The sequence below is a fragment of the Triticum urartu genome, chromosome 4A (assembly GCF_056163025.1).
Source record: "Triticum urartu cultivar PI428250 chromosome 4A, HENAU_Tu73, whole genome shotgun sequence".
Lineage (NCBI taxonomy): Eukaryota > Viridiplantae > Streptophyta > Magnoliopsida > Poales > Poaceae > Triticum > Triticum urartu.
This window is the reverse complement of record NC_141876.1, coordinates 329,181,469-329,253,557: the sequence shown is the minus strand read 5'-3', so window position 1 is coordinate 329,253,557 and position 72,089 is coordinate 329,181,469. Positions and strand designations below refer to the sequence as shown.

The window sequence follows — 72,089 nt, the reverse complement described above, 5'->3', positions numbered from 1 at the left end:
AGCACCGCCCAACTGTCCTTGACCGTGGACATAGCTATTCGAATAGTTTTTCACTCTGCAGAGGTAGCACACATTACCCACAAGATCCAGGGAACTTTCGTGTCATCCACGACCCACGGTACCTCAAGTACCCGGGGTAAGCACCCGATCACTATCTTTCCCTAGACGACACTAACATAGAATCCACTCGATTGGTAGTAAACCCCGTGCCCAACATTTCACATCTTAAAATTGTGGAGCCTTGCTCCCATATTCATCACATACCACAAGCACGGGGTACCAACGGTGTGTCCAGTGCCCTGTGAAACAGTCATGGCCGCCCTACCTGGCACGACCCCGTCCCGAGAGAGCGCAACAACGACTCTCCCATCAATAGTAATGCATGCTCCAAGCTAGTATCGGCCTAGGTAATCAGTAATGCCCTTTCCCATATAAGGGTAGAGTGGTTGCGCATGTAAGGTTGGGACAGTCGACAAATCTTAAATCTAATCCGTTTTCGAAAACAACAACACACTTGCCTCGGTACACCACTTCATCATCAAGTGGTTACCCATCTCATTATCACCCTCGGGCATAAGTGGCACCCGACGGGATTTTAGAAAAAGAGTCTTTTGAAAATACTTTGTCTCCATCACCATGCATATACCCGTCCCATTTGTGTAGCATCTACTTTAGCATCCTATCTACTCCCACCTGCATAACCCTCATAGGAAGGTAGGGTCATGCACAATGCAAGTATCAACAAGGAGGAAATGAGGGCAACCCACCAAAGTGGCTACCATCTCATCATGATTCCGATGCAACAATAATAAGGTGCTATATGAAATGCATAAAAAGGGTTTCATAGACATGGTCAAAGGGCTGCTTGCCTGGCTCAGCAAAGTCTTCTTGGGTCTTCAAAGTTTTCTGGTCCAGCTCCTTCATCGGCAACGCAATCTATCGTCGCAAAATAATAACGAGACAAATAAGGCAATAATAAAACAGAAAAACCAAAGTGCTCAGAAAAATGTCAACTCAATTTTGTTAAATACTAGGGTGAAAACTAAGAAGGGAAAAATTCCTAGTTTTTGTCTTGGAGTGGCAGAATAGGATAAATGGATTTTCAGAGGGGTTTAAACATATTCAAATTTGAATTTGAATATGAACAATACATAAAAGTTGTTTGGGCATGAGTAAAAGTTAGACCATTAAATTGGTGGGATTTTTATAAAAATATGGGAGTTGGAATTATTGCATTTGGATGAATATTTAATCTTGTGGTTTTTTTGGAAAAGTGGCAGAAAAGGAAAAGGAAAAAGGCCACTATGCAACTAGGCCAGAACAGCCGCGGTGCACAGGCCCAGAGGCGATTCGGCTCAGGCAAGCCGAGAGGTGCGCGCGCCAGGTTTGAACCTGACGGGCGGGGCCCAGGTGCCAGTGAGAGAGAGGGGGGTGAGGGAGAGGAGAGGCTGACAGGAAGGGCCCGCCTGTCATCCCTAACCCTATGACAGAGGGCCGGCGAGCTCACCGGCGACGTTTTCGGGTACGGCGGGGTGAGCTGATGGCACCATTGGACTCCTCGTTGTGTCGCCGTTCAGGTGGTGCCCTAGTTGGCCGGAGGGGAGCAGTGGTTCACCGACGACGAGGTTCGTGGCGGAGGAGCATCGGGCGTCGATGGTTCCGGCCATTTACGACTGCAAAACGAGCGGAAAAGAGGGGGAAACGGTCAGTGGGGTGCAGGGGTTCCATATCGGGGCTTAGGAGCAGCGGGGAGAGCTTCTACCGTGCGGACGACGGTGAGCCGCCGCGGCGGAGCTCGAGTTCGATCTCGAGCTCGAGAGCTTCTCGAGAGGAGCGGGTGGCGTAGGGGTGATTAGGGGAGTGAGAGAGCGAGTGGTGAGGAGAGTAGGGCTCGGGGAGGCCCTTAAATAGGCTAACGGCGGGGTGCCGTGGACCCATGCGCCGGTGGGCTCCTGCTCGTCGCCACAGGGCTCGGGAGGAGCTAGCGCCGTGTCTGGGGTGTTGCTGGGCATGGACTACGTCGAGGGGAGCTAAGGGAGAGAGCGGGGTAAGGCCAGAGATGCGGCGCGTGTGAGGCCGCTCATTGGAGCTCTCGGGAGGCCAGCGCGCATGTGAGCAGGGGCAGCAGGAGGGAGAAGGAGGAGGGGGACCAGGCCGTTGCATGTTGCGGACGCCGAGGAGCATCGTCGGGCACGCTGGGGAGGCCTGAGGTGGCCGGAGGTGCTTGGTAGGGGGCGGCTACAGTGCGGGAGCGCACTGTAGCGCGTTCCAGAGCGCCCAAATGGCATGCCATGGCATTTTTTAGGCCAGGTGGGCGCGGCCAAATATGTCTTGTGGCTCTAGGGTGTAGTAAAGAAAGGGGGAGGGTCTTTGGATGCCCTGGGTGGCCACTAAGTGAGGAGGGAGGTTGAGGGAGAGAGGGAAATGGGCTGTCCAGAGAGAGAAAGTGGGGTTTTACCCCTCCAATAATTGAGCTGTGGATTTGCCATTGTTACTGGAGCTGCAAGGGGACTAGGAGGGGCTGTGGTAAAACTTTGAGCCTATGGAGATTAGTGGAAGGGGTCAGAATGGTGTTTTTGGAAATGTGGCAGAAGGTGTTTGTCGCTTGTTTGGGTAAGCAAATGAACTCCATTTGGCATAAGACTCCACAGGGTGAAATGGAACATATAATTAGGGCCTTCCACCAAATTTGAGCTCATTTGGGCAAAGTTGCCAATGCAACTTTTGTAATCCCTAGAAATCAACAGAAATGGGTTTTTCAAGATCTAGTCATCCAAAACTATTCTCCTTGATGAACCACTTGGTGTAGTTTCATCATTTGGGTATTTGAGAATGTCCACAAAGTTTGGGATCAATGGAGAAAGTTGGAAATGTAGAGTTGTTCAAACTTGATTCTGGTGAGAGAGGGTTTTGGGGCATTTTGGTGAGCCAAAATGACCTTGATTGATATGAGGCTTTGCAAGGTGATCAAAATATGCATTTGTGACTTTCTTGATTTTCCCTGGATTTTTATGAAAATATTTCCTGTAGAAATATTTCAAATCCTTGAAATGGTCATAAATGGTTTTGGGAGGTTTTGTCCAATATTTTGAACATGACCATGTGTTTGAAACTCTTATATATGGAAAATATATGTCCACTGAGTTTCCCTGATTTTTGTCAAATATTTTTGGAACAGTAAAATATTTTTTCCCTATTAAAGACCATTTCTGGCCTTCAGAAAAAGCTTTTAAATAAAATAGGAAAATAACTTTTAAAATTATATTTTTGTGGTTTATGGGAGTCCTATATCTAATAGGATTCAAATATACCTTTTGAAAGATTTTTCACGCCCAAATCAAGTACTTGAAGTGCAAACCTCAATTCAGGGGGTTTTGAAAACTAATTTTAGAAAATACTTTTTGGCCAAATTATTTTTGTAAGAAAATACTATATTGCTCTATACACATGGCATGATCATTGGGCAGAAGCTTGGGGCAAGGAGATGAAGTATGTAAGGTGGAGTAGTTGACTTTAGAGAGCACTTGAAAAACACAAAGAGAAAACCAACTCAAAAAATAAAAGCCAAATAATGCAAAAGTTTTTGTCAAACCACACTTTATCATGATTTATTAGTTTAAGTGTTGTGGCATGAAAATCAGGGTATGACACATGTACATTCATGACAATTTTATGACAGAATCAAGATAGTCATACCTGTGCTGTCGTAGAAGTGTTCCATGACATTACCAAAATTATCATCACGGAAGTGTCCACTTCCATGACGATAAATCAGCGTCATAGAAGTGCTTTCATCAAGGGTGACCGACACATGGCATCCACCATAACAGGGCGCCGTTAAGCTATCGGGTCCGGTTTTGGATCCGATAACCCGCTAATAGCCACGACCAATGCTGATTTTCCACGTGTAAAATTCTCATTGGCTGACGGAACCACGTGTCAGCTCCACGTTAGCACAGGTGTCACTCATCGAATGGGCGAGATGCGCCTATGATACATTGACACGTGGACCAGCCCAAAAGTGGCCTTTAAAGATTCAATGGGCCGGCCTAACTAAAGGCCCACAAGATTTAGCAGGCCATAATGGGCCGGCCTAGCTAAAGGCCCACAAGAGTTTGTGGACCATAATGGGCCGACCCAGCTAATGGCCCAACATTCTCAGTTAAGGCCCGTACGGCTAGTGTCAAATCGGCCCATCAACGGCCCTTCCTAAACTTGTCATCATCGCGGCCGATGTTCACTTCTGGCCCGTTAACAGTCTGCTAAGAATTTGGGCCGAATTACGGCCTGGTGTGTTTCTGACCTGTTAAAGGTCCTGCTTCATTTGGGCCCATTTATTGGCCATTGAAACTTTCGGCCCATAAAAAACCGTGAAGGATATGGCTCATATTCGTCCAAGTCTGACTTTCGGCCTGTTAGGGCCGACTACAGATTTGGGCCAATTTCAGCCTGTTGTGACTTTCCGCTTGTTAACATAGGACGAAATCCATGGGCCATATGTGGCCCAACACCACATCGGGCCTACTAACGAGCCATATAAAAATGACACTAATCAAGCCCGACCGAACTTCCGGTCTCTTAAAGGCCCGTGTAGTAGGTCGGCGCATTTACAGCCCGTCTGAATTTCGGCCTGTGGACGATCCGCATTGTAAATGGGCTACCATTTCGGCCTGCTAAGACCAGTGGGTTATTTGGCACAATCAGGGCCCAATCTTACTTTCGGCCTATTAAAGGCCCATGTTTTTTATGGGCTCGAGATATTTACACATGTAAACGGCCTATTATTGCTGAGGGCCCAAATTATGTTTAGGCCTGTTGAAGGCCCACTATGGGCACAGGCCTACCAAAAAATATGAAAGCTTATGTTGATTTAGGCCCAGATATTTTTAGTGGGTACATGCAAATTTCGGCCCATAATCGTTTTTAGCCCAATTGGAATGGGCTCGACGAATGTTGGCATGTTGGGCTCCTACGAAGCTTTCGCCCGAATACATTACTAAGATAAACCTACACTATACAAAAATAGCATCGTAATTACTGCAACCTTTGGCAGCATCATAAATGCTGTATCACAACAAAATAAATTCCAACCATACAACAAAAGGCCTGTTGGCATAAAGTTTACAGTCCTTGTAGATAAAAGCACCATCGGATGTATAGAAGCACAGATCATTTTACCTGAGTGCTTATGTTTCAGGCTGTAGAATATGATGGAGCAACGCGATCTTCCCCTTTTTCGCCATTGCTCTTGAACAACGAAGCAAATGTCTGATAGTCTCATTTCAAAACCATTCATATCTTCACGACATTTGTCATCCACTATTTTTGTTTCCGACACAACCTCCATTAGGGATTGGACTTGTGTTTGGAGCATAGATATATCACTCTGTTTAGCCGGAAGATTTTGCTCAGTAGGCGATTTGGACGAGGTTACCTTGACAAACAATCCAGAATTACGCAGGAAGGTGCCTTTTGCACTGTTAGTGGAGAGATACCAACTCACTGCAGCAAGAGGTGACATTGTGCCTGTGGTAGCCTCGTCACCTTCAGGTGGTTGTAGCCGTTCAATCATTTGTTCCATAGCTTGTTGAAAGTTTGAACTTGTAGTTTAGTGTACCAGATAAGTTACTAATGAGACAAAAACACACAAAGTAGGTTTCACGTTTATACATAACTTATTTTGGTGAACTATTGTAATACATTAGCATGTATTGTAGTGCCAACTACATAATAAAATCACTTTCGGAACATATGTCCATGTAGCATGCCTATTGTATTGTCTATTTCCTCACATTCGTTGGCATCTAAGGATAAAGAGACATGGTTTAAAGTAGGATGAACATAGTATGACATCATTCATATCATGGGCAAACAGATATAAAACAAACAAGCTATTGTATCATTGTGTGCGCACGTGAACATCACAACTAGATTACATATCAAGACCAAAAGAATATCCTTCATCTCTTTTAAACCATGTAAGGTGAAATGATACGTTAAGACAACTATGTATAAAAGTGAACAGAGTAACTAACATTGGTTGCAAACCAAGCAATTAAATGAACACATCACAGTACCAGTCAGTTCAAAGGCGGGAGGAGTAAGGACTTACAACAGCAGCCTGAACTGGTGTGCTCATGCCCTTCATCTTGCTAGTGTGGCAATCCTTGAAGATTTGCACTACATTCGGTTCAGGTTCTTTTTGGTCCGCACAGGTTTTCCTCTGTATTTGGAACAAGTCAATATAGATACGATAATATGGAACAGAAAAAAGAAGGAACTAGCAGCTATTTATAAGAGCCTCGCAGTGTGCAATATAGCTACAAGGTACTATTGTCTGTTGAAATTTCACTTTAGAACGGTTGGTCTTCTTCTTCAAACAGTTAGCCTAGAAGAAGATACACTTGTAAGGCACATACATAAATACAAGTTCAATATGTGGTCTGATCAAATACATATACACTACCTCATACTTTGGATCTGACCAGTGTTTAACAAGGGTTGTCGAGTCTTCATTTGTAATGTATTCCACTGGAGATGTTTGGGCGATTTCATTGTTAGCCTTGCCTTCAAAGTGAGATTTTCTAAGGTGGTACCGATACTGTCGCAGAGCGAACTGAAAAACATGAGTGCATGCTTGTTTAGTTGCATCATCTTTCGGATCCAACTTGAACCTCATCTGTTGAAAAAACAATATGAATATTATTAGGAGAAAGCTAGAAAGTATGGCACAAAACAAGACAATATTACAAATTGAGATGAATAACATTACTTACGGATAAATGGTCAAGGAAAGTGTTAAACTGGGTATTTTCTTTCTCATTCCTGTACTGGATCCACATTGGGAGGATACGTGCATGACACCTAACGACAATGGCTGCCTCTGATACTAACTTGGTTGACTCTGTAGCATCATGTGGCCTTTTTAAACCCGCCTCAAAATGGATCTCCATTCTTCCTCCTTTAGATTTTGTTAATCTGTCAAGCATTATCCCTAATGTCTGTTTTCGCTTGCGTCGTGGTGCTAGTTCAACAACGAATATGGAAAGTGTTAGTGCACATCAAACTGTGAGAGTACATATAAAGGAGCATGCAACTGCAACTTGACTCGGTCAGGTACCGTCTTGGTGTTGATGCTCATGAGGTTCATCTGATCTTGCCAAGTCCTATTGCGTCAGCAGTGCTTCGGAAGTAGTGTTAGGCATGAATGCAGCTTGGGAACTGGCCAGTTCCGGAGCAAACGAACGAGTAACTCATTGAGATGCTAGTAAAGTTGAAGCGGATGCTACACCTAGTGGAGCAGGGGATACTGTGTTTGTAGATTTAGCCGGTGGACTTGGACCTTCTACTGCACTATAAGTACCAGCAGAATCTCGAGGGCAGATCATTTTCCGTTTCAACCGACGAGTAACACTTTCCCTACTATATTCTTTTCCTTGCTCTTTTTGACTTTGCCATGACAAGGCATACCCACAACACAAAAGAATAAAATTGCTCTTCACAACTCATTGATGCATGATACAGACAAGCAATACTTTGATGTAAGACGACCGTATGAGGATGGAATATGTCAGAAAAACAGGATGGCGTGACATATTCACAGCTACGATGTGTAAACTAAGCGGAAGGATTTTCAAGAAAATAGAAGTAATGCAAGCTAGACACCATGTGAAATATGCAACCAATATCACTCTGCCTAGTTAAAAGTGTCTTGTCATAAGTAGCATTTCAAAAAATTAGAAGTAGTACAACGTAGAAATAAATGAAAGATGCAACCACTATCCAACTGCCATGTTAAAAGCTTCCAATCCTGAGTGACTGATGCGGGATACAGAACAGCAGTACTTTGATGTAAGAACATGGTATGATTGATAGATGCAGTGTATTCTAGACATAGCAAGGCATGTCATATGAACATGTATAACGTATAAACTCAGCAGGTGCAATTTAATAAAAATATAAGAAATATAGGCTAGACAACATATGCAACATGAAACCAATTATCACACTGTCAACTTAGAGCAAGCACCTGCGATGGTGGAGTACGGGAGATGAACTCATCTTGTAGACTTGGGACTTCAACTTCATTAGTAGTAGAAGTGGAAAATCTAGAGAGTCTCTGTTTGCGTCGGTCCGGAGGACCACCAACATCCCCTAACTTACTCTTTTCCTTCCTATTTTCTGATATTGCCTTATGAAGTCAAAACTAAAAGAAGATGAATAAAATTAGCTCTGCATAACTGGTTGATGCAGGATACAGACGAACACTACTTTGATGTAAGGCAAGCTTAGGATAGGAGGATGGAATATATACAAAAAAAGACATCATTGCACATTTAGACGTACGATACGAGGATGGAATATGTATGAAAAATAGTAAGTAGAATGCATTTCAACAAAATTAGAAGAAATGAAAGCTAGACACCATATGAACATGCAACCAATATCACTCTATCAGGTAAAAAGTGTCTCGTCATAAGTGCCATTTCAAGAAATTAGAAGCAGTACAAGCTAGAAGACAACATAACACGCAACCTACATCACACTCCCAAGTTAAATGTGTCTTATGGGTAAGTGATCGTTGCAGGTATAAGTTGTAAGCTACGCATATGCAATTCAACAAAATTAGAAGCAATACAAACTAGACATCATACGGAACACGCAACCACATATAACAGTTCCAAGTTAGAGCAAGCACCTGTGATGGTGGAGTAGGGAAGATGTGCTCATCATCTACACGTATGTTCTAGAAACAGGAACATGTGTCATATTCACAGGCATTATGTGTAAAGTAAGCAGATGCAATTCAACAAAGTTAGAAGCAATACAAGCTAGACATCATACGCAACATGCAACCACATATAATAGTGCTAAGTTAGAGAAAGCACCTGTGATGGTGGAGTAGGGGAGATGTGCTCATCATCTACACAGCTACGTTGATTGTCTAGCCTTGCGTTGTCTTGCGAATCTTGTTGGGAGGATGGCACAGTAGAATCTGTAGAGACCCTCTGTTTCAGTTGCTCGGAAGGACCACCATCATCCAATGCCTTACCAATTTCCTTCCGATTTATTGATTTTTCATTGTGAGGTCAAACCGACAAAAAAGGAATAAAATTCGCTTTTCAGAACTCATTCATGCATGATAGTGATAAACACTACTCTCATGAAAGGCAAAGTCATGATATGAGGATGGAATATGTATGAAAAACTGGACGACTTGACATATACACACCTATGATGTGGTAACTAAGCATAAGGCACTTCAACAAATTAGAAGCACTGCAAGCTAGACACCATACGGAAGGTGCAATCAATATCACTCTGCCAAGTTAAAACTGTCTTGTCATAGGTGGCGTTCATCAAACTAGAAGCACTACACGCTAGAAATCATATTCAAGACGCAAACCAATATCACACTGCCAACTTAAAGGTGTACCATCATATGTGACTGACGTAGGATACACAAGAAGAGTAGTTTCATGTAAGAACATGATGTGATAGACAGATATAGTATGTACCAAAAACAGGAAAGCATGTCATATTCGCACGTATCATGTGTAAGCTAAGTAGATGCAGTTTACACTAATTAGGAGCAATACAAGCTGGACACCATATGCAACATGCAACCAGATATCACACTGCCAAGTTAGAGCAAGCACCTTGGATGGTGGAGTAGGGGAGCAGAGACTTGGAACTTTTAATGCACTAGAAGTACAAGGAGAATTCGTACAGATGCTCCGTTTACGTTGATGCAGAGGACCACCATCATCTCCTTCCTTACTCTTTTCCTTCCTATTTTTTGATTTTGCCTTGTCAAGTCAAACCCACAAGAAAAAGGAATAAAATTTGCTCTTCAGGACTCATTGATGCATGATACTGACGAACACTACTTTCATGTAAGATAGCCGCATGATAGGAGGATGGAATATGTATGAAAAACAGGACAGCATGACATATTGACATGTATGATGTATAAAGTGTAAACTAAGCACAAGGTGTTTGAACTAGTTAGAAGCAATGCAAGCTAGAAACCATATGAAAGATGAAACTAGTATCACTCTGCCAAATTAAAAGGGTGGCCTAACAAATGTATTTGACCAAATTAGAAGCAATACATAGCAACATGCTAGAAATAATATGCAATATGCAACGAATAAAGGTGTCTCATCATAAGTGATTGATGCAGGATACAGAAGAGAGGTAGTTTCATGTAAGAACATGGTTAACACATAGATGTAGTGTGTACCAAAAATAGGAAGGCATTTCATATTCACAGGTACAATGTGTAAACTAAGCAGATGCAATTGACCCTAATTAGAAGCATTACAAGCTAGACACCGTATGCAACATGCAACCACATATCACACCGCGAAGTTAGAGCAAGCACCTGTGATGGTGGTGTAGTGGAAGTGCGGTCTTCAAGTACAGAGCTACATTCAATATCTTCATTTAGGCTTGATGTTTCTTGAGAATCATGTGGAGAGGATAAAACTGCACTCTTTATAAGAGTAGCGCGTCTCATACTAACCCACGGGCATGACTGTCTCATCATAAGCGATAGATGCAGGATACACAAGAACAATAGTTTGATGTAAGAACATGGTGTGATAGGAAGATGTAGTATGTATCAAAAACAGGAAGGCGTGCCACATTCACATGTATAATGTGTAAGCTAAGGAGATGCAATTTAACAAATTAGTAGCAATACAAGCTAGGCAGCATATGCAACATGCAACCAGATATCACACTGCCATGTTAGAGCAAGCACCTGGGGTTGTGGAGTAGGGAGATGAGATTTGGAACTTGCACTGCAGTAGGAGTAGCAGGAGAATCTGTAGAGATCATCTGTTTCGGTTGCTCCCTAGGACCACCATCATTCTGTGCCTTCGTCCTTTTAGATTTTGCCTTGTCAAGTAAACACACAAGAAAAAGGAATGAAATTCACACTTTCAAATTCGTTGATGCATGATAGTGACGAACACAACTTTTATGTATGGCAACCACATTGTAGGAGGATGGAATATGTACAAAAAACGCTAAGTAGATGGCATTTCTACAAATTGGAAGCAGTGCAATCTAAACACCATATGAAAGATCCGACCAAATTCACTCTACCAAGTTAGATGTGTCTCATTATAAGTGCCACTTCAACAATTTAGAGGCAATACATGTTTGAAATGATATGCAAGATGCAACCAATAATACACTGTCAACTTGAAGGTGTCTCGTCAGAAGTGATTGATGAGGGTAAAACAAGAAAAGTAGTTGGATTAAGAACATGGCTAATAGAAAGACGCAATATGTACCAAAAACAGGAACACATGTCATATTCACGGGTATAATGTGTTAACTAAGAAGATGCAATTTACCCTAATTAGAAGCATTACAAGGTAGACACCATATGCAACATGCAACCACATATCACACTGTCAAGTAAGAGCAAGCACCCATGATGGTGACGTGGGGGAATTGCGGTCATCAACTAGAGAGCTACGTTGACTATCTTCATTTAGCCTTGCTGTTTCTTGAGAATCATGTGGGGAGGATGACACTGCACTCCTTAAACGAGTAGCGCGTCTCATAGTAACCCACTGGGGTGACTGTCTCGTCATAAGTGATTGATGAGGGATACAAAAGAGCATTAGTTTGATGTATGAACATGGTTAATAGACATATGTAGTATGTATCAAAAACAGGAAGGCATGTCATTATCAAAGGTATAATGTGTAAAGTAAGTTGATGCAATTTAACCAAATTGGAAGCAATACAAGCTAGACACCATATGCAACAAGCAACCACATTTGACAGCGCGAAGTTAAAGCAAGCACCTAGGATGGTTGTGTGTGGTAATCGAGATCATCAACTGCAGAGCTATGTTTACTATCTCCATCTGCTAGCACTGCACCCTTTAGAGCGCTGAGACGCTTAGTGCTTATCTTCGAATTACACTGGCGCGACTTCTGTCTTTTCTTTTTTGTACTCATCAACACTGCGTCAGAGTCTGAAATACCCATGCATAAAAAACAATAGTGTGAGTACGGGTGAAGTGTGTGCACAAGAAGTATAGTGTAAAGGTAGCATATAGCAAGTCGGTGAGAAATAAATGACATGAGACATATGATAGCTCTACAACATGCATGGCACACGAAATTACTAGATTCTATGATTTTGAAATATGAGCACAGGGATGGCTGGGAAATGCAGATGCTCCTCCAGCACACCACAAGGTGTGGTCCTTGAAAATAACAGTCGACTGAAAACAAATAGGTTAGTCCTTTTTTCTGCACTGTCCGATGTACAAAGAACGGGCAGATCGCCTTCATCTACCTCCAGTCAGTGTTACGATCTTCCTCGAAATGCCAGCGACCACTGGCCTGGTCCCCTTCCTCCGCCCTCCCCTCGACCTCACTGCACCGTCATGCTTGGCACCGCCCCCGGCCATTCCTTCAAGCCCCGTGATAATCCCAAGTGCAAGGAATCATCGTAGCAATTTCCAAAGGTGGAAGTGATAAGTATGGAGTGTCAAACCCACAAGGAGCTAATGGTAAGATCAATATTCTCTCAAGCCCTATCTGCCACTGATACGACTCAACATACACCGAACGTTTGGTTCCAACTAGCAACGAGAAATAAAACTAGGTTGTGGGTATGAAGAGGATAACTTTGTATGATATCGGAGAGCTAAAATATAAAAGTAGGTGATGTTATCATGAAGTTAGAATATATTACTAAATTTTATAAATAGCGAGTGTGGAATAATGTTGGATCGGTGTGCGGAATTGTCCTAGGCAATCGTTAACAAGACCGGTAATCACTATTGCAGTTTCATATGAGGGAGAGGCATAAGCTAACATACTTTCTCTACTTGGATCATATGCACTTATGATTGGAACTCTAGCAAGCATCCGCAACTACTAAAGATCATTAAGGTAAAACCCAACCATAGCATTAAAGCATCAAGTCCTCTTTATTCCCATACACAACAACCCCCTTACTCGGGTTTCTGTTTCAGTCACTCACCAACCCACTATAAGCAAATCATGAACGTATTGCAACACCCTACAGCGGGAATCCCTTACACGAGGGCACCATAGAACAACACCAAAGTAAAACATACAACTCATACCAATCTAGATCATCAGTTAACCCAAAGACAAAGGATATCTACTCAAAACATCATAGGATGGCAACACATCATTGGATCATAATATGTGGCATAAAGCACCATGTTCAAGTAGGGATTACAGCGGGGTGCGGGAGAGTGGACCGCGTAAAAGAGATGAGGGTGATGATGATCATGATCATGATGTTGATGAAGACGATCACTGTGGCGATGATTCCCCTCCCGATGGCACTCCGATGCCACCGAGAGACAGGAGGAGAGGTTCCCTTGTGCATGCTCCTCCATGGCCTCCCCCCTAGATGGGGAGAGCTTCTCCCTCTGGTCCTTGGCCTTCATGGTGATGATGGCCCCTCCGGGATCCTCCTCCATGCCCTCTGGTGATGACGGCCCCTCCAGCAGGGTGCCAGAGAGGGCCTAGATTGGTTTTTGGTGCCTACGGAGGCTTCTGGCGGTGGAACTCCTGATCTAGGTTAATTTTCCGAGGTTTTTGTATTTATAGGAATTTTTGGCGTCGGTCTCACATCGAGGAGGTGTCCGAGGCGTCCATGAGGCAGGACTACACGCCTGGGTGGGGGGCGCCCCCACCCTCGTGGACACCCCGGGACTCTCCTGGCCCAACTCTTTTTCTCCGGGGTCTTCTTTTGGTCCATAAAAAATCATCAAAAATTGGCACGTCAATTGGAATCCGTTTGATATTCCTTTTCTGTAAAACTCAAAAACAAGAAAAAAAAAACAGAAACTGACACTGGGCACTAGGTTAATAGGTTAGTCCCAAAAATCATATAAAATAGCATATAAATGCATATAAAACATCCAAGGTTGATAATATAATAGCATGAATACTTCATAAATTATAGATACGTTGGAGATGTATCAGCATCCCCAAGCTTAATTGCTGCTCATCCTCGAGTAGGTAAATGATAAAAGAAATAATTTATGAAGTGTGAATGCTAGCAAGTGCATAAGTTTCACCAATGATAGTTTCAATCACTTTTTATAACATCATTATATATCATAACAGTAGCTCATCTTCATAAAACTTTTCATGATCAATTAACAAGCTATTCACATGTTAAAGTATAGATCATAAACTTTCTTGAAACTAACAAACTATATTCTCAGTCATCAAACAATTACAATCCACCTTATTTTTAGGAAGGGTCTATGTCAGAGCTTTGGTTTAGCAAACTTCACATACTCAACTATCATTTAATCTTTCACAATTGCTAACACTCACGTGATATTTATGGGTTCAAAGTTTTAATCGGACACAGAGAAAGATAGGGGCTTATAGATTCGCCTCCCAACCTTTTACCTCAAGGGTAATGTCAAGAATAATAGTTCATGATAACTTACATCCAATTGGATATATATATATATATCAGGATCTTTCCAACACAATGTGCTTGCCAAAGGATAAAATGTAAAAAGGAAAGGTGAAGATCACCATGACTCTTGCATAAGGTAGAAGATAAAAGTAAAAGATAGGCCCTTCGCAGAGGGAAGCAGAAGTTGTCATGCGCTTTTATGGTTGGATGCACAAAATCTTAATGCAAAAGAACGTCACTTTATATTGCCACTTGTGATATGGACCTTTATTATGCAGTCCGTTGCTTTTATTTCTTCCACATCACAAGATAGTATAAAGCTTATTTTCTCCACATTAATAGATAAATACATATTTAGAGGGCAATTTTTATTGCATGCACCGATGACAACTTACTTGAAGGATCTTACTTAATCAATAGGTAGGTATGGTGGACTCTCATGGCAAAACTGGTTTAAGGAATGTTTGGAAGCAGAAGTAGTATCTCTACTTGGTGCAAAGAATTTGGCTAGCATGAGGGGGAAAAGCAAGCTCAACATGTTGGATGATCCAAGACAATATACTTCATTTCGGATATAAGAAAACATGACCCATTACGTTGTCTTCCTTGTCCGACATCAACGTTTTAGCATGTCATATTTAAATGAGTGCTCACAATTACAAAAGATGTCCAAGATAGTATATTTATATGTGAAATCTCTCTTCCTTCAATATTCTTTCATGAATTGTTCAAGTGAACAATTCTACGTTTGCTAACTTTCAATAAGTTTACTAACTATACTTATTCTATGTGAAGTCATTACTACCCATGGTATAAGCATATGAAACATATATAAATTGAGATTTATGATATTCAATTCATTCAACCATTTACTCATAGGATATATGTGAAGCACGTGAGTAATGACAAACTCCTCCAAAAAGATATGAGTGAAGGACACTGAGTAGTCAAATAATTAACTAGCCATGGGAGGATTCTTTTTCATTTAAGATTTCAGATCCAATGATTTTATTCAAACAGCAAGTAAAATTGAAAATACGCTCCAAGCAAAACACATATCATGTGACGAATAAAAATATAGCTTCGAGTAAGGTATACCGATAGTTTTGAAGACGAAAGAGGGGATGCCTTCCGGGGCATCCCCAAGCTTAGGTGCTTGAGTCTTCCTTGAATATTACCTTCGGGTGCCTTGGTCATCCCCAAGCTTAGGGTCTTTCCACTCCTTATGCTCCTCATATCGATATCTCACCCAAAGCTTGAAAACTTCAATCACACAAAACTTAACGGAACTTTGTGAGATAGGTTAGTATGATAAAGAGTAAACCATTCACCTTGGTACTATCAAAGACAAAGATCATAATTGTTCTCACACAATGCCGACTGTACCATATCATTTCTATAATTTATATTGAGGAATATAAGTCATAGAAACTAGAAAACTAGCAAACTATGGAATGAAAACAGAATCTGTCAGAAACAGAACAGTCTGTAATGATCTGAACACTAACCATACTTATGCTACTCAAATAATTATGAAATAAATTGGTGGACGTGAGGAATTAGTCTATTAATCTTCTGAAAAAAGAATCAGCACCAAATCACTCTTCTGTAAAAAATGGCAGCTAATCTCGTGAGCGCAAAGTTTCTGTTTTTTTACAGCAAGATCACATTAACTTTCACCCAAGTCTTCCCAAAGATCTTACTTGGCACTTTATTGAAACAAAAGCTATAAAACATGATTACTACAGTAGATTAATCATGTAAACACACAAAAAAGTAAGGGTAAATATTGGGTTGTCTCCCAACAAGCGCTTTTCTTTAATGCCTTTTAGCTAGGCATGATGATTTCAATGATGCTCACATAAAAGATAAGAATTGAAGCATAAAGAGAGCATCATGAAGAATATGACTAGAAAATTTAAACCTAACCCACTTCCTATGCCTAGGGATTTTCTGAGTACACAACTTATGGGAACAAGAATCAACTAGCATAGGAAGGAAAAACAAGGATAACTTCAAAACTTTAAGCACATAGAGAGGAAACTTGATATTATTGCAACTCCTACAAGCATATATTCCTCCCTCATAATAATTTTCAGTAGAATCATGAATGAATTCAACAACATAACCATCACATAAAGCATTCTTTTCATGATCTACAAGCATAGAAATTTTTCTACTATCCACATAAGCAAAATTCTTCTCATTCGGAATAGCGGGATCACTAGTTCCTAGAGTTGTCACTCTTCCAAACCCGCTTTACATGATAGTGTTATTCATACTCCAAAAGATATAAGTGAAGTTCATGGAGCATTCTACAATTAATATAAACTAAACAATGTCCAAGCTCAAAATGTATAAGTGAAGCACACGAAGCATTTTATAAAACCATACTCAAAAGATTTAAGTGAGGCACAAAGAGCAATTCTATAAGATCATACTTAAAAGATATAAGTGAAGCACATGAAGCGTTTTATAAATCAATGAAGGGCTATCTAGTACTAGCATGGTTCATAAAGGAAGAACAAAAAACACAAAGGACACAAATCATGTGAACGAAACAAAAACCGAGGTATACCGATAATTGTGGAAGAAGAAAGATGGGATGCCAACCGGGGCATCCCCAAGCTTAGATGCTTGAGTATCCTTAGAATATTAACTTGGCATGCCTTGGTCATCCCCAAGATTGAGCTCTTGCCTCTCTTTATTCTTCTCACATCGGTAACTCCTCGTTCTTCGAACACTTCATCCACACAAAAAAACTTTAACAAAAACTTTGTGAGATCCGTTAGTATAATAAAGCAAATCACTACCTTTAGGTACCGTTTCAAACTCATTACAATTTCATATTAGAACTATATCTACTGTATTCCAACATCACCATGGTTCATACCCCCCAATACTACCCATAGATTCATCAAAATATGCAAACAACACACGAAAAACAGAATTTGTCTAAAATAGGACAGTCTGTAGTAATCTGAAGGTTTAGTAAACTTCTGTAACTCCAAACATTATGCAATAAATTTGAAAATTTGAAAAATTTATACGGAATTAATGTTCAAAAAGTTTCAGACCCATTTGACTTTCCAGTAAAAAAATGTAAAATCACGCGCTACAGCCAAAGTTTCTGTTTTTGTTCTACACATAGTAAACAAGCAATCTAATCATTCTAAAACCGAAGCTTGGCACATTATTTTTATAATACAATCAATAGACATAAGGGGATAATTATTTACAGAGAAACTTCCATGAAAAATTATACATTGTTTCCGTGAGCATGAACACGAGTGCTCAAGGTCGACCCTCACTTCTTCAATGCATAACTTTCCAATCACTTCTCTTTTTGAAAAACGTTTTAGGCATAAGAGGCAAGTAAATTTTTTTGTATTTTCATTCTTTTAAATTTTTTTGTATGTTTCACCCGCAACTAAACATAAACAAAAAAGGAAAAACAAAATCTACTTAGTGAAGAAAGCAAACAAGCACACGCGAGAATATCAACCCCACGTTATTGCATCCCCGGCAACGGCGCCAGAAAAGAGTTTGATAATCCCCAAGTGCAAGGAATGATCGTAGCAATTTCCAAAGGTGCAAGTGATAAGTATGGAGTGTCGAACCCACAAGGAGCTAAAGGTAAGATCGATATTCTCTCAAGCCTTATCTGCCACTGATACGACTCTACGTACACCGAACGTTTGCTTCCAACTAGCAACGAGAAATAAAACAAGGTTGCGGGTATGAAGAGGATAACTTTGTATGATATCGGAGAGCTAAAATATACAAGTAGCTGCTGTTATCATGAATTTAGAATATATTACTAAATATTATAAATAGAGAGTTTGGAATAATGGTGGATCGGTGTGCGGAATTGTCCTAGGCAATCGTTAACAAGACCGGTAATCACTATTGCAGTTTCATATGAGGGAGAGGCATAAGCTAACATACTTTCTCTACTTGGATCATATGCACTTATGATTGGAACTCTAGCAAGCATCCGCAACTACTAAAGATCATTAAGGTAAAACCCAACCATAGCATTAAAGCATCAAGTCCTCTTTATTCCCATACACAACAACCCCCTTACTCGGGTTTGTGTTTCAGTCACTCACCAACCCACTATAAGCGAATCATGAACGTATTGCAACACCCTACAGCGGGAATCCCTCATGCTTGCGCGATACGGAGGGCACCATAGGACAACACCAAAGTAAAACATACAACTCATACCAATCTAGATCATCAATCAACCCAAAGACAAAGGATATCTACTCAAAACATCATAGGCTGGCAACACATCATTGGATCATAATATGTGGCATAAAGCACCATGTTCAAGTAGGGATTACAGCGGGGTGCGGGAGAGTGGACCGCGTAAAAGAGATGAGGGTGATGATGATGATGGTGATGTTGATGAAGACGATCACCGCGGCGATGATTCCCCTCCCAATGGCACTCTGATGCCACCGAGAGAGAGGAGAGCTTCTCCCCCTTGTGCTTGCTCCTCCATGGCCTCCCCCCTAGATGGGGAGAGGTTCTCCCTCTGGTCCTTGGCCTTCATGGTGATGATGGCCGCTCCGGGATCCTCCTCCAGGCCCTCCGGTGATGACGGCCCCCTCCGGCAGGGTGCCAGAGAGGGCCTAGATTGGTTTTCGGTGGCTACGGAGGCTTCTGGCGGCAGAACTCCCGATCTAGGTTAATTTTCCGAGGTTTCTGTATTTATAGGAATTTTTGGCGTTTGTCTCACGTCAAGGAGGTGCCCGAGGCGTCCACAAGGCAGGACCACACGCCTGGGGGGTGGGCGCGCCCCCCACCCTCGTGGACGCCCCGGGACTCTCCTGGCCCAACTCTTTTTCTCTGGGGTCTTCTTTTGGTCCATAAAAAATGATCAAAAATTGGCACGTTAATTGGACTCCCTTTGATATTCCTTTTCTGTAAAACTCAAAAACAACAAAAAAACAGAAACTGGCACTGGGCACTAGGTTAATAGGTTAGTCCCAAAAATCATATAAAATAGCACATAAATGCATACAAAACATCCATGGTTGATAATATAATAGCATGAATACTTCATAAATTATAGATATATTTGAGACGTATCACCCCGCCGACCTCCAGATCGGGCACAAGCAGCTCCTGCGCCCCACACCCCTATGATAGACACCGATGCGCCGCTTCCCCAGCGAACAGGCAGACTAGGTGCTTCGTGCGTCTAAGCAGGTGCTACTTCTTTTAATTGCGATTCGACTGACCCTGAATTGAAATCCAGGCGGGCTACTGACCTCTAGCAAAGGTGAAATAGTAAATGGGAGGAAACCTGGTGCATTTAGTATCACGAAGAAGATGCAGTACGAAGGGCTCAACTAGTTTCTTTCGTGGGATGAATACGGTGTGAGCAGAGTGTTGGGGAACACCGTATTTCAAAAAAATTCCTACAATCATGCAAGATCTATCTAGGGATGCATAGCAACGAGAGAGGAGAGTATGTCTACGTACCCTTGTAGACCGAAAGCGGCGTTAAGAAACGCAGTTGATGTAGTAGAACGTCTTCTCGATCCAACCGATCAAGTACCGAACGCACGACACCTCCGCGATCTGCACACGTTCAACTCGGTGAAGTCCCTCGTACTCTTGATACAGTTGAGGCCGAGGGAGAGTTTCGTCAGCACGACGGCGCGTTGATGGTGATGATGAAGTTACCGACGCAGGGCTTCGCCTAAGCACTACTACAATATGGTCGACCCCCCTACCAATTCGGATTGGGTTTGGGGGGGGGGGGCGCCCCCACCTCTTGGTCGCCTTCTCTCTCTTCCACTAAAGCCCATGTAGGCCCATTAAGCCCCTGGGGTGTTCCGGTAATCCCCTAGTACTCCGGTATATGCCCGAACTCATCCGAAACCATTATGGTGTCCAAACATAACCTTCCAATATATCAATCTTCATGTCTCGACCATTTCGAGACTGCTCATCATGTCCGTGATCACATCCGGGACTCCGAACTACCTTCGGTACATCAAAACACATAAACTCATAATATCGATCGTCATCGAACGTTAAGCGTGTGGACCCTACGGGTTCGAGAACTATGTAGACATGACAAAGACACATCTCCGGTCAATAACCAATAGCGGAACCTGGATGCTCATATTGGTTCCTACATATTCTACGAAGATCTTAATCGGTCAGCCCGCATAACAAGATACGTTGTTCCCTTTGTCATCGGTATGTTACTTTCCCGAGATTCGATCGTTGGTATCATCATACCTAGTTCAATCTTGTTACCGGCAAGTCTATTTACTCATTCCGTAATGCAACATCCCGCAACTAACTCATTAGTCACATTGCTTGCATGGCTTATAGTGACGTGCATTACCGAGAGGGCCCAAAGATACCTCTACGACAATCGGAGTGACAAATCCTAATCTCAATCTATGCCAACTCAACAAACACCTTCGAAGACACCTGTAGAGCATCTTTATAATCACCCAGTTACGTTGTGACATTTGATAGCACACTAAGTGTTCCTCCGGTATTCGGGAGTTGCATAATCTCATAGTCATAGGAACATGTATAAGTTATGGAGAAAGCAATAGCAATAAACTAAACGATCATAGTGCTAAGCTAATGGATGGGTCAAGTCAATCACATCATTCTCTAATGATGTGATCCCATTCATCAAATGAAAAGTCATGTCTATGGTTAGGAAACTTAACCATCTTTGATTAACGAGCTAGTCAATGTAGAGGCATACTAGTGACACTATGTTTGTCTATGTATTCACATATGTACTAAGTTTCTGGCTAATACTATTCTAGCATGAATAATAAACATTTATCATGATATAAGGAAATATAAATAACAACTTTATTATTGCCTCTAGGGCATATTTGCTTCAGTCTCCCACTTGCACTAGAGTCAATAATCTAGATTACATTGTAATGATTCTAACACCCATGGAGTCTTGGTGCTGATCATGTTTTGCTCGTGAGAGAGGCTTAGTCAACGGGTCTGCAACATTCAGATCCGTATGTATCTTGTAAATCTCTATGTCACCCTCCTTGACTTCATCCTAGATGGAATTGAAGCGTCTCTTGATGTCTTTGGTTATCTTGTGAAATCTGGATTCCTTTACCAAGGCAATTGCACCAGTATTGTCACAAAAGATTTTCATTGGACCCGATGCACTAGGTATGACACCTGGATCGGATATGAACACCTTCATCTAGACTCCATCATTTGCTGCTTCCGAAGCAGCTATGTATTCCGCTTCACACGTAGATCCCGCCATGACGCTTTGCTCAGAAGCGCACCAAGTAACAGCTCCACTATTCAATAAAAATACGTATCCGGTTTGTGACTTAGAGTCATCCGGATCAGTGTCAAAGCTCCCATCGACGTAATCGTTTATGACGAGCTCTTTGTCACCTCCATAAACGGTAAACATATCCTTATCCTTTTCAGGTATTTCAGGATGTTCTTGACCGCTGTCTAGTGATCCACTCCTAGATTACTTTGGTACCTCCCTGCTAAACTAATAGCAAGCCACACACCAGGTCTGGTATACAACATTGCATACATGATAGAACCTATGGCCAAAGCATAGGGAATGACTTTCATTTTCTCTCTATCTTCTGCAGTGGTCGGGCATTGAGTCTGACTCAACTTCACACCTCGTAACACAAGCAAGAACCCTTTCTTTGCTTGATCCATTTTGAACTTCTTCAAAACTTTATCAAGGTATGTGCTTTGTGAAAGTCCAATTAAGCGTCTTGATCTATCTCTATAGATCTTGATGCCTAATATATAAGCAGCTTCACCGAGGTCTTTCATTGAAAAATTCTTATTCAAGTATCCTTTTATGCTATTCAGAAAGGTAGTATCATTTCCAATAAACAATATGTCATCCACATATAATATCAAAAATGCTACAGAGCTCCCGCTCACTTTCTTGTGAATAAAGGCTTCTCCAAAAGTCTGTAAACAATATGCTTTGATCACACTATCAAAGCGTATATTCCAACTCCGAGATGCTTGCACCAGTCCATAAATGGATCGCCGGAGCTTACACACTTTGTTAGCACCTTTTGGATTGACAAAACCTTCTGGTTGCATCATATACAACTCTTCTTTAAGATATCCATCAAGGATTGCAGTTTTGACATCCATTTACCAAATTTCATAATCATAAAATGCGGCAATTGCTAACATGATTCGGACGGACTTAAGCATCGCTACGAGTGAGAATGTCTCATCGTAGTCAACTCCTTGAACTTTTTTGAAAACCTTTCGCAACAAGTCGAGCTTTGTAGACAGTAATATTACCGTCAGCGTCAGTCTTCTTCTTGAAGATCCATTTATTCTCTATGGCTTGCGGATCATCGGGCAAGTCAACCAAAGTCCACACTTTGTTCTCATACATGGATCCCATCTCAGATTTCATGGCCTCAAGCCATTTTGCGGAATCTGGGCTCATCATCGCTTCCTCATAGTTCGTAGGTTCGTCATGGTTAAGTTACATGACCTCTAGAACAGGATTATTGTACCTCTCTAGTGTGGATCTTACTCTGGTTGAGCTACAAGGTTGGGTAGTAACTTGATTAGAAGTTTCATGATCATCATCATTAGCTTCCTCACGAATTGGTGTAGGAATCACTGGAACTGATTTCTGTGATGGACTACTTTCCAATAGGGGAGCAGGTACAATTACCTCATCAAGTTCTACTTTCGTCCCACTCACTTCTTTCGAGAGAAACTCCTTCTCTAGAAAGGATCCATTCTTAGCAACAAATATCTTACCTTCGGATCTATGATAGAAGGTGTACCCAATAGTCTCCTTTGGGTATCCTATGAAGACACATTTCTCCGATTTGGGTTCGAGCTTATCAGGTTGAAGCTTTTTCCAATAAGCATCACAACTCCAAACTTTAAGAAACGACAACATGGGTTTCTAGCCAAACCACAGTTCATAAGGGGTCGTCTCAACGGATTTCGATGGTGCCCTATTTAACATGAATGCAGTCGTCTCTAAAGCATAACCCCAAAACGATAGTGGTAAAGCAGTAAGAGACATCATAGATCTCACCATATCTAATAAAGTGCGGTTACGACGTTTGGACACACCATTACGCTGTGGTGTTTCAGGTGGTGTGAGTTGCGAAACTATTCCGCATTGTTTCAAATGAAGACCAAACTCGTAACTCAAATATTCTCCTCCACGATCAGATCGTAGAAACTTTATTTTCTTGTTATGATGATTTTCCACTTCACTCTGAAATTCTTTGAACTTTTCAAATGTTTCAGACTTATGTTTCATCAAGTAGATATACCCATATCTTCTCAAATCATCTGTGAAGGTCAGAAAATAACGATACCTGCCACGAGCATCAACACTCATCGGACTGCATACATTAGTATGTATTAATTCTAATAATTCTGTTGCTCATTCCATTGTTCCGGAGAACGGAGTCTTAGTCATCTTGCCTATGAGGCATGGTTCGCAAGCATCAAGTGATTCATAATCAAGTGATTCCAAAAGCCCATCAGTATGGAGTTTCTTCACGCGCTTTACACCAATATGACCTAAACGGTAGTGCTACAAATAAGTTGCACTATCATTATTAAACTTATATCTTTTGGCTTCGATATTATGAATATGTGTATCACTACTGTCAAGATTTAGTAAAAATAGACCACTCATCAAGGGTGCATGACCATAAAAGATATTACTCATATAAATAGAACAATCATTATTCTCTGATTTAAATGAATAGCCGTCTCGCATCAACCAAGATCCAGATATAATGTTCATGCTTAACACTGGCACCAAATAACAATTATTCAGGTCTAAAACTAATCCCGAAGGTAGATGTAGAGGTAGCGTGTCGACGGAGATCACATCGACTTTGGAACCATTTCCCACGCGCATCGTCACCTCGTCCTTAGCCAATCTTCGCTTAATCCGTAGCCCTTGTTTCGAGTTGCAAATATTAGCAATAGAACCAGTATCAAATACCCAGGCGCTACTGTGAGCATTAGTAAGGTACACATCAATAACATGTATATCAAATATACCTTTCACTTTGCCATCCTTCTTATCCGCCAAATACTTAGGGCAGTTCCATTTCCAGTGACCATTCCCTTTGTAGTAGAAGCACTCAGTCTCAGGCTTAGGTCCAGACTTAGGCTTCTTCACTTGAGCAGCAACTTGCTTGCCGTTCTTCTTGAAGTTCCCCTTCTTCCCTTTGCCCTTCTTCTTGAAACTGGTGGTCTTGTTGACCATCAACACTTGGTGCTCCTTCTTGATTTCTACCTCCGCAACCTTTAGCATCGCGAAGAGCTCGGGAATTGTCTTATCCATCCCTTGCATATTATAGTTCATCACGAAGCTTTTGTAGCTTGGTGGCAGTGATTGAAGAACTCTGTCAATGGCACTATCAACCGGAATATTAACTCCTAGCTGAGTCAAGTGATCGTGGTACCCAGACATTCTGAGTATATGTTCACTGACATAACTATTCTCCTCCATTTTGCAGCTGTAGAACTTATTGGAGACTTCATATCTCTCAATCCGAGCATTTGCTTGAAATATTAACTTCAACTCCCGGAACATCTCATATGCTCCATGACGTTCAAAATGTCGTTGATGTCCCGGTTCTAAACCGTAAAGCATGGCACACTGAACTATCGAGTAGTCATCAGCTTTGCTCTGCCAGGTGTTCATAACATCTGGCGTTGCTCCTGTAGTGGGTTTGGCACCTAGCGGTGCTTCTAGGACGTAATTCTTCTGTGCAGCAATGAGGATAATCCTCATGTTACGGACCCAGTCCGTGTAGTTGCTACCATCATCTTTCAACTTAGCTTTCTCTAGGAACGCATTAATTCAACGGAACAACAACACGAGACATTTATCTACAACAACATAGACATGCAAAATACTATCAGGTACTAAGTTCATGATAAATTAAAGTTCAATTAATCATATTACTTAAGAACTCCCACTTAGACATCCCTCTAATCATCCAAGTGATCACATGATCCACATCAACTAAACCATGTCCGATCATCATGTGAGATGGAGTAGTTTTCAATGGTGAACATCACTATGTTGATCATATCTACTATATGATTCACTCTTGACCTTTCGGTCTCAGTGTTCGGAGGCCATATCTGCATATGGTAGGCTCGTCAAGTTTAACCCGAGTATTCTGCGTGTGCAAAACTGGCTTGCACCCGTTATATGTGAACGTAGAGCTTATCACACCCGATCATCACTTGGTGTCTCAGCACGACAAACTGTAGCAATGGTGCATACTTAGGGAGAACACTTATACCTTGAAATTTAGTGAGAGATCGTCTTATAATGCTACCGTCGTACTAAGCACAATAAGATGCATAAAGGATAAACATCACATGCAATCAATATAAGTGATATGATATGGCCATCATCATCTTGTGCCTTTGATCTCCATCTCCAAAGCCCCGTCATGATCACCATCTTCACCTGCTTGACACCTTGATCTCCATTGTAGCATCGTTGTCGTCTCGCCAACTGTTGCTTCTACGACTATCGCTACCGCTTAGTGATAAAGTAAAGCAATTACATGCCGATTGCATTTCATACAATAAAGCGACAACCATATGGCCCCTGCCAGTTGCCGATAAATGTGTTACAAAACATGATCATCTCATACAAAAATTTATATAATCATGTCTTTGACCATATCACATCACAACATGCCCTGCAAAAACAAGTTAGACGTCATCTACTTTGTTGTTGCAAGTTTTATGTGGCTGCTATGGGCTTAGCAAGAACCGTTTGTACCTACACATCAAAAACCACAACACGGTATAGTGATTGCTTTTTGATCTTCAGAAAGAACCCTGTTCATTGAATCTGATTCAACTAAAGTTGGACAAATTGACACCCGCCAGCCACCTGTGTGCAAAGCATGTCGGTAGAACCAGTCTCATGAACGCGGTCATGTAATGTTGGTCCGAGACGCTTCATCCAACAATACCTCCGAATCAAGAAACAACTAGTGATGGCAAGCAATATGTATATAGCCACGCCCACAACTCCTTTGTGTTCTTCTCGTGCATATAACATCTACACATAGACCTGGCTCAGATGCAACTATTGGGGAACGCAGTATTTCAAAAAAATTCCTACGATCATGCAAGATCTATCTAGGGATGCATAGCAACGAGAGGGGAGAGTATGTCTACGTACCCTCGTAGACCGAAAGCGGAAGCGTTAAGAAACACAGTTGATGTAGTCGAACGTCTTCGCGATCCAACCGATCAAGTACCGAATGCATGGAACCTCCGCGATCGGCACATGTTCAGCTCGATGATGTCCCTCGTACTCTTGATCCAGTTAAGGCCGAGGGAGAGTTTCGTCAGCACGAAGGTGTTTTGATGGTGATGATTAAGTTACCGACGCAGGGCATCGCCTGAGCACTACGACAATATGACCGAGGTGTATTTCTGTGGAGGGGGGCACCGCACATGGCTAACACAATTGTCAACTTGTGTCTATGGGGTGCCCACTCCCCCGTATATGAAGGAGGGGAGCAGGGGGCCGGCCGGCCCACATGGTGCGCCCCCAAGGGGGATTCCTACTCCTACTAGGAGTAGGTTTCCCCCCTGTCCTAGTCCTAATAGGAGGGGGAAGGAAGGGGAAGAGGAGAAGAAGGAAAGAGGGGCCTGGCCCCCCTCCCAATTTGGATTGGGCTTGGGGGGCGCGCCCCCACCTCTTGGCCGCCTCCTCTCTCTTCCACTAAATCCCATGTAGGCCCATTAAGCCCCCGGGGGGTTTCGGTAACCCCCCCGGTACTCCGGTACATGCCCGAACTCATCTGAAACCATTCCGGTGTCCAAAGATAACCTTCCAATATATCAATCTTCATGTATCGACCATTTCGAGACTCCTCGTCATGTCCGTGATCACATCCGGGACTACAAACTACCTCCAGTACATGAAAACACATAAACTTATAATACCGACCGTCATTGCATGTTAAGCGTGCGGACCCTACGGGTTCGAGAACTATGTAGACATGACTGAGACTCATCTCCGGTTAATAACCAATAGCGGAACCTAGATGCTCATATTGGTTCCTACATATTCTACGAAGATCTTTATCGGTCAAACCGCATAACAACATACGTTGTTCCCTTTGTCATCAGTATGTTACTTACCCGAGATTCGATCGTTGGTATCATCATACCTAGTTCAATATCATTACCGGCAACTGTCGTTACTCGTTCTATAATGCAACATCCCGCAGAGATACCTCTCCGACAATCAGAGTGACAAATCCTAATCTTGATCTATGCCAACTCAACAAACACCATCGAAGACACCTATAGAGCATCTTTATAATCACCCAGTTACGTTGTGATGTTTGATAGCACACTAAGTGTTCCTCCGGTATTTGGGAGTTGCATAATCTCATAGTCATAGGAACATGTATAAGTTATGGAGAAAGCATTAGCAATAAACTAAACGATCATAGTGCTAATCTAACGAATGGGTCAAGTCAATTACATCATTATCTAATGATGTGATCCTGTTCATGAAATGACAACTCATGTCTATGGTTAGGAAACTTAACCATCTTTGATTAACGAGCTAGTCAATGTAGAGGCATACTAGTGACACTATGTTTGTCTACGTATTCACACATGTACTAAGTTACTTGTTAATACAATTCTAGCATGAATAATAAACATTTATCGTGATATAAGGAAACATAAATAACAACTTTATTATTGCCTCTAGGGCATATCTCTTTCACAGAGACGTAAGATTTGCACGAATAAGGGAAGAGGAGTACCTCTTTCTGCTGGCATTGTTGTGTCCTCCTTCTGTTTTTCCAATGATCTTCTAGTGGTTCGCTAGAAATGAGAAGTTGTGGAGGACGGTGGAGCCTTGGACGAACCGATGGCCAAGCTGTTGAGTGTGGTGCGGTGGCTGTCTGTCGGCGGTGGGGAACCAGATCCGAGGCGGCAAACGACGGCGTAGCGGAAACAGCTCCGGTGCGGTGGACGGTTGGGACACTGGAGAGGCAGCAGTGAGGCACATGACAGTGTGGTCGAAGTGGTTTTGGTATGGCGCATGTCGGCGTTGGTGTCGTGGAGTCAGCTCTCCCTCGGCTTCAGCTACTAAGTCCTTGAGGGCGTTGCGGTGCGTTGGACGACGACGTCGTGGTACCGGCTCTGGCGTGATGGGGGAGGGCAGTGGTGGATTGGGCGTGATGGGCTGGAGGACAGAGGAGGCTATGGTCTTGCGACTGGTGGAGAGGGCGTTTTAGCGCCCATGGAGTATGAATGGGGAAACGGAGGGAGGGGGAACTAAGGGTGAACAATGTTTTGGTTCGGGACGCGCTTGTTTGAAATTTGGGGAAAGTTACAAACTTTGCCCCCATCTAAAATTTTGGACATATTGCGGGTTGGGGTTAGGACAGTAATCTCAGGTGTCCCAAATGGTGGGCAGGATAGATTTCGGCGGAGCGCATGGGTGTTTAGGCGCCCACGGCGTATGAATGCTTCTCTGAGGCGGTTGAGATTGGCATCTTGGTGAAGTTACAAACCTACCCCGGTTTAGATCTTTGGACATCGGGCCGATAGGCTACACGTGCCAGAGTCAAGATAGTAATTTCCTACCACCAAACATTAGTCTCACGTGGTTTCGGGTGACCAGAGGCTTATTTGGCACTTCGTTCAATATTTGGGAGCAGAAGCATTAACATTTTCGGTTCTCTTGAATTGAACTTCCAGGATTTGTCAAACTTCACAAATCTTTACTCTTGAAAATCCTAAAACTACAATTACTTTGGAATGGAGGGGGTACATTTGAATATACATTGTACACGAGTATATATTAAAAAATATGCAACTTACCTCGGTTCATGCATGGTTCCAGATATAATCTCCTTGGTTGCAAAAAAAACTTAGACATGCGTATGAATATATAGCATGTTCAAACGCACAACAAAGATTGATGCCCCCTTTTAGATCTGATTTACAAATGCCATTATCTCAGGTTCAAATAGATGAATGCACTTCCTATGAATTTGAATCTTTGAAACCCCCTTTATGTTGAATTCAACATGTATTCTATTTCATAGCTAGTAATTTGGAATGTATCCATGTAAGTGACAAATGTATAAAGTGCTTCACACTAACAACATGGAGTGCACTAATTAATGTTTATATATGAATTGCAAAAGCAATGCATTGCCTGTATTTCAAACTGCTCTCACGCTATGGATCGATAATATGAAGTAAACACATGCACATGTTAGAATTCAATAGAGTATGGGTGTCTGATAGACCGATTTTCGTTCATACACAAATTACAAAATTCATGATCTCATCCAAAAATAATAATGTCATTTATATTTTATTTTAATGCGTAGAACCGCCTTTTACACGTAGATGCACTATGCATCGGCCCGTTCTCACAAACGTGCTATATATCTCTCTATCTAATGCATAAGTGCACACACTTTATATACATCGGCATTTCCCTTCCACACACGCTCACAATCTCTCCCGAGGTGTCAGGGTGTCTCACGCACACACTCTCTCTATATATCTCTCTCTTTCTGACTACTACGTACCACTCTTTTCACTAATCTTAGTTGGAAAACAATATTTCTCTCGCATGCATATATACACACGCACGGTCTCTACTAGCCCTCTATACGCACATATATGTGCCTACGTGTCTCCCGCATGCACATTATCTTTAGGCCTCTCTCACACACGTTGCCCCCACCCCACAGACACACCTCTCTCTTAGTAGTTAGCAGATGTGATTCCATCAGATCATTCGGTAGGATATCCCTGACTGTTAGGCTGGATGGTAATACGAGGCAAAGTTTTACCCAAGTTCGGACCCTTGCAATTGAGGAAAAAGCCTACTCCTGGTACTGTATATTAGTGATAGGGGTGTGTACAAGGTACATGTGAATACTAGGCATTCTGCGTGTGTGTATACTATTGACGAACTAGCCCCCAGGTTTCTATAACATACTCGAGGCCTAGGATTACAAATCATATATAGTCGGCTTATCACCAATGGGGACAGAGTCCTCCACGACTCAGGTAGCTTCGTGTTGTACGTCGAGTCCTCCACATGGGTCTTCGTATAATGCGTCTCGGTCCAACCTATGTGGCGCAGGATGGAACCGACCCATGAGTCCTAATGTTAACCCACCACAACTAGAAATGATGTGCCCACCCCAACTAGAAATGATGTGCCCACCACACCACACACGCAATCGGCCACTAAGGAAATAAGCATATGTAATAGTACAATGTTATGCATGAAAGTTAATTGCATGGTGCATCCAAAAATATTTGTTCTACATTGTGAATGTTTATATTTTCTCCTAAAATAGTAGTCACGGGAAAGAGAAGCGAAGGGCATATCTCTCCTTGTCTCCACCGGACACCCCCTCTTTCTACACCACTTCCACGTACATACACAAACTATCTCTCGGCCCTCTAAAAGTATGCATGCCCATGACACACTCACGTGTGACGGTTGTCGGTGTGAAAACCGGCAGATCTCGGGTAGGGGGTCCCGAACTGTGCGTCTAAGGTCGATGGTAACAGGAGATAGGGGACACGATGTTTACCCAAATTCGGGCCCTCTCTATGGAGGTAATACCCTATTTCTTGCTTGATTGATCTTGATGAATATGAGTATTACAAGAGTTGATCTACCACGAGATCGTAATGGATAAAACCCTAGAAGTCTAGCCTATGTGATTATGATTGTCTCTGCCTCTACAGACTAAACCCTCTGGTTTATATAAACACCGGAGGGGACTAGGGTTATACAAAGTCGGTTACAGAGAAAGGAATCTTCATATCTGAACGCCAAACTTGCCATCCACGCCAAGGAGAGTCCCATCCGGACACGGGTGAGAGTCTTCGGTCCTGTATCTTCATAGCCCATAAGTCCGGCCCATGTCCAACAAGACGGATGCCCGAGGACCCCTTAGTCTAGGACTCCTTGAGTGGCCCCTGAACCAGGCTTCAATGAAGAGGTGTCCGGCGCGCAGATTGTCTTCGGCATTGCAAGGCGGGTTCCTCCTCCGAATACTCCAACACAGTCTTCGAACACAACGAACGTTTCTGGATCTGCAAAACAAGTACCACACACCACCGCAGAGAGTACAATATTACTTTTTGGTAATGTGATATCACGTCCCTGCCCGGTTATTATTTTGAACCATTTTTCGGCCTGCCGCTCCATATTTTGAGATGCGGTTTTATTGGCACGTCTTGTCAAAGCAGAGATCGTGTCCCCTTATTGCGGGATTCTCATCAATACGGGTATGGGTAATCCAACCGTGCCACCAGCACGACCCCTGGGGAATAGGTGAGTTTTATGGCGAATGGGGAGACGCTTGATATTCACTGCCTTTATAAGGAGATAAGGATTCACATCTTTCACCCACTCCTTCTCTCTTTCCGCCTACCCACTCTCGAGCTCCAGCGCCCAAGTTCTCATCTTTTCTGCCTCAAGAAAGCACTCCGACCATGTCCGGAGCGTAGGGCAAGTGGATGGCCTCCACTGTCAAGGAGAAGGACATCTCCCAGCTTCGGGAGGCCGGATATTTGGCCAGGAGGTCGCCCATCGGCTTTCGACCGAGGGATAGATCGTCCCTACCCTGAAGCCCCATGAGAGGGTAGTTTTCATCCCCCACTTCGTCCGCGGGCTGGGATTTCCACTCCACCCCTTCGTTCGCGGGCTCATGTTATACTATGCCTGGATTTCCATGATCTGGCCCCAAATTCCTTCTTCACTATCTCGGCATTCATCATCGTGTGTGAGGCCTTCCTCCACACCCAACCCCACTTTGGATTGTGGCTAAAGACCTTCAATGTGAAGCCGAAGGTGGTGGGCGGCCAACACACATAGTGCGGAGGCACCATGGTGAGAAAAATGTCCAACGTCCCGTGACCCAAAGGCACCTTCGTGGAGACCGTCAAGGGGTGGCAGAAGTTGTGGTTCTATGACACAGAGTCCCGTGACACTACCTGGGCCGCGGCTCCCGAATTAAAATCCGGGGCCCCAATGCGGCTTACCTCCTGGCAAGAGAAGGGCCTGGATTGTTCCTCGTCGGACGAGCTGACAACGCTTCAGATGCACATCAGGAGCATGATGGACAAGAACGTCAAGCTTGTCGATGTGATTCAGGTGATGCTAGTTAGCCGGATTCTTCCATGCCAAAGCCGGGCTTGCCACCTGTGGGAGTTCGATCCGGCCGAGCACAAGACCTTGCAACGGTTCTTCGAAACTACGCACGAAGATATCTGGAAGGTGCTCTTCAAGACCAATGAGGCGTGGCCGAAGAAGACTGAGGACCGTGGGCATGACCTGGCCCATCCCGCCAATTCGGTAAGTTTTCCGTGTTTCAAGGTGTATCCCTTACTTGCTTACTCAAGGAGGATGTCCAAACTTCCCTATTTGTTTTTTCAGGGTTGGACGAAGAAGGCGGAGCGGATTCAGTGTCTGGCTCCACTGCTCGAGTAACCATCCATCCCGCTTCTAACGAAGATCCTAGTTCTGGCGCCCTACAAGGCGCCGGAGAAGAAGGCCAAGGGGACCACAGGTGGCCTCTGTCCCAAGGGTACTTCGGACATGGTGTCCGAAGATGCCGAAACTCACTCCTCCACCGCCGAAGATGACGAGGAGGAGGAAGAGGAAGAAGAAAGCAACTCCCCCCTCCCTGAGGGGGAAAGAAGAGGGCGGCCTCCACAAATCTGGAGGCAGAGGCGTCCAAGAAGGGGAAGGTCTCCCTTGCGGATAGCTCTGCGTGGGACATCGATAGCAGCCTAGAACGGCGCCCTCGAGACAAGCCCCTGGCCGAATCGTGAGTATTCGAAGACCCCGACACATTCATATATTAGCATCTTTACTTCATAATTTTAACATGTTGAATCATGCACTTGCAGTCTGGCTCATTCCGCCCTCGAGCGATCCTCCTCTTCGGGGAACTCGCTGGATCCGAAGGTGATGGACAACGGGTCCCTTCCGGCGGCCTCCTCGCCCAGGGCCATGGATGACACCGAGGTGTTGTCCCAAAAGGATCCCAGGGCAAGGTGAGACGCAGGAGGCCGTCAGGGCGGTGCTAGAGGGCAAGACCTCGACTGCCGGACACATGGGGGAGCAGATCCCCCTGGAGACTGGCGATGGGGGCCATGTCCAATTCGGCCCCCAGTCGAATACGGTCCCGGAGACCAATACGGGTCTGAAATCCGGCCAGCAGCCTCCTTCATCGGAAGGAGGTGTGCCCATTCCACTGGTGACCTCTGTCCAGCCAGAGGCACCGGATACTCTACTAGAAGTGCTGCGAAGTGTTTCCATCGTTGAGGAACACTGTACCCTCATGGGTGTGGTGATTGAGAAGATTCAGTCTGCGAAGAGCGGACTGATCGAAGCCTGCACAAGCCTTTTAATAGGCTTTGAGGTAAGCAATGCAATTTGTGAAAAGGAAGTCACCGTATAGACAGTAGCCCCTGAGACTCTGTCCGGTGTTCGGAAAGAAGAGCCGAACAGATGATCAAATAGTTTTTCGTAGGAGACTAACTAGATATGTATATGTGAATAAGCAGGTGTCGCTGCTAGCCATGACTTCTCATGCTACCGAAGTTTTCAGACTGAGGCCAAGTCTGGAGTGGGCCAAGGAAGAGCTCGGTCGAGTGAAAAAATAGCTGGAGGACAAGCAGGGTATGTAATGACCTATTCAGGTATAGCAAGATATGAATTGCTTGTGTTGATCGTATGATAATTTGTAGGAGCGGCGTCCGAGGTGGAAATCCTCAAGTCAGCGCTGGCCGAAGCCCAAAAGAGGGCGGCAGATGAACAGGCTGCCCGCGAAAAGCATGAGGCCAGGGTCGGTGAGGTCCAGCAGGAGCTACAGGACGCCGTGAAGAAATGTGATTCCTTGGAGCGCAAGAATGCGGACCAAGAGTCCGAACTTGCCAAGGCCCGTCAAAGTGCACAAGAGGCCCGATCGAAGCCTAGGGCGCCCTCCAGGAAATCCAACAGGCCAAGAAAATTGCGGCGGGTAAGGCTTTTATTATGCAGAGCAAGTATGTGAAGAAGAGATATCTCTTGCTAACCTGGATTTGGAGTTCTCCAGGGGCGTTTGCGGATATGCCACACAGTTTTTCTGATGCTGCGGAATTCTTCCGAGCCGAAGAGGGGAGCTCAACAGAGAAGTTATTCTGGTCGCAATACCTTGCGCCAGAACATCCGGTGCCCTTTAGCGACCAGCTAAAATAGCTGGTCGAGCTGCATAGGGTGGCCGAACTAGCCATGAAGGATTTAATAATTCGGCTGTGGCCTGCAGAAGCTACTTCGGACTCGTGAAGCGGCTGGTCAATGCCTGCCCTTGGCTTGACGCCATCAAGCGGTTGGTCTGCATAGAAGGTGCGTGGATGGCCTTCGCCCGTGTCAAGATACAATGGGTGAAGATGGACGCCGTCAAGCTCGCGACTGAAGGACCGCGCACACTTAGCCATAGGAGTTTGACAATAAAAATTTAGGCGCAACCCCTAGTATTCGAACTAGGGTGCTGTAAACACCTGATCGGATAAGAACCTATTCATCGCATAATGCGGAAAAAATCGCTAAATATTTGAAACCTCCGAGGAGCTGACCGGCTCACGCCACATCATGACAGTCAGTTTTCAGCTTTCTCTACTGAGGTGGTCATCTGGATAAACCAGGACACAATCGCAGTAGTTCTCCCTTTACTACCCTAGCCGATATAACGGAATATAAGGTAATAAGCACAGGAGCCGGGCAACCCAACTATTGACCGAAGACATGATTCGGAGCCAATGCATATAATTCTAAATTCAGGGTGCCGAACTATACTGTAAAAAGTATTCTGACTTTGTTTCCGTATTTTGGGGCGCAATGAGGCCCCTGGCGGATGAAAGCGTACCAAAGTGTACTGGTGCGATTTGATAAGATTATTAAAAGAGAAAACTAGTGCCACAGAAGTTGGGATGCGAACTATTTCCATTATAGATTGATTAATATGTTAAAGCGTATTTGTACAAGTAGTGCAATAAGCAACAGGGCTATTTAAGATGCCACAACCAAGGGAGAGCTACGTGTGGGTCCTGAAAATAGGTAGAGTGATCGTTGAAAGAGACCACCTAAAAATTCCCTTATACGTCAGTGCTTTTTGCCGTCTTGGTGTATCTATCCTGTCAAAAGGAACTGTGATCAGGCCGTCAGGGAAGGCATGTGGAAAAGAAACCTGAAAAGGGGGAAAATAGAAGGAAAAAAAAGAGAAATAGTAAAAGTATGTGTGTGCAGGGGAGGTCGAGCCGTATTATGATTCACAATCTAGTTATGCCTCCATCTATGCCCATGGTATTTTGAGTGCGTAGTTATGTACGCGAGGTACGGGCGCCGCCACTTGGTAGGGACTGGGACGGAGGCCGAATTGCTAGTCGAGATCTTGACGAGCTGGGTTGTCCTGCTGCGGAGTACTTCGGACTCGTTTGACAGTGTCCTAGAGCTCGGCCGCCGAATTGAGTTTCTGCTAGAAGAGGCTGCTCTGTACTTCTCCTGCTAAAGAAGCGGTGTGCTCCTTGGTACGGAGGGAGCGTTTTGTGTTTCCATTGACTGTTATGACGCCGCGTGTTCCGGGCATCTTGAGCTTGAGATAAGCATAGTGTGGCACCGTGTTGAATCGAGCAAATGTGGTTCGTCCCAGCAGTGCGTGATAGCCACTACGGAAGGGGGCGATCTTAAAGATCAACTCTTCGCTTCAGAAGTTGTCCGGGGATCCGAAGACAACCTCTATTGTGATTGAGCCCGTACAGCGGGCCTCTACACCTGGTATGAATCCTTTAAAGTTAGTCTTTGTGGGCTTGATCCTTGAGGGATTAATACCCATTTTGCGCATTGTATCCTGATAGATTAGGTTCAGGCTGCTGCCACCATCCATGAGGACTCGCGTGAGATGGAATCCATCAATGATTGGGTCAAGGACCAGTGCGACTGAACAACCATGAAGGATACTGGTCGGATGGTCCCTGCGATCGAAAGTGATCGGGCAGGAAGACCATGGGTTGAACTTTGGGGCGACTGGCTCCATCGTGTAGACGTCCCTGAGCGTGCATTTGCGCTCCCTCTTGGGGATATGGGTAGCGTATATCATGTTCACTATTTTAACTTGGGGGGGGGACTTCTTTTGTCCCCCTGTGTTCGACGGATGGGAGTCGTCGTCATCATCCTTGATTTGCGACCCGTTCTCCTTGTTCTTGGCATTTAGTTTGCTGGCCTGTTTAAAGACCAAGCAGTCTCTGTTGTATGATTGGCTGGTTTGTATGGGGTGCCATGGATTTGGCATGGACGATCGAGTATGTGGTCCAAGCTGGATGGGCCCAGATTGTTTCTTTTATATGGCTTCTTCCGCTGGCCGGACTTGGATCCACTGAATCTGGCATTGACCGATGTGTCTTCGGTAATGTCACCGTTGTTTCGATGCTTGTGCATGTTGCGTCGGGGCTTGCCATTGCTATTTTTGGTCTCAGAGGTGCCAGCCTCGCTTGCAGTGCTTTTGCTACGGGCTAGCCAACTATCCTCGCCCGTGCAAAAACGGGTCATGAGTACCATGAGGGCTGCCATGGACTTCGGCTTTTCTTGGCTGAGGTGACGGGCGAGCCATTCGTCGCGGATGCTATGCTTAAAGGCCGCTAGGGCTTCGGCATCCGGACAATCGACGATCTGGTTCTTTTTAGTCATGAACCTGGTCCAGAATTTCCTGGCTGACTCTCCGGGCTGTTGAACTATGTGACTTAAGTCATCAGCATCCGGAGGTCGTACGTATGTACCTTGGAAGTTGTCACTGAAGGCGTCTTCCAAGTCCTCCCTGCTGCCAATAGAGTTTTCAGGCAGACTGTTTAACTAGTGCCGAGCTGGCCCTTTGAGTTTTAGCGGGAGGTATTTGATGGCATGAAGGGTCATTGTCGGTGTCAAAACCGGCGGATCTCGGTTAGGGGGTCCCGAACTGTGCGTCTAAGGCGGATGGTAACATGAGGCAGGGGACACAATGTTTACCCAGGTTTGGGCCCTCTCGATGGAGGTAATACCCTACGTCCTACTTGATTGATCTTGATGATATGAATATTACAAGAGTTGATCTACCACGAGATCGTAGAGGCTAAACCCTAGAAGCTAGCCTATGATTATGATTGTTCTTGTCCTACACACTAAACCCTCCGGTTTATATAGACACCGAAGGGGGCTAGGGTTACACAGAGTCGGTTACAAGGGAGGAGATCTACATATCCGAATTGCCAAGCTTGCCTTCCACGCAAAGGAGAGTCCCACCTGGACACGGGACGAAGTCTTCAATCTGGTATCTTCATAGTCCAACAGTCCGGCCAAAGTATATAGTCCGGCTGTCCGAGGACCCCTAATCCAGGACTCCCTCAGTAGCCCCTGAACCAGGCTTCAATGATGATGAGTCCGGCGCGTAGATTGTCTTCGGCATTGCAAGGTGGGTTCCTTCTCCGAATACTCCATAGAAGATTTTTGAACCCAAGGGTCGTGTCCGGCTCTGCAAAACAAATTCCACATGCCACCATAGAGAGTATATTATTCCACAAATCAAATCTGCTGACAATCTTTTCATAACGTGACGTCCTGTCGTGGCCCGATCATTACGAACCATTTTTCCCTGCCTGCCATCGCACGTGTTGCAAGGCGGCTTTCTAGGCACGTCTTGTCGAAGCAGAGATCGTGTCCCCCCATCACGAGATTCTCATCAATACGCGTGTGGGTAACCCAACTGTGTTTGTTAATATGACTCCTCGATTTTAGGCAAGTTCCAAATGGGCACGCGGAGGACGCTTGATATTCACCCTCTTTATAAAGGGGCCAAGGCCTGTCCTTTTCTCTTCGTGCTCGATCCTTCCCTTCCCCCACCTTGAGTTCCGACACCCAAGGCTGAGGCTAAGTGCTTCGGACCTTCAACCATGTCCGGATCCAACCTTCAGGGCCGGTGGGTCCCCTCTTCTGTCACAGAGGAGGACATCAGGAAGCTAAGAGAAGCCAAGTATCCGACCGCCGAAATCTCGCACAGGCTGCCTACTCAAGGGCAGGTCATCCCCACTCCTAAACCCAACGAGAGCATTGTATTTGTTTCCCACTTCCTCCGAGGGCTAGGTTTTAGTCTTGATCCCTTTGTTAGAGGGCTTATGTTCTATTACAGGCTTGATTTCCATGATCTAGCCCCAGATTCCATCCTTCACATCTCATCGTTTATCGTCATACGTGAGGCCTTCCTCTGCATCACCCCACACTTCAGCTTATGGCTCAAGACCTTCAATGTGAAGCCGAAGACGATCGATGGGCGACACGTAGAATGTGGAGGCACCACAATAAGCAAAGGAGTTGATGCCCCATGGCCAAAGGGTTCCTTCCCAGAGGTGTCCAGCTTATGGCAGCGGGAGTGGTTTTACATCACAGCTCCCCGAAGTACTAAGTGGGTAGCTCCCCCCGCCTTCCGTTCGGGCCCCCCGCCGCAACTGGCGTCATGGGTCAACAAGGTGCTGGACTGGGGGCCAGTTAATGACGTGCCGACATTGCAGAGTCGCATCCGGGATCTCCTCAAGAGAGATGTCAGCCTTGTCAAGGTAATGCAAGTCATGCTAGTTCGTCGGGTCCTGCTGTGCCAACGTCGATCTCTCAGTATGTGGGAGTTCAACCCAGAAGGACCGCGAGCTATTCAGCAGTTCTTCGGCATGACGCTCGAAGAGATGTATGGATTGTTCTTCAGATCACGAATTAAGTGTCCGGACACCACCGAGGATGCGGGTCTCAACTGCAACCGTCCAGATACCCAGGTGAGTAATTCTATGGCCGAACATGCCGTCTTTTCATTTTTCACAACATTATTCTGAGAAAATCAATCTTGGCCAGGACTGGATAACAAAGGAGAAGATGATCAGGTGTTCAGCCCCCATTCCCGAAGGCTCACCGGATCCTGTAGTAGCCAGGATGCTCAAGCACGCACCTTATCAAGTGCCATCAAGGGAAGATAAAGGGAGGAATAAAGAAGCCGAAAGCGGGCCTCACACATCACTCATCCAAACCGGGGGAATTAGTATCTCCACGAAGGAGGATGATCGGGGAGAAGAATCTAGAATCCCCTCCCCCTAGGAAGGAAAAGGACCGTCTCTGAGGACTTGGAAATGAAAGATTCCAAACGAGGGAGGAAATCTTCGTCAGGAGGCACTGCCCCGGAGGGCGTCCTTACTGCACAGTTCCTGCAAGGGGGCCAACCCTCCATCGAGCTGTAAGTGAATCAAAAGTGCTTTTGGTAAATGTATCCTGCTTTATCTCCGAGGACAATAACTGAGACATATATCTTGCAGTCCGGCCCGTAGCCCTTCTCAGCAGAGTTCGTCTTCGAGGGATCTTCTTCTGGAGATGATGGAGAGCGAAACGCCTCCCCCTGCCTCCCCGCCTCCTGGGGCGGAGGACCCTGAGGTGTCATCACGGAGGGTTTCTCCTGATCTTCCAAGGCCTGAAGGTAACCCTTCGGCCACCCGCTGTCCGGAGTATTCGTCTCATATGGAGAGCAACAAAAAGAGTCCAAGACTGCACAGTGGGCAACCGGACGCATTGATGAGTCTTTTGGAGAAAGGGTTTATTTCAGAGGAGCATCGTACTTCAATGAGTACTGTGGTTGAGAGGATCTCGTCCGCCACAAGTGGGTTGCATGAAGCTTTTACGAGCCTGCTAAGAGGTTTTGAGGTACGCAAAGTAATATATAACAATTTTTATGGTACCGCACACGCTAGGTGTGCTCTATACAGACAGTAGCCCCTGAGACTCTGGTTGCTGTGTGGAGGCGGCAAACAGAGGATCGTAGTCCCAGGTAATTATTGCGATGCTTTCATGTGCAGGCGGCTGATGGCCCGATGGCTGGCCGGACTACTGAATTTGCCGGATTTATCTGGCAACTTGACGCGGCAGATGCTGACATCGCGCTTGTGAACAAGCGGCTTGACGAGGCACAGGGTATGTATTTTCGGGTGGTCAACAAATATTAAGAGGAGCATTATGCTAGTATCTATAATATTCTGTTACTACAGATGGAGATGCCGCCGTAGAGACCCTTCGGGCGGAACATGCCCAAGCCAAGGAACAAGCCAGGAGAGTGATGCAGCCGCCCTAAAGGCGGCCGAAGAGTTAAGAGCTGAACAGGCTGCTCGTCGCCAGAGCGAAGACAAAATAGCCAAGATGGCTATTGATTTGAAGGATGCCATCGACTGGTATGAGCTTCTTGAAAAGGAACGCCAAGCGAAAACGGCGGACTTGGAGAAAAACATGGTAGCAGCCAAGGAGACCCGCTCTAAAATCAGAGCGGCGAAGGAGGAGCTTCGCCAGGCCGGAGATATCATGGCTGGGAAGCCCTTTTTGTTGCAGACGAAGTTCGGAGATCCGAAGTATGCCCCTCTAGATTAATTATGGAGTGTTGTCGACGTGTATTCGGACCTGGAAATGAGTGATGTTGATGCGACTGAGTTCTTCAAAGATCAAAAAGATCATGAAGTGGAAAAGTTGTTCTGGTCACAGTTCAGTGCTCCGACACGTCCTCTGCTGTTAAATGAGCAAATGGCCGAGTGGGCTGACCTCCATAGGTCGTCCGGGCTTGCCATGAGGTCTGTCGTGGATCATCTTTGGCCGGGAGGACCAAGGCCGAATAGTTATTTTGGGTTAGTGCAAAGATTCCTTGGCGCTGTGCTGCATATTGACGCCGTAAAGAGGTCGGTGTGCATAGAGGATGCGCGGATGGCTCTTGCCTGTGTTAAGACATACTGGGCAGAGATGGACGCTACCGCTATTGCAACCCGGTGTCCGGCCGTAGGCCGGGTCTTGTCCGAGCACTATTTTGAAGAAGTCCTAGAAGGCGCTCGTCTAACAGAGGCTCAGTGCTCGAAGAGTATCATGTTCGAGTGACATGTATCCCAATTTGTAAAAACAATGCTATTTGGTTGTTGCAGTCATGCCTAACCAAATATACACAACAAAGTTTGAAGGCTTGAGAAGGACAAATTTACATTATTGGTGAAGACGGGCTCTATAAAGCCCTTGTCCATGCTGATGGGGGGGGGCTATTCAAGAAGTTTACCACAGAATCTTCTTCATAAGCATTGCCTTTATTCTACATTTTCTTAAGAGTAAATATAGATGTGATAATATAAGAAAAAATGGAGAATATTAAGATAAGATGAAGAGTGATGCTACATAACCAAGTAGCTATAAATGTAAGTACAATGATACTGGCAAAAGGTACAGCCAAGAGCAATGCAAAGCTAAACTTGTTCAGTACCATCGGTGTTGTCCAACCTTATGGTAAGAGTAAATATAGATCTGATGTGTAGAAAATGGAGGGAAAAGGAAAATAAGCTGCAGAGTGATGGTACATGTACAACTAGCTGTCAATATAAGTACACTGATAAAGGACATCAGGTACTTAAAAGAACAATGCAGAGCTAAAAAAATCATTGGCATTGGATATATTCTACACTAATGTAATCATTCATACATATGAGATAATTTGGAGCGAACAATTGATAAGCAAGCTATCACATAATGAACCAGGTATGTATGCAAGTACAGTTATACATGACAACAGGTACTAATAAGAGCAAAGCAGCGGGCAACATATTTGTGATATCCTGTCATCCTTTTCAAACCGGAATTCTTCTTCGAGCTGATTTCCTACAAAAAAGATCCGTAAGGCACATGCGGAAAAGTAGAAGTTCAATTGCCATGTGATATCATAGAGAGTACCTCATCCTGGGAATGAGACCAGTGCATAACAAGGTTTTTCCATTCAATGTCTTCTAAATTTCGCACAGGAGACTTCACCGGAAATTGGTTTATAGACTTGCCATCAAAGTGTGATTTCCTCAGGTAACATCGATACTGCTGCAATGCTTCCTTGAAAAATCGCAAGCAAGCTTTGCTCGTCATGACTATCCAGATTGATCCTCACCTACTTACAATAGTGCAATGTAAATCATTGATGTGTTCAATCAGCAGAAAACAGGAAAATAATCACCATGAATAATAGCACTTACACGTAAGTGGGACAGGAAGATGAACCAGAGCACATTAAGAATGCAACTCCCTACTATCTCTCTATATGTGGTGCACTGCTTTTCAAAAGTAAAGTAGGAACATTAGCTGACCAATTAAATGTTATCTATTTTTAGTAATATTAGCATCATATCAGATTCGTATTCGGGCAAAAAAATTGGAATTCTGAGTGGTACGTTGTTTAGCTTGATGGATTCAGGAGCAGTGCTAAGCAGGTACGATGATGGTACTGAATATAAAGGCATGTCTGCATGCAAGTCGTGTGACTTTTGTCATTTGGGTCAGTCGACCATTTCAGGCGGTTGGATGAAGATCCTACGTCTCCTAACCCTTCTTCTTCCTCGTCTCTGATTCTTCCCATACAGAACACCGCACGGGCCGCCGACCGAACCACCGGCCCCCACCGCCTGTGTTCCTCCGCCGCCACCACCCCCACCCCCGCCCCACCCGCGTCGAGTTTTCTTCATTCGGCGAGGCCCCACCACCACCCCCCACAACCACCATCCCCACCTGAGCCCTTCCTTCGCACCGGCGAACTCCGGCGAGCTCACAAAAATCGACTGACCCAAATTTGAAATTTAGTCTACTGTCATTTAACTAGTGTGGAATATAAAAGGGGAAAACCATAAGCATTGCAAGTATAGTGTTGAGCATGCCATGGCGGATCTGAAGGTGCAAACCGGACAAAGGCAACTTCGCAACCAATGTTTGCTTTCAACTAACAAGTAAGTGATGGACAAGAAATCAAAGTAAAGCAGTGGCGATCTATTTTTTTGCTGCGATAAATAAGTTGAGCAGATACGAAAGAGTACCGCCTCTGGTGCGGCGCCGTGTATGCATCTGCTGAGAATTTGACGGTGCTGCGGTAGAGATGGCTGTCGGCGGCATGGGAGCAGATCTAGGAGGGCAGACGGTGGCGGCGGGGCGCGATGGACGAGACGGTCGTGGTAGCGGCGCCGGCAAGGTGGACGACAGCGGGGATGAAACAAGAGGACGGGATGCAAGGATCCCGGTCCGAAGCCGTGGATGAGAGAGGTCGATCTCTTGTAATGGCCGATGGCGTCGGGGTATCAGCTCCAGCATGGTGGAGGAGGACAGTGGTGGATGGGGTGGCGGACGGAGGAGGCTGGGGTGGAGAGGGTGTTTTGGCGCCCACAGAGTACGAGTGGGGAAATGGAGGGAGAGAGGAAGGCGAGAACCATGTCTTCAGGGCACGCTTGTCTCAAATGCGAGGAAATTTACAAACTTAGCCCCCGTTTAAAATTTCCTACATCTCATCAATATTAGTCGGTTGGGAATAGGATGGTAATCTTGCATACACCGAATATTTGCCGACGAGAGTTTGTTTTTGGCGCCCACCGTGTATGAATCGGGGAGGGAGTCGATTTCGGCCGAGGAGACAGTGTGTTTTGGCGCCCACCGTGTATGAATCCGGGTGAGAGGCGGTTATGTCACATTTGAGCGAAATTACAAACCTACCCCTATTGAAACCTATAGAAATCGAGTCGATAGGCTTTACGTGGCAGGGATAGGTAGTAATTTCCATCTCGCGGATTTTGGTTTCGGGCGGTGATACGTCTCCAACGTATCCATAATTTTTGATTGCTCCATGCTATTATATATTCTGTTTTGGATGTTTAATGGGCTTATTTATACACTTTTATATTATTTTTGGGACTAACCTATTAACCGGAGGCCCAACCCAAATTGCTATTTTTTTGCCTATTTCAGTGTTCCACAGAAAAAGAATATCAAACGGAGTCCAAACGGAATGAAACCTTCGGGAGCGTGATTTTTGGAACAAACGTGATCCAGAGGACTTGGAGTGGACGTCAGGCAACCAACGAGGATGCCACAAGGCAGGGGGTGCGCCTACTCCCCCCCCCCCCCGGCGCGCCCTCCACCCTCATGGGCCCCTCGTGGCTCCACCGACCTACTTCTTCCTCCTATATATACCTACATACCCTGAAAACATCGAGGAGCACCACGAAAACCTAATTCCACCGCCGCAACCTTCTGTACCCGTGAGATCCCAACTTGGGGGCATTTTCCGGCGCTCCGCCGGAGGGGCCATTGATCATGGAGGGCTTCTACATCAACACCATAGCTTCTCCGATGATGTGTGAGTAGTTTACCTCAGACCTTCGGGTCCATAGTTATTAGATAGAAGGCTTCATCTCTCTCTCTGGATCTCAATACAAAGTTCTCCTCGATTCTCTTGGAGATCTATTCGATGTAATCTTCTTTTGCGGTGTGTTTGTCGAGATCCGATGAATTGTGGGTTTATGATCAAGATTATCTATGAACAATATTTGAATCTTCTCTGAATTCTTTTATGTATGATTGGTTATCTTTGCAAGTCTCTTCGATTTTTAAGTTTGGTTTGGCCTACTAGATTGATCTTTCTTGCAATGGGAGAAGTGCTTAGCTTTGGGTTCAATCTTGCGGTGCTCGATCCCAGTGACAGTAGGGGAAACGACACGTATTGTATTGTTTCCATCGAGGATAAAAAGATGGGGTTTATATCATATTGCATGAGTTTATCCCTCTACACCATGTCATCTTGCTTAAAGCGTTACTCCATTCTTATGAACTTAATACACTAGATGCATGTTGGATAGCGATCGATGTGTGGAGTAATAGTAGTAGATGCAGGCTGGAGTCGGTGTACTTGTCACAGACGTGATGCCTATATACATGATCATACCTAGATATTCTCATAACTATGCTCAATTCTATCAATTGCTCGACAGTAATTTGTTCACCCACCGTAATACTTATGCTATCTTGAGAGAAGCTACTAGTGAAACCTATGGCCCCCGGGTCTATCTTGTATCATATTAATCTCCCGTTAACTAGCTATTTCTGGCACCATTTATTTTGCAATCTTTACTTTCAATCTACATCATAAAAATACCAAAAATATTTATCTTATTATTATTATTATTATTATTATCTCTATTAGATCTCACTCTTGCAAGTGACCGTTAAGGGATTGACAACCCCTTTATCGCGTTGGTTGCGATGTTCTTATTTGTTTGTGTAGGTACGAGGTGGATCGCGCGTGGTCTCCTACTGGATTGATACCTTGGTTCTCAAAAACTGAGGGAAATACTTACACTACTTTGCTGCATCACCCTTTCCTCTTCAAGGGAAAAACAACGCATGCTCAAGAGGTAGCAGGCGGTTACTGCGACTTACCCCGCTTCGTTCAAATTTTTGCAGAGCAAGAGTGCACGTTTACCGGGCCAACTCAATTCGAATACAGTTTGTATTCTATTTTTGTTCGGGTAGGATCCATTTTTGATTGGAATAAAATTCTATATACATCATTTATATATATATACTTTCAAAAGCACAACAAAGAATTCTGCTCCTTTATATGTATAATATGATTTAAAAATACAATGATCTCAAAATCATAAGATTGAATTCAAAAAATTTAAACCAAATTATTTTCTACTAAAATGTATGGATCAGTAATATCTACATATTAAATAACATAGATGCGTGTGAATTCATATGAGTATGGATGTTTGATAGATCAATTTTGGTTCGAGTATGAATTACATGTATGATCATCTCGAATTCAAATATTTGAATCTCTTTTATGTTGACTCCTTTCACGCCCATCTCTCTCGCATGCATGCTCCTTCATGTAGCTATCACTCTCTTTTCTCCAGCTCACCAGCACGCTCACTTCATGTTTCTCCTATCTTCGCAAACATGGTCTCTCGACGTCTCCCTTGAGAAGTGTCACACTCTCCCTATCGTTATACATTACACGGTTTTCATTATCTCTCATGTTTCTACTGTTCTGTGGTATCACTAGGTACCTAAGAGTTCTTTTTCACCGCCACACACACAGTCTCACTCGTCTTTCACTTTGTCTTTCTCCCTATGGGGTTCTCTCACACACCCTATATGTCTCACGATATGATTCATACCACTAAAATTACTCTCTCCTGCAGACACAACATTTGTTGCGGTCTCCTTTCCATATCCATCCCAGTTATAAAAGTGACATTATTCATTTGTTTACCAATCAGACAACCCCCCCCTCTCTCTCTCACACACACACACAACTCTTGCTTCCACTCCCCTTCCCGACTACCGTCTCTCTCTCTCTCACACAAAACTCTCGCTTTCGCACCTCGACTCATATTTCTCTCACAAACATTTATTGACTAGCCTCTAGATAGGTTTATACACCCGCACACTCGTGCTTCCACTATCGCATACATGTCTATCTCGCGCTCCTTGTATCTATGTAGATTTTTCTTCCCTTCTTGAGACACGCCCTCTCGATTGTGCACACACACACTATCGCCTCATTTTAAGATGATACCTCTTGCACACACACTCTTTGTGTCTTTGTCACACATGCACTTCGTCCTCCTCCTCTCCCTCTCTCTCTCTCTCACACACATGGGCTTTTTGCAACAACTAGCAAGATGCACATGCGTTGCACGGAACATCAAGATGCATTTGTATGAGTAGTTTATCTTGTGGGAGAAAAGGATGAACGAGGGAAGGCCTTATTTGCAAATGTGGAGAGGGTGTGGGTATCTTTTTGCAAAATTGCCATAGTTTCCTTCCTATCCGCCAGATATAAATCGGACGACCTATATTGCAGGATGGCAGGCACACCATCATCACCAACTCTGTTTTTTATCTCTACCCTTATAAAAAAGCATAGTCAGTGATGATGGTGTGCCTTCCATCCTGCAATATAGGCCGTCCGATCTATATCTGATGGATAGGAAGGAAACTATGGCAATTTACCCGCACTCCTCTCCACATTTGCAGATAAGGCCTTCCCTCGTTCATCCTTTTCTCCCACAAGATCTTGATGTCCCGTGCAAGCTCGGGCATCTTTCTAGTAAGAGTAGAAATTAGACATATACCACTTCTCGAATCTTGAAACCAACAACGTTCCTCCCTTATCTCATCAAAACCGCCAAAGGAATATATTTTGAGTGAAAAATAACATATTTTTAGTGACATACATATTTCAAAATTAGACTCTTTTTTCTATCAAATCGGTGAATATGTATTAATCAACTTTGATTGTGTGGCAACGCATCGTTCCATAATGCAGTGCCTATAGATTTTTTAAGAAGTCAAACTTTGCAAACTTCGACCAAGTTTGTAGAGAAAATATTTATATCTACAGTGGCAAATATATATAATGCGAAACTACATCATATGATGAATCTAGTGATATATGTTTCGCACTCTATATGTAAATATTTTTCTCCACAAACTTGGTCAAAGTTTGTGAGGTTTGACTTTTCAAAAAATCTATAGGCACTACATTGTGGAACGAGGGAGTAGTTATTACCACTGTATAATTTTTTGGACACCAGACAAATGGTGGAGTACATATACAAAGTGAAGAGGCGCACGTGTAAGTGCATCTAGTGCCACCCCTAGTTGGTTTTGGAGTATTGACGACAAACCTAGTTGAGGGACTAATGTGTTTGTGAGAATTGCAGGAAAACACAGGTAGAAGTCCCTCATTGATTCGGTTTACTACCAGAGATGACCCCTAAAAATGAATGAAGACATTGAAGTCAAAGGTGGTATATGAAGATATTCACATTGAAGACTATGACAACAGAAGACACGTTATGAAGCCTATGGAACTCGAAGACTTAGATCTTTCGTAGTTCTTTTTATTTTTGTTGAGTCATAGGAACCACCGTACTGTTAAGTGGAGTCCAGGAGAACAAGTCAGAATGACTTAAGTGATGCCTAAATCAAAAACCTATGTCTTCGAGTGAAGACAATGAGAGCAAATCTTGTCCAGAGCCGGACAAGTCAACTTTGCTTGTAGCCCAAGTAAAGTTGCCATGAGAGTTCAAAATCTGACCGTTGAGACACGTGTCAGTTCCTTAGTGACCCAGGGTCATTTCGGACAAATCAGGTCGGGTTGCCAAGTGGCTATAAATAGCCCACCCCCACAACCATAAATGGTTGGCTGCTCAGATTTCAGTGCACGGCTTTTGTCGTTTGAGAGCAACCCACCTCGAAGCCTTTGAGAGAAAATTCCTAGTGAGGAGAAAAGCCCTAACCACCCAGAGCCAGAGTAAATTGGGCATCACTTAAGTCTTCTTGTCTGTGTGATCTGAAGACTTATTACACTTGAGGACTGTGAATCCTCTAGACGGTTAGGCGTCGCGTTCAGAGCATCCAAGAGACATTGTGGATTGCCAGTGAACGAAGTCTGTGAAGGTTTGGGAGTCTACCTTGAAGACTTACCAGAGTGATTGGGCGAGGACTAAGTGACCTTAGCTCAAGGAGATTACGGTGAGGACTTGGTGTCCTGAATTGTGTGTTCAGGACTGGGTGTCCGGGACTGTGTGTCCTAAGGTTTAAATACCTAGCCGCTCCAAGCAGACGTACAGTTGTCACAGCAACTGGAACTGGTCCAACATATCATTGTCTTCAACGAGTCACTGGTTTCATCTTCACTTCCTTCTCTTGCTGTTACTCATTGTGAAGTCATTGCATGCTTGCTTTATCATTTGTCTTCACAACGTGAATGCATGATCTGTTTGGCTTCATAACTTCTTCCTACTTGATCCTTATTACACTGAAGCTGTTTGTCACTGTGCTTTCACTCTATTGAATACATGACCATGGCTGGCCTAGTGTAATCTAACTTCCGCTGCATAGTGATAGGCATAATCTTCACTGTTTGTCTTCATAACTCCCAAGTTTTGAAGACTTTCATAAAAATCGCCTATTCACCCCCCCTCTAGTCGATATAACGCACTTTCAGCACGCACGTAGTCGGTCTCTCACTGTCTCACACACATGAGAGTTACATAAAGGCATCATTAACAAATAAACCCTAAAACCGTAGGTGCATGATTGCCACATGCGCGGGTACCGGCTACATGGTGGAGCGCACCTTTGTAGGAATAGTCAGCTCACATGATAATTTGTTCCATAGGAGTTGATGGTCGGGGCCACAGGTGAACGACCTGGAGGCGGTGGCTCGCCAGTTGCCACAGATCGAGTATCCACGTTTACAATATCATTTTTAGCGGGGTAAGAGTTTCGATATTCAATGGCGCGTTATAAGTACTAAGTACTCCCTCCGTCCCATAAGTAAGACGTTTTTGCAAGTTATGTTAGCTTGCAGAAACGTCTTACATTATGGGACGGCGGGAGTAGTTTTTAGAACGATTGGTATGGAGCGAAAATGGAATTCATAACTACTACCTCCTTAGCGTATGGTTGTATGGGTTTATGTTGCGAGATGTTGAACCTGGTAGTTCGAGGGCAAATACTATGGTTTAGATGTTGGTTTTCAGTAATGAAAATCAGAAGGGGAAACACTTCTTTGATAAAAAAACTACTACCTCCGTTCCAGTTTACTAGTCCCCATCGTAGTTTGGGTCAAAGATTGTCCATGAATTTTTGTTATACCCAAACAAAAAAGGACTGGAGGGAGTGATTGCTCTGACACGGACGCGACCTCTCATAGCGCAGGCATTGAACCGGCGCGCTGGCCAAGAGGGCCCCACTCATTGCAGGCCCGACTGAACACACCTCCTCACCGCATGCAACCGGCTTTAGACTGCTCCGCCAGCCTCCATTGAATCCGCTCGTGTGTCGGCAACACATCCTTCTGCAAGCCGGCCGGCATTTTAGAACGCAAAAAATGACCAAAATATAATTAATTAGGCATGGTCTTGACTTGTTGTGCTCGCAGTGGTAGCAGGAACTAGAGGTTTTTCTTTAATTATAACTCTCCTCACATATTTTTGGCTTTGAAGTGAATCATGGTTGTGGACATTATCTATGAATGTGCAGATATCTATGGACATGAGTTTGATGTGGAAGTTGAACTTGGGATGTCGGGCTTGCGCGTGAACTATACCATGTCGAATGCTTCGTTTGTTATTGTTTGGAAAGTAATTGCTGTTATTACATGACCCGAACAAAAAATTTGTGCCACATCAGTAGATGCACGGACATCACAATAGGCATGCTGACTGGATAAACATTTGAACCTAGCTATTATGAAGGAAATTTTGTATTTACAACAGTTTTAGATAGCAGGAGACGCCTAGCCTGCTCTGCCTCTGCTAGCTTATTTCTGGCTTCTTCCATCTCTTCTTTGTCTTGGGTGAAGAGAGAATCTGATTGCTCTTTTCGCTTCTTCAGGAACTCAGCTAGATTCTCAAGGGCTGCTGCACGCTTTCTTTCAGCCTTTACTATAGCCACGAGGACACGAACAACTGACGACTCCACCTGGCTTGTGTGTAATCCAGCATCATCTGGGAATTTGCACCTTGTGTCTAATCGAACATCATTAGGGAACTGGCACCTTGTGTGTAATCCAGCCTCATTTTGGAAACATGATCTTGAGGTTGACCATACTTCCCTCCTCACAGATACTGCATCCTGACATGAAGTTACTTCTTTTTTAGATCATTACTCAGAGCAACCCAGATCCATTTAGTAGAAACGAGATAAACAAAACTCGCAGAAGTGAATTCAAAAGGAAAAATATAAAAACAGACTACAAGGTGAGAACACCCACTTCCTACATCAAGCTAAAAATGAAAGCATTAGGACGATTAAGACTCTTCTTATTACACATCAAAGAACATGAGGCTAAGAGAAACAGAAACTACAACATATACACATCGAAGAACACGAGGCTAAACGAAAGTAATTGAAAGGGTGTTACTTCCAAAGCTCGTTTTACAGGTTCGGTGCTGCTCCTCTTTAACTTGCCATGCTCCTTGAAGATGTCCCCAATATAACGTGTTTGGTCTTCATTGCTCCTCTGCATGTTCGCACTAGTGGTTTTAAAATCTCAAAATGGCAAGAAAAATATACTACTAGTAATACTCACGCATCTTGTGGGCAACATTAAAGCACTCGTGTGCCATGTTAGAGCATCTCCAATAGAAGCGCAACGCGCGGCGCTTTATAAAAGTGTTTACACTGCTGAGATCAAGAAGTAGAGATCGAGAGTAGAGACTATAGAGTATAGGATAGTTCTCAGCATAGATATAGCATAGATAGATAAAAAATAGATAGTTCAACTACTCCTCGTCGTCCAACTCCTCCTCGATGATGTCCTCCTCCGACGTCTCAATGTAGGCGTGAAGATACCGATCATCGTTGGATTCCCAGGGCGACGCTGCTCCTAACCTCATGTTGAATTGAGCGTCCGCTTTTCGCGTATGCTTGTCCTCGCGATAGGCGGCTCGCTCCGCCCTCCTCTTCTCCCTCTCCGCCCTCCTTTGCGCGTAGAACTCCCTCTCGTTGATGATGTCGTGCATGAAGCATTGGCACCACAGCACTATGGCTTCCTCGTCCATCTCAGCAATGCCGAGACGGTGCTCCTGCCTCCGGTTATCGCGATGATCCTTGTCGGTGATAAGCCGCGGCAGAGGCACGAGCTCCTGCGCCCACTCCCATGTCGGCACATTGGGGAAGTTCAATGTTTTATGAGGCCACCGGAGGCGCCATGCCGCCGTGTCATACGCGCGGGCGGCCTCGTTGGTGGTGTCGAAATTGCCGAGGCCAAGGCGCATCCCGCGGAACCGGATCTCGTCGGAGAAGCCGCTGTAGGGGCATGCGCGGACGCCGCAGTATCCCCAAGTTTCCCGGTGGCGCGGCGACATGGTGGCGCGGCGTCGGCGAGGGGAGAAAGAGCGGGGAGAGAGCTGTGGCAAGGCACGGAGCGGGGAGAGAGCGGTGGCAAGGCACAGAGCGGTGGGAGGGCGTTGGATTTTATAAAGCGCGCCGGACGCCGCGCGCCAAAACTAGCGCGCGCCCGGCCGATTTTTCCCGCGCGCGCGCGATCCTTTCCCGACGTCCCTGCTATCTCTACTCTCTTCTCTACTGTTATATTTAATTTATATTTTATATTTATCTCTACTTCTCTACTCTATACTCTTTTTTTCAAACAGAGTTGGTGATGATGGTGTGCCTACCATCCTACAATATAGGCCGTCCAATTTATATCCGACGGATAGGAAGGAAACTATGGAAATTTTGTAGAAATATACCCACACCCCTCTCCAGATTTGCAAATAGGGCCTTCCCTCGTTCATCCATTTATCCCACAAGATAAACTACTTACAAATGCATATTGATGCGTGCAATGCATGGGCATCTTGCTAGTTCTAAAAAAATCATCATTTGCCACACTATTGGTTGCAGATGAAGAACCTACCCAAGCACAGCGCGATACAGGAGCGACGCACAATTACACGCTGATATTCTTTTGGACAATGGAGGCTATAACCAATTACTTTTACGGGAACAATAGCACCCAGGAAATTTGAAGGGTAGGTATGAACAAAATTGGAACTGCACATGTACTGCTAAGTGATTCAATACACACATTACCAATCGAGGAGGAGAACGATGGTCACGGCGGCCTCTGTGCATCATGGTCAGCAATGGGTGTCAGTTCATTTTCCACGATGGTGGTGCTTCTGCGCTTGGCGTCAGCTTTCGGGAAGCAGATCCGAGATCGTGGAAGACGGTTGTGACGCCGCGAGATCGATGTGCCAGGTGTCTTCCAGTTATTCGCTGTCGTTGCCATGTCATTCGCTTGCGTGTTGCACCTCGTCATGTCATCATGTGCATTGCATCATCATGTTTCCAAAACTTGCATCCGTCCCGGCCTCCCCGTTCCTTCCGTTGTCCGTTCTGAGTCCAGACACACTTGCATGCACCCGCGGCACATTCGAAATATTATTTTATAAGTGGCCGGAAAATGTTCTCGGAAAGGGTTGAAAGTTGGCGTGTGCTCTTGCTATGTTGTAGGTAGGCCGCCTGCCAAGTTTCATCGCATTCGGGGTTTGTTTGACGCCCCAATGGATAACTATAGCGGCATTATAGTCGGTCTAACGTCGGACGTTTTCAGTCTCCGGAAACGGTTGCCGGGTTGCATTCCCCCTGTCTCTTCTCAGTACAACCACACACCTGACCTCATTCGCCTAACCCCTCTTTGCACAATGCATCGACCCAACCGAAACTTTCCCGAACCTGACCCACTGAGTTGTCACCGATGGATCCGGATCATCCCCAAACATCTATAAACCATCTCCGTTTTGTTAATTGGGCTCCCTAACCTATTTATCCAAGTCTGTCCGATTTTGGTCAGAGGGTCCAAACCTAATCATGTTGTTCCTATATATAGACCAACCCCTACCCAAATCAGACAAATCCCTAATTTCTAGGGATCCTCCCTCCGTCGCCGCCACTCTCTACCATCTCCCTCGGGACCCTTCCCCGACCAGCCTCCTCTTTCCTTGGGATCTCACCCCGATCCAATCCACCAACCAGCGCTCCCCATGTCCCTCCTCGATCCCCATCACTCGCAGCCACCCAAAATTCCTTCTAGTCACCGGGAAGCCCGTCGGCGCAAGCTCCTCCCGTGCCCTTCCTGAGACGAGCTCCATGACCCCGCCGTATATCGCCGGAGCAGAAGCCCCTTGCCCAGCGCGCCGGAGTTGTGCCTCACCACCACCACCACGGTCAGCTAAGCCACAAAGGACCAGGTCGCCATGCCCCTGCCTTCCCTTCACTTGCTCGCCATGCTCCCGTCTCTCAACCTCTCAAATCTCCCTCGCCTCTCCCTTCTCTTGCTGAGACCCGACGCCTTGGACGCTCACGTCCCCGATCTTGCAGCGCCGCCGCCTGGAGCTTCTTCGTCGGAGGCCTTCGCCTCGTCCGTGTCGTCGGCTTCCATCCCCGCCTGAATCCTCGCGTCCTCTCTGAACCTTGTGACTGCTGCTTCGCCTCTGCATCGAACGAGTCTCTGCCTCCTCCACCCGAGCACCCACACGGGAGATGCCCGGCGCTCCACCCCAAGAAGGAACAATGCCCAAGAGCTCCTCCTCCTCGCGACCCGCCGCCCCGGCGAACCTCGCTGTCGGCGACTACCTCCCGTAGGAGCTCCAACCCCTGGCCATGGACACCCATGCTTCCCCGGCGCCTTGCATGTCCACGCCGCCGACGACAACAGCAGCAACAAGGAAACTCGTCCCCAGATCCGCCTCTGTGCGGCGCGGCACCGTCGGGATCTGCTCGCCACCTCGCCGACCTGCCGCTTCCCGCGCCTGCCGGTCCCTCCGCAAGTCCCCAGCGCCGCCTCCCTCTGTTCGAGCGAGGGAGACGAGCGACAACTCTTCTGCATCGAGCCGCTCTGACTCGAGCGCTCGCGTTGACCCAGCGCTCGCGTGACCGCGCCCACTCCAAGCCGAGGCCCAGCGCACCAACCGGTCCACCTCACCACCGGCCGGGCTGAAGCCCATGGTGAGGGCACCCCGCGCCCCTCCTTTTTTTTCTCTTTCCCTCCTGTTGGGCCAGCCTGCTGTGTTTTGGCCCAAAGACATTTTTTTCGTTCTGCGAATTTGTCATTTTTCCTGTGCATGCATAATTACAGAAAATGCCCTTGTTTCAAATTGTTAATAACTAAATAACCGTGCATCGGATTAAAATGAATTATATATGTAAAGTGCTTAGAATTTTGTCTAGTTTCATAATATGCCACTTTCAATCATGTTTAAAATGTCTAAAATGTTGTTTGTTTAATTTTGCATAAATGCCATGCTAAAATGCTTTATTTCATAACTAAATAATCGTAGCTCCAAACTTAACAAACTTTATATGTAAATGGGGTTGAAAATGCCTAGTTTAACATGGTGGATTTACTTTGCATGTTTAATAACTCTAAAATATGGTTTAGAGCAGAACAATACCAAACCTGAAATATGCATATGAGGATTTTCCGGACTTGTTGCTTGTTGTTTCTGGCCTCATTTAAACTTGCCTAGTTAAGTATTGCTATTATGCTTAACCCCTTGCCATGCTAATCAACATATAATTTTGTTGAGTACTTAAACGAGAGAGAACTAAATAATTGATGTGGTGTTTCGTTGATATGCAACTCATTGCATATTGAGCCCCACTTAACTTGTAGTATTGTTTGTGCATTTTGTCATGCCATGCCTCATTAAACCGGACATGCATCATACTTGCTTGTGCATCATGCCATGCTTATCTATTGGTTGTTTACTATGTAGCTTGCTTCTTCCTGGGTTGCTACTCTCATTAGCTTCGGTTTCATTCCGGAGTTGTGAGGATCCGTTCGACTACGTCCGTTTGTCTTCTCCATGGACTCGTTCTTCTTCCTTGCGGGATCTCAGGCAAGATGACCATACCCTTGAAATCACTTCTATCTTTGCTTGCTAGATGCTCGCTCTATTGCAATGTCGCGATACCTACCACTTGCTATATTATGCCTCCCATATTGCCATGTCAAGCCGCTAACCCACCTTTCCTAGCAAACCGTTGTTTGGCCATGTTACCGCTTTGCTCAGCCCCTCTTATAGCGTTGCTAGTTGCAGGTGAAGATGAAGTTTGTTCCATATTGGAACATGGATATTGTAGGGATATCACAATATCTCTTATTTAATTAATGCATCTATATACTTGGTAAAGGGTGGAAGGCTCGGCCTTATGTCTGGTGTTTTGTTCCACTCTTGCCGCCCTAGTTTCCGTCATACCGGTGTTATGTTCCTTGATTTTGCGTTCCTTACGCGGTTGGGAGAATGGGACCCCCTTGACAGTTCAACTTGAATAAAACTCCTCCAGCAAGGCCCAACCTTGGTTTTACCATTTGCCACCTAAGCCTTTTTCCCTCGGGTTTCCGGAGTCCGAGGGTCATCTTTATTTTAAACCCTTGGGCTAGTGCTCCTCTGAGTGTTGATCCAACCTGTCAGTACCCGGTGGCCACCAGGGGAAACTCTGGGTTGGCCTACCAGAATCTTGGACAATCCGGTGTGCCCTGAGAATGAGATATGTGCAGCTCCTATCGGGATTTGTCGGCATATCCGGGCGGCTTTGCTGGTCTTGTTTTACCATTGTCGAAATGTCTTGTAACTGGGATTCCGATTCTGATCGGGTCTTCCTGGGAGAAGGAATATCCTTCGTTGACCATGAGAGCTTGTGATGGGCTAAGTTGGGTCACCCCTGTAGGGTTTTGAACTTTCTAAAGTCATGCCCGCGGTTATGGGCAAATGGGAATTTGTTAATGTCCGGTTGTAGAGAACTTGAAACTTAACTTAATTAAAATGCATCAACCGCGTGTGTAGCCGTGATGGTCTCTTCTCGGCGGAGCCCGGGAAGTGAATGCGGTTCTTGTGTTATGCTTGAACGTAAGTAGTTTCAGGATCACTTCTTGATCACTTCTAGTTCACGACCGTGCTTTGCTTCTCTTCTCGCTCTTATTTGCGTAAGTTAGCCACCATATATGCTAGTGCTTGCTGCAGCTCCACCTCATTACCCTATCCTACCCATAAGCTTAAATAGTCTTGATCTCGCGGGTGTGAGATTGCTGAGTCCTCGTGACTCACAGATACTTCCAAATAGTTGCCGGTACCAATGATACCAGTGCAGGTGAAGCAACCTAGCTCAAGTGGGAGCTCGGTGAAGATCGTGTCCGTTGTGTTGTTTCGTTTCCTTTTGATCAGTAGCGGAGCCCAGTTGGGGCGACCGGGGATCTAGCATTTGGGGTTGTCTTCTTTTACTTTGGTTCCGTAGTCGGACCTTGATTGTATTCTGGATGATGTATGTATAACTTCTATTTGTGTGAAGTGGCGATTGTAAGCCAACTCTTTATCCCTTTCTTATTCAGTACATGGGATTGTGTGAAGATTACCCCTCTTGCGACAAACCTACCATGCCGCTATGCCTCTAAGTCGTGCCCCGACACGTGGGAGATATAGCCGCATCGTGGGTGTTACAACAGTGTCGAGGAAGAGGCTCTGTGTACAACGACGATGGTGCACCGGCTCCAATGCAGCGTACGAGGTCGTCGATGAGGCAGATGCGCTGCGGTGGACGAGTGCACTGATGTAGAAGGGGAGGAGCACGAAGGCTACGGTGCCATGGATAAGTCTATTTTGCAGTGGGTATACAAAATGGGGAGTATTCAGGTGTACTACTCTGGGTACCGGGGTGGGGTTGGCTGGGTACATTGAACCTGAAGTTACGAAAACAGCCCCTACCAAGCGTCATCTGTAGGCCTGTTCCGAAGGCTATGATGGTAACTTCGCACTGCTCAAATCAGGGTCACGAGAGATTTTCCCGCCGACCTCAAAATTTTGTGACACTGAACTCCCCATGTGGCGTGCTGGGTGATTGGGCTAAGAAACTAGCGAGTGGTACTAGTAACTACTAGTACTCCGTCCATTTTTATGAACTTTGCATATTAGGTTTGACCGAAGTCAAACTTCCTAAAGTTTGACCAAGTTTATAGAAAAATATAAACATTTACCATAACAAAATGTATGATGTGAAAGTACATTCAATAATGAATCTAATGGTATTTATTTGTTATTGTATTGTATATGTTAATATTTTTTTATAAACTTTCTGAGAGTTTACAAAACTTGACTTTGACCAATGCTAATACACAGACTTAAATAAAAACGAAGGGAGTACACATTTGGTTTCTTAGTTTGTACTGAATTAATCATTTGTTGTAATAGTGAAATAAATATATTAGGTTACTGACTTCGAATGTAATGGTCTATACAATTCAATAGTTGCAATGATTGTTGAATTCCAAGATGTATACGGGGTCTATAGTACTTCACAATATGCTCAAACTCACATAATCCCTGTCAAATGAGAATCTAAATGCATTTCATAGTTATTACTTTGTAGGATGCAATAAAACCAACCATAACTCTACATCATCCATTATAAAAGCTACATTTTGAACACATCCCAATGTAGGAATGAAATGTGTAGAGAGAGCTTGCGAAGATGGAGCAGATAGGGCAGGAAAGATTGTATGTATGTGGACGAGAGAGTAGGAGACAAACCTAACGAAACAGAGAGAGAGAGAGACATAGAGAGAGAAAGAGATTGGAACAAGTTAGGTATGTGAGAAAGATGGAGACATGTAATATATGTGAGATGTGTGTGCATCAGAATTCTGTACACGTGGAAGGAGAAGAGACAACAGGTTTGATGAGAGAGCTGGAAAAACATGGACGAGAGGGGAAGGATCTCGTGGGTCAAAGGATTGATCATTTTGTGTGGGGGAGAGAGGGATTGGTAATTTTGTGCGGTAGAGAGAGGTGGGGAGGAGTCAATCAGTTGTCGTCGCATCATCCTGCTTCCAAATGGCCTTGCATTCTCTAGTGTAGTGTGGTCGCCATCTTTGGAGATTGAGGTGTTGTGCATTCTAGGGTGCAGAGAAGCAAAAGTGAGAGTGGTCGCCATATAAACTTGGATGGGGATGAATTGTGTGCTCGGGGGAGGGGGTGTGTGTGTGCGGTGTGTGTGTGTGTGTCAGATACTGAGAGAAATCAAACCTATGGAGAGAAATGTGTGTGTATGTGACGGAAAACTACATGCTAAATAGGGTTTTCACTAAGGGATTGTGCGTGCGAGATAGAGAGCGATGTGCGGGTCTTGAGGTGGGTAGAGGTCGGGTGAGGGTGTCAAAATGTGTGCATTGATACATGTGTTACATGCGATCGTGCGAGGGACGGACGAATCGAGAGAGATGGTTGTTGTGTTACGGATGCTCCTCTCTCTCTGTCTCTCACACACACACAAGTAAAATAGAAGACCGTTCTCTCATGTATACACAGCGTATCGGCATCTTTCTATGTCTCACTCATGCATGATCATTTGCACATTCACACCTCTCTATGTCTCTATCACACGCACACCGTCTCCACATTGCCCATCCGCCACAACACACATATGGACACATACACATGTTCTCTCTCAGTCACACACACAAAATCAGTATTAAAAAAACTAGGGCGCACCTAAAACGTCCAAATCCAAATAAACACAAACTGGAGCTAAATTCAAATATATGGAAATATTATAGCGTCAAGAACTTTTCCATGAAGAAAAAGTTGATTAATATTTGGGGATTGTTTTCACACACACAAAAAGGTTCCGTGGATGTCCTTCGAGCGCGACACAGTGACGCACCGTTCGATCGACCGCGCAGCCGCGGTTCACGTGCTTGCACAAGATTCTGTATCGTGGATGTGGTAACTAATATAAGCACAGCCTCAGTCTAATGTTTACGTGTACTAGTACGGTTTTCTTTTAAGTTTGACCAACCCTATATAAAACTAAACTAAGCTCCCATACATGCACTCATCAATATGCCGCCGCTGCCATTGCGCATGCCGGCGCCCGCCTGCTCCAGCAAACAATTTCTTGCCCATCACCACCGTGTTGCCACCATCCCTGTGCCATGAAGCCGAAGGCTCGCCTGCTCACGTCGTCTGCAGTCCCTCCTCACGATGCTGCCGCTCTGCCAAGCACGTGAGCAGCTGGTGGAGCCGCATCTATGCATGCAGTGTACGAAGAGGAGGACGAGCGCATGCTCGACCACGCCGGCGACGAGGAACTAGCATGCCATTGTCATCTCCGCCCACGCGGAGGAGGCGCGCATGGTGGCTGTCGCAGCGGAAGCCGATCGCGCCCGCGTCGAGCCTGCAAACTGGGTGCGGACGTGGAATCTACCTTCGAGACCTTGAATGCCATCTGGATCCTGCAATATGAAGGAACAATTTGGGTCAGTCGACTCTTGTGACCCATTGGATGCAACATGGATGGCTAGAAGGGCTTCTTCAACCTCCAAGAATAATGCACTATTCATCTTCTCAGCCCGCCACACGCCTAACCGCCTGCCGCCACCGCCCCGCCCTCCCTTGAACCGCCTGCCACCGCCATGCTCCCCCCACCCCCACCATCCGTTCAACCCCGGGCAGGATCCATTTTTTCTGGCGAACTGCATTCCACACCCAACACTCATAAGATAGATCATGGGCACCCTGCCATCCTAATATAGATACTGGGGTAGCTTCTCTGCCATCTTCTTCCTTTGCTCCGTCGAACTTCTTTCACAAATCAACTGACCCAAATTATACTACTAGTACGAACGTATTAAGTACAGTAGGAACATGAAGATACGAGTAGTAGTACCAACATCAAGAAGAACAGTAGTAAGACATACTAGTACTAGTACTACTGTACATACTAAAGAGTTCAAATAACGAGAAAGAACATAAAGTTCAAATAACGAGAAAGAACATAAACATAGTTCTGCTGGGGGCTCAGCACAACACACCCCTGAAATAAAACTAAGCAACTAGTCCGCTTGACCGTGCAGTAGAACCAGCATGAGCGACGGCACTGCCACCTTACTCGGAGTCCGAGTCTGAGTCCACGTCCTCGACTTCATCCTCGACCCTCTTCCTATTCACTGACACTTCTTTGCTTGAACCGGACACTGAGCTCTGCTTCTTCATCCAACCCTTGTAGATATTTAAACAAAGGTAGGAATCCATTGCTGCATACAGGATGTGATATTCATCTAATGTCTTCGACTCCCATGCATGATGAAACTCGTGGTGAGGTTTCTTCGGTTTAGCGTACGAAGGATCAATCATGGCTGCTGCCAGGGTCCGCATTGAAGGCTGAGAGGAGGACACCAGGCTTGCCTTCTAGAGTTCAAAGGGCTGGCCTACAATGAGGCCTATCCGTCCCAGGACATCCCTGTCATTCCTAAAGTCTATAGTAACGAATTTCACTCTTTCGTCCTTAAGGAAGTTCTTAAAATCATGGCACCAACGTTGGCATGATATATGTGGTAGACCAAGCACACGTTATGTATGCAAATCTGGATCATGGCGGGCTTCTTCTTCTTTGCCTCCTTTAGAATCTTCTCTCTTTCCAGGACTGTGGTGTACTCAATATCTAGCCCAGCAACCCACTCATCCTTTGAACTGTTGAACATGCGTAGGAAGCGAGCAAGGCATGCTTTCACCGTCACGGATCCACGTGTGTAGATGACGATGAACTCATCCCCAATGATGGCACTAACCTGGTACTTAGTGACGACCATGGAGATTTGGGAGGCCATGGATTTTGGAGGAGGGTTAGGAGACGTTGAACTGGTGTAATATAAAAGGACGGGACGACTCGGAGCGAACTTTTGTAAGGTAGTAGTATAAGATGGGGACGAGTGGGGCGTGCGAACGGCGTGGGGTTGTTGGCTTGCCCAGTGGATAAACGGCTGCAAGCCCCCAAAGAGTTCTTGAGTACTATGTGGGACCCACTAGATGTCATGTCTACTAGACCCATATCGTAGGCCTGACGGTATAGCTTCTGCCTGTTCGCACGCCTTGCCGGCGCGTGGATGTAACTTCACTTAATTCTGTCAACCATCGCGCCTCCCACGACCTTCGCCTCCCTCGCGCGGTCGCGTCCTTTGAGACTTCGACGGCTATAAATGAGCAATTTTTTTCCTAGTCTGCATGCATCATACTCCCTCTGGTCCTTTTTACTACCGTCAACCGTTTGCAAAGTATTTGACCAAATTTATACTAAAAATATCAATATCTACAATACTGATTATAATGAGTATAAGAACTACGTTTCATAATTAGTATAAAAATATTGATTAGACATTGTGAATGTTGATACATTTTTCTATAAGTTTGGTCAAAGTAGAGGTACATTGACTTCAGACAAAACTTAAATGCACAATGCAGACTAGTTCCTCCATCTAGGTGCGTGCCATGTCCTATCTAGTCATCACAACAAGGTTAGCTATTAGAGTGCTACCACCTCCCTTCTACTTTAAAGGGCTCGATTCAAAAACTTCACCTACTCTTACCAAGATAGAGGTGGTGGAATAGTTTTTGTAGTATGCAAAAGTACTCAACTAATGTTGTCGTTCTTCACAAAAAGATGTGTTTACCAATGCATTATCGCATTGCATGCATGCATGAACACTAGTTACTCTATCCCCCTCTCTTTTTTAATTCTTTGCACATCAGCATGTTTGCTATTCCCGTGTGCATGATACTAGCTAAGATACCACCATTATGGCCAGCCTTAATCATCGCATGCAATAATTTGGTGCATCTTGAAATATGAACATGTGTAGGGCGTGTATGTTTTTAATGACTTGATACTATACCTAGCCCGACATGCGGGATGACTTATTATGCACCATTCCCCATACCTGCAGGAAGCCCATTCGTCTCCAATCTTTTCCTCTCCATGTGTGAAAACAATATGCATGCTTGACTCTCCTTCTCCCTCCGGCGGTCTCACCACTCCACCCCATGTGGACAAAATCTGCATGAATGACTCTCCTCACCCCGCGCTCGTCCAATCCGTTGTGACCAGCAATATTTCTTCCCCTTCCCTCCCCCGTAATTTACTCCAACAAATATGCCCACGTAGCTGTTACGTTAATCATGCAACATATCTTACGGGACGCTGCTTTAGTTACTTAACTACAGGTGCATTCGGTCACTGACATATGGGCCCAACATGGGTCTGGCCCACATGTCAGTGACGCAACTGGACCTGCAGTTAGGTCAGTGCAGCTCACTCCATATCTTACGTAGGTGTGCCATTGCTCGCTATAAATACTGCGCCTCCCACGGCATTCGGAAGAACGCTCACGTTCATCGCTATCTCCTCCCCCTCCCTCTCACGTCGACCACCATGGCATCGCCCCTCCCAAGCCCTAGGCGCCTCTCGCTGCACCGTGCGGACGGTCATGCGTCGTTGTTCCCTTCCTCGCCACCACTAGTCGAGGAGGATGCATCGGTGTTCCGCTCCTCGCCGCGACGCGTCGAAGTGGACGCATCAGCGTTCCCAATCTTGCCAGCACGCGCGTTGGAGGATGCGTTGGCTCCCCGCTATGAGGAGAACACCACGCCGCCCGTCGAGTCCCCCAGCCTTGAGGAGCTTTGGAAAGAAATGGATGTCGCCTTGTGGGAGGCTTTGCCTCCGGCAGAGCACGCCAAAATAGAGGCAGAGAAGAAGGCCGAGGAAGGGAAGCGCATCGCGGGACAAGCTGCCTGGCAGGCCTATGTCGCGTCCGAGAGAGTCAGGTAATTGGCTCTTTGGTAGAAGGCTCGTGCGGGGGCCGTGAGAGTGGCGGAGGACGCGCGTGCCAAAGCCCTGAGTGCAGTCGGTCCCAAGCGTCTCCTCTATGCTTGGCGGTACGTGGACCGGGTGCATGCTTCTAGCAAGGAGGAGTACCTGTTGGCGCCGGATCACCACACCAGTGAGATCGCGCTCGCCCGCCAGCAAGCCGCCAATCAGCACCTCACGAGTTGCGAGGCTGAGGAAGAGGCGTTGTGTCGGCGCGCTGGGAAACGGCTGCGCACTAGGGCACTCGTGGTGCGCCTCAAGCGCTCCTGTGAGCGTTGTGGCTTTTAGTAGGAGCATAATTTAGTTTCGTAAGGCGATCTCATTAGTTTTGGGATGCAAATGATAAATCCTGAACGTTTAGGAATTATTAGCGTCCTTAATTAAGTATGTAAAAGGGAAAGTTTGGAAACCTTGTGCATCCGTACGCATTTTGTAAGTTCATGCATATAGCACAAACTTTATTACTCCTATATACTATCGCGCTACTCGTCTTTCTCTATATATGTTTGCAGACTGTTCTACTCCCTCCGTCTAGGTGAATAAGTCATCTTTGGTTGTGCATGTGACCAAGAACGAGGGAAGACTTATACACCTAGGCGGAGGGAGTACTACTATTACTTATCTACGTGCAAATGCACATTTTAACATTACGATGCGGTTTTTGTAAAATTAGAAAAACAACACTAGTCAAGCTTGTGAAACGATTCAATGCAAAACAAATGCAAAAATGCTCGTGTGATTGATAACTTTTAGATTCCTTCTCTGTCGTACTTTGTATGCAGTATCTCACTGGTCGGAAAGGCATGCAAATTCCCAAACCGCTTCCTACACCCTGTATCGAATTTTTTTCCTAACAAGTTGTGCCGTGCAATGGGAATTCCAACTTGACTACTACTACTAGTAGGAGTACTAGGGGCCAGTTCTTTTAGGCTTCTAGATTAGTAATCCCATAACTACCACCTCCGTCCTGGTTTATTGGTCCCCATTGTAATCTGTGTCAAATTTTGATCATAAATTTAACTAATGAAATGTTAGTGCATGTCACATGCACTAACATATTATCAGTTAAATCTTTGGTCAAGATTTAGCACAAATTACAATGGTGACGAATAAACCAGGATGGAGGTACTAGTAGTAGTTTAGGGGCCCAAATAAATGAGTGAGGTGCCTTTAATGTTACTCTACACTATGACTAGTCTTATGGGAAAAGCCGGGGAAGAGACGACTTATTTTTTAAGCTGCCAAAAGAACTGGCCCTAGGAGTAGTAGCTAGGGATACTAGGAGTAGTAGCTAGGGATCGAGTGTGCGAGATGAATCAGAGAAAGTAAATGCAAACAGATGAAATGCAAAAAAGATGGAGGGATGTGATGGTTGCGTGTCTATTTATTTTACCAGGCCACTTATTACTGGGAGTGGTTGGGTTTTGTGATATGACGGCTTTACTACCGCGCCACGAGCAGGGTGAGACTCGCCGCCCTCTACACTAGTACTACATCGGTCGTGGTTTATTAGTCCCCCATTGAATTTGACTGAAGATTTAACTGACCAAATGTTAGTGTATGTCAACAAAAACTATATCGTTGGATTCGTATTTGAACATAGTTTCCAATGATATAATTTTAGGTGACATGCATCAGCATTTATCATGCTATATATAATGTTAGTTCAATTTTTGGTCATACCAATCTATAGTAAGGTGCCCTTGCATTGCATGGAATAGTGAAATGCATTGATCGGGGCGTTGTTTATTTTGACAAAGGATGTGGGAGTCATCTCATGTGTAACAGGTATCGATAGGTTTCTTTGGATATTATTTCATCTCTAGAGCTCACAAACAACCGTGTCAAATAGATAAAAAGTTATCTTTTGCAAACAAAAGCGTTCAACTGTTCAACCTGCATCCATAACTTGTGAAGAAATAACACTTATTGTGCTTTGCAAGAAATGATCTTTAAGAATTAGTTTTTGAGTATCAATTGTTATACATGTTGGCTACAGATGACATGGAACTTTCTTATAGTCAACAGTTGGCTATACTATTAAGTATTAACCATGCCCTTATACACCTGGACGGAGGCATTAAATCAGGATGACTTGGAAGGGGGCAGAGGAGATGTAAGAAATGGTTCATCATAAGTATTTCACCAGTACTGTAGTAAAAATTTCATACATGGAAGATTCTAGACTAAACGATAAATGGATACACATTTATTCATGCGCGATACTCCAATAGAGCAATAGTATCATGCATGGAAGTCTCCACATGCTTACACAGCAGATTACATTGAGTGAAGACTAATGATCAACATTTAACTTGGTAATGCATATGTCAAGGTGAACCTCCTTGGAGTCCCCGTGCACCTTGTTGGGGGTCAAATCATTCCATGCATCTTCCATGTCCACATCGGTGGGAAGGTCCCAGCTCGGCACCTTCCTAGTCAGATTGATGTAGCCAGTGTCGCCGCCCATGTACCTCCGAGGGGTAGTAATAGTGAGCACGCACCCGTACATCGGCCTCGTGTCAGTGTCAGCATCAGCGGTGTCGCCCCTGACGCGCACTATAGAGACGGGGTGGCGGCCTGCGCGGGCCTCGCCGATGCTCATGATCAAGAGGAAGACGCTTCCGTCCTCCTCCGAGCCTAACAGGCGGCGGTGATCCTCCAGCGACTCCCGCATGGTGAACACATAGCACGTCTCGTACTTGATGTTCTTCGCCAAGGGCCAGTAGTGATCGCCGCACGCCTGTGTGAGGTGATGCACGATGTCTGCCGGCGAGCCCCAAAATGGCATCGGGCACTCATAGCAGTAGACGAAGTGCTCCTTGGAGGCATCGACCAGGCCGTCCATGGAATGGGAGTAGCTATAGGGGACGTTCCGCTAGTTGAATATATGAGCAAGTTACTACGAGATTTAGTCCGAATAAGCACAAAATAAATCATGCCGGCTATAACAGATATTAAACTAATCATGTGCACTAGCATAGTAGATGAACATATCGAATCTAGGACACAGACTAGAAACATGAATTCTACCATGATTTCTAACAGGAAGGACAGAAACACATACAGTGCAACGGGAGCAGCACCCTTCGCATTGAGGTTGTTGCACATGTCATTGAGGAAGACGATGCAAAGGTCGGAGAAGAAGTCATCGTCGGTGAAGTCGTCGCTGCCAGCACTTGGGAGAGTGTGCTCCCCAAATTTCAACAGCGCCCGCCGAATGGAGCGTAGGAGGGAGTGGCTGTAGGGGGCGTTGCAGCCGCCGAATGGAGCGCAGGAGTAGCCCACGAAGCTATAGATGGTACTCCTCCCTAGTCTCTACTCTTATCCCTATCTCTACTACTCTTCTTTGTTTTTTTATAATATACTAGTTGTAGTTGTCAAATCGAATAGTACTGCACCGTCCGCTGCACGCCCGGCTGAACACGCCTCCTCGCCTCCATCAAAACCCTTTGTTAAACCCGCTTGCAAACTGAGAAACCTACTCCGGCCCGCAGGAGGAAATTTGCCGGTTGCCGTTGGAGAATAATAGAGTCACATCGAATCCATTTGAGTTAATTGGTGTATGATTCTCTCTCTAGAAAAAGTTAATCCATCCTTAATCTTGTATTCTAAGTACTCTGTGGGTTCCACTATCAGTACAGTGTACATGACTTGCAGGCTAGCTACAGATTCGTATAGAAAGTTAATATGAAACAAATCCATCCTTAATCTTGTATTCTAAGTACTCTGTGTGTTCCACTGCCAGTACAGTAGCGAAAGAAGTATATATTAAAAAATATATAAAAAGCTAAAGTTTAGGACATAATTCAAACTCAGGTCATCGCGCCGCGAGCATCCGGCCCGGACCAGTACACTAGGTGTTCATTGCGGACAATGCAAGAGATAAACCTTTATAACAATGAGCCCGTCCGTTGCAACAGATCCAATGTAGAATAAAACATAATCACAAATTTGAAAGAAAACAATTTAGTTTTTATATACATATCACTAAAAATATCTTATGTTTCAATCCAAATATATTCCTTGGGATGTTTTGATGAAGTAAGTGAGGAATGTGGTTGGTTTCAAGATACTAAGGGGTTTTGTGTAAACTGGAGCAGAGAAGTGGGAATTGTTGTGTAACGCCCCGAGACTGATGCGCCAGGTGTCTTCCAATTATTTGATGTTGTTGCCATGTCATCTATTTGCGTGTTGCATCTTGCCATGTCATCATCCGCATTGCATCTGCATGTTTTCGAAGTTTGCATCTGTCCAGGTCTCCCTGTTCCTTCTATTGTCCGTTCTGAGTCCAGACACACTTGCACGCGCCGGCGACACGTCCGAAATATTATTTTATAAGTGGCTGGAAAATGTTCTCGGAATGGGATGAAAGTTGGCGTGCGGTGTTGTTTTGTTGTCAGCAGACCGCCTGCCTAGTTTCATCGTATTCGGAGTCCATTTGACGCCCCAACGGATAACTATAGCGGCAGTATAGCCGGTCTTTTCGTCGGACGCTTTCGGTCTCCGGAAGCCGCTACCGGGCCTCTCTCTCTCCTCTCTTCTCAGCCCATCTCTCTCTAGCACAGCCCACAAACCCCACCTAGTTCCCCTTCATCCGGAGCCGTCCGATCGTGATCCGAGGGTCTGAAAAACGGATTAAACCCCCCATCTCCTTGCCTATTCCTATAAATGGATACCCCCTCCTCCAATTTTGGAAACCCTAGCCATCACCCCTTATTTTCCACACCCCTCCACAGTGTCGCCGCCACTTGGCGCCTCCTCCTCCACCTCCAAGCCGTCGCGGCCCTGCAGGCCCACCGTGAGACCGTCCGGGCCCGAAGCGCCGCTGCTCCTCCTGCAGTGCCCGATCCAGTCTGGATTGAGGCAACTGCCTCCGCCCCGAGCGTCGCCGGGAGTTTGCACCGCCCCCGTCAGCTCGTCGTACGGTTGCCGGAGACCTCGTCGCCGGCAAGCCTCACCGGAGGACCTCCCAGGCCGGATCCCGCCGCCCTGCTTCTCTTTCCCTGGCCATCTCCTTCTCCTCCTTCCTCTAACCTATCTCTATCTCCAGCCTTGTACAGGGACCCCCCATGGCCGCCGGATCTGGGTGCCCCGCCGTCGTCCTGCCCGTTTTCGGCCTCCCCTGCCGCTGCCTCACCCGGATCAGGTGGATCCAGCGAGCTGTTCGTCGCCGTCGTCCGCATTGGTTGCCTGCTCATTCCTCTCTTCAGGGACGAGCCGACGAGCGCTGTCCCGTTGACCTTGAATGTGGCTGGGCCACAACCGCACGACCTTGCTCTGCCGCGTGGGCTTCTACAGCGGCACCGGCCCACAGGAGAGTTTCGGCCTGCCTCCCCGCATCTCCTTCCAGCCGGGCCATGCGAGGCCCAGTTCCGCGCCAGTGCCCGCGTGGGCTACGACCAGATTAGGCTGTCTGCTGCTCCCTTCTCTGCCCAACCGGGCCAAGCCCAATGTGAACAGTCCTTCCAGCCCCCTGCGCACTGTTCGACGTGTCTCAGATTCGGCCCGATAGGGTTTTTCCCTGTTCTGTGATTTTGTTCTTTATTCCAGAGACAACAGTTTTTGCAGAAAACCCCCTAGATATCATGCATTACATAACTCATAAACCGTGCATCGGATTAAAACAAACTTAATATGAAAAATGCCTAGAATTTCATCTAGTTTCATATTATGCCATTTTCATCCATGTTTAAAATGTTGTTTGATTAATTTTTGCTCTATGCCATGCTAAAATGCTTTAATTCATAACTAAATAACCGTAGCTCCAAATTTAATAATCTTTATATGTAAATGGAGTGGAAAAATGCCTAGTTTAACATGGTGGCCTCACTTTGCATGCTTAACAACTATAAAATATGGTTTAGGGCAGAACAGTACCATAACCAAAATATGCTCATGAGGAGTTTCCGCATTTGTTGTTTGTTGTTCCCGGCCTCATTTAAACTTGACTAGATAGGTAGTTTTGCGTTGCTTCACCCTCTTGCCATGTTTAACAACATTTAATATTGTTGGGTACATAAACGAGATCGAACTAAATAACTTGAACGTGGTGTTTCGTCAATATGCAACAGAGTTTCATATTGAGCTCCACTTAATTTGTAGGTTGTTTGTGTATTTTGCCATGCCATGCCTCTTTAAACCGGACATGCATCATACTTGTTTGCGCATCATGCCATGATTAGGTGATGATTGTTTACTATGTTGTGTGCTTCTTTCCGATGTTGCTTCTTCGGGTTGGTTCCGATAACGTCGCGTTTGAGAGGACCCGTTCGACTACGTCCGTTTGTCTTCTTCATGGACTCGTTCTTCTTCCTTGCGGGATTTCAGGCAAGATGATCATACCCTCGAAATCACTTCTATCTTTGCTTGCTAGTTGCTCGCTCTTTTTCCATGCCTATGCTGCGATACCTACCACTTGCTTATCATGCCTCCCATATTGTTGAACCAAGCCTCTAACCCACCTTGTCCTAGCAAACCGTTGTTTGGATATGTTACCGCTTTGCTCAGCCCCTCTTATAGCATTGTTAGTTACAGGTGAAGATTGAAGTTTGTTCCTTGTCGGAACATGGATATTTTGTTGGGATATCACAATATCTCTTATTTAATTAACGCATCTATATACTTGGTAAATGGTGGAAGGCTCGGCCTTATGCCTGGTGTTTTGTTCCACTCTTGCCGCCCTAGTTTCCGTCATATCAGTGTTATGTTCCCGGATTTTGCGTTCCTTACACGGTTGGGTTATAATGGGAACCCCTTGACAGTTTGCCTTGAATAAAACTCCTCCAGCAAGGCCCAACCTTGGTTGTACCATTTGCCACCTAGCCTTTTCTTTCCCTTGGGTTCTGCAGACTCAAGGTTCATCATTATTTTAACCCCCCCCCCCCCCGGGGCCAGTGCTCCTCTGAGTGTTGGTCCAACCTGTCAGCCGCCGGTGGCCACCAGGGGCAATCTCTCGGCTAGCCTACCAGAAGTTTGGACAATCCGGTGTGCCCTGAGAACGAGATATGTGTAGCTCCAATCGGGATTTGTCGGCACATTCGGGTGGCTTTGCTGGTCTTGTTTTACCATTGTCGAAATGTCTTGTAACCGGGATTCCGAGTCTCATCGGGTGTTCCTGGAGAAGGAATATCCTTCGTTGACCGTGAGAGCTTGGGATGGGCTAAGTTGGGACACCCCTGCAGGGATTTGAACTTTCGAAAGCCGTGCCCGCGGTTATGGGCAGATGGGAATTTGTTAATGTCCGGTTGTAGAAAACCTGAAGTTGACCTTAATTAAAACACATCAACCGTGTGTGTAGCCGTGATGGTCTCTTTCAGGCGGAGTCTGGGAAGTGAACACGGTGTTGGAGTTATGCTTGACGTAAGTAGTCTAGGATCACTTCTTGATCATAGATTTCTCGAACGTGCTTTGCCTTCTCTTCTCGCTCTCTTTTGCATATATGTTAGCCACCAAATATATGCTAGTCGCTTGCTGCAGCTCCACCTCATACCTTTTCCCTACCTATAAGCTTAAATAGTTTTGATCGCGAGGGTGTGAGATTGCTGAGTCCCCGTGACTCACATATACTTCCAAAACCAGCTTGTAGGTGCCGTTGAACCATGCAGAGGATGCAACCAAGCTCAAGGAGGAGCTCGATGAAGATCTTGTCCTTTGTGTTGTTTCTGGTTCCAGTTGATCATTAGTGGGGCCCAGTTGGGACGATCGGGGATCTGTGTAGCATTTGGGGTAGTCTTCTTTTATTTTGGTTCCGTAGTCGGACCTTGATTGTATCTGGATGATGTATTGCTTTATTCATGTAATTGTGTGAAGTGGCGATTGTAAGCCAACTATGTATCTCTTTCCCTTATGTATTACATGGGTTGTGTGAAGATTACCTCACTTGCGACATTGCTTTCAATGCGGTTATGCCTCTAAGTCGTGCTTCAACACGTGGGAGATATAGCCGCATCGAGGGCGTTACAAGTTGGTAATCAGTGCCTTCCCCGACTTTAGGAGCCCCCTGCTTGATCGACTCGCTGGCGTTGTTGAGTCTAGAAAAATGTTTTGAGCCATTTAGGATTATATATATCAGAGAGTTAGGAATTCTTTTTACTCCTCGGTCCCTTCGTCGCTCTGGTGAGGCATCCTGACGTAGAGTTTTAACTCTTCTCTTCTCAAATTTCACTAAAAAAAATTTAGGATCACGTGGGTATCTTGGAATTGTTCCGATGGTTTTGTGACGAGAACATTGTTCTTGGTGCCTCCTGACATTTAGGGGTTGTGGCAGTGTCCCGGGGAGTTGAGCTCCCAGGTGTTGTCGTCACAATTTTATCATTGCAGTTCTGGAATACCTGAGTTTAGTTTCGCCGACATCGAAAATCTCTTTTATGTAGTTGTTGGTGAGATAACCTCAACGCCACCCAATATTGGGGCGGGAGTTCGGGAGTATTGCCATAACTCGTATAACGGATGCTTTTCGAAGGTTGAGGTAGATGAT

The 72,089-nt window shown here is 45.2% G+C and overlaps 1 protein-coding gene across 1 annotated transcript; it reads right to left on the bottom strand.

The window, feature by feature from the left end:
- Window positions 1–35,716: 35,716 nt before the first annotated feature.
- Window positions 35,717–52,275, bottom strand: LOC147975749 (uncharacterized). The gene is made up of 2 exons (XM_087520562.1): window positions 51,761–52,275; window positions 35,717–35,750 (listed from the first exon to the last, which is right to left on the bottom strand). Exons 1-2 carry the CDS (start codon window positions 52,273–52,275, stop codon window positions 35,717–35,719), a joined length of 549 nt encoding a protein of 182 aa, XP_087376688.1.
- Window positions 52,276–72,089: the final 19,814 nt, after the last annotated feature.

Coding starts and splice junctions, on each gene's coding strand:
- LOC147975749 (XM_087520562.1), bottom strand. CDS start 52,275: ATGTCGCCGCGCCACCGGGAAACTTGGGGATACTGCGGCGTCCGCGCA. Junction 35,751..51,760: donor TGGGAATCCAACGATGATCG/GTATCTTCACGC, acceptor CCCCCTTTTCAG/GTTTCTTTTCCACATGCCTT.